Source organism: Coregonus clupeaformis, chromosome 9 (genome assembly GCF_020615455.1).
Source record: "Coregonus clupeaformis isolate EN_2021a chromosome 9, ASM2061545v1, whole genome shotgun sequence".
Taxonomy (NCBI): Eukaryota; Metazoa; Chordata; class Actinopteri; order Salmoniformes; family Salmonidae; genus Coregonus; species Coregonus clupeaformis.
In genome coordinates, this window is record NC_059200.1 from 14427082 (window position 1) to 14499170 (window position 72089).

Here is a 72089-nt window from a genome sequence, read left to right on the forward strand (position 1 = left end):
ACCTCCTCCTCCCTCCTCCACCTCTCCAACTATACCTCCTCCTCCCTCCTCCTCTCCAACTATACCTCCCTCCTCACCTCTCCAACTATACCTCCTCCTCCACCTCTCCAACTATACCTCCTCCTCCACCTCTCCACCTCTCCAACTATACCTCCTCCTCCCTCCTCACCTCTCCAACTATACCTCCCTCCTCCACCTCTCCAACTATACCTCCTCCTCCCTCCTCCACCTCTCCAACTATACCTCCCTCCTCCACCCTCTCCTCCTCCCTCTCCACCTCTCCAACTATACCTCCTCCTCCCTCCCTCTCCAACTATACCTCCCTCCTCCTCCACCTCTCCAACTATACCTCCTCCTCCACCTCTCCAACTATACCTCCTCCTCCCTCCTCCACCTCTCCAACTATACCTCCCTCCTCCACCTCTCCAACTATACCTCCTCCTCCCTCCTCCACCTCTCCAACTATACCTCCCTCCTCCACCTCTCCAACTATACCTCCTCCTCCACCTCTCCAACTATACCTCCTCCTCCACCTCTCCAACTATACCTCCCTCCTCCACCTCTCCAACTATACCTCCTCTCCCTCCTCCACCTCTCCAACTATACCTCCTCCTCCACCTCTCCAACTATACCTCCTCCTCCCTCCTCCACCTCTCCAACTATACCTCCTCCTCCACCTCTCCAACTATACCTCCTCCTCCACCTCTCCAACTATACCTCCTCCTCCCTCCTCCACCTCTCCAACTATACCTCCTCCTCCACCTCTCCAACTATACCTCCTCCCTCCTCCACCTCTCCAACTATACCTCCTCCTCCTCCACCTCTCCAACTATACCTCCCTCCTCCCTCCTCCACCTCTCCAACTATACCCTCCTCCCTCCTCCACCTCTCCAACTATACCTCCTCCTCCACCTCTCCAACTATACCTCCTCCTCCACCTCTCCAACTATACCTCCTCCTCCACCTCTCCAACTATACCTCCTCCTCCACCTCTCCAACTATACTCCTCCTCCCTCCTCCCCCTCTCCAACTATACTCCTCCTCCCCCCTCTCCAACTATACCTCCCTCCTCCACCCTCTCAACTATCTCCTCCTCCACCTCTCCAACTATACCTCCTCCTACTCTCCAACTATACCTCCTCCTCCACCTCTCCAACTATACCTCCTCCTCCCTCCTCCCCCCTCTCCAACTATCCCTCCTCCTCCCCCTCTCCAACTATCCTCCTCCTCCCTCTCCACTACCTCCTCCTCCTCCTCCACCTCTCCAACTATACCTCCTCCTCCCTCCTCCCCCCTCTCCAACTATACCTCCTCCTCCACCTCTCCAACTATCTCCTCCTCCTCCACCTCTCCAACTATACCTCCTCCTCCCTCCTCCCCCTCTCCAACTATACCTCCTCCTCCCTCCTCCCCCTCTCCAACTATACCTCCTCCTCCCCCTCTCCAACTATACCTCCTCCTCCACCTCTCCAACTATACTCTCCTCCTCCACCTCTCCAACTATACCTCCTCCTCCACCTCTCCAACTATACCTCCTCCTCCCTCCTCCACCTCTCCAACTATACCTCATCCTCCCCCTCCAACACTATCTAGCTACTCTGTTTATTTCTGGGGATGGATGCGTCTAAATCTTAAACAGCGAACATTTATGATAATGTCTGTCACAAGAAAGTTCCCCTTTAGCTGTCTTCCTGTAGCATGCTCTTCCAGCTGTACTCCCACATTGTACTCCATGTGGCAGCTCTATGTCTGCAGTAGGATACTACCACAAGAGGTATCATCAGATGAAGGAAGAGTTAAGGGCCTGTTTGTTCAGAGCTCATGTCTAACACTGTTCTTTTGTTTTCCATACTCCTCTCCTCCAACAGTCCATCTATAACAGATGACATCCTAAAGGACCTTTTCTCTGGGACCGGATACACAGTCAAGGCCTTCAAGTTCTTCCAGTACGTTCTCTTTCGGACACTTTACTTCCTCAACACACAAAGGCCAGGATTCAAACAAACCGCACAGCGCTAATAGAGCGCCGAACTTGACTTTTAAAGAAAATTTCCCCGACGTTCACAGAGATCTCGTTTGTAGTAAACACTGTACTTTTGCACGTGACAATAAAAAACTTGAAACTTGAATGTTGGCTAAAAACGCAAAATCACCTTTTAACCCCCTAGAGTCGATGTCCACGCTCCAGTGGAAATGTAATTAGCATAATTACAAATCCCCATAAGAATCATTATATGCTTTCTAAATATAGCATAATCAAATTATAAAAGGACTAACTATAAGATTTCACCTTCTTTATAACTTTTAAAAACATATTTTTATGTTTAGTGTTAGAGAAAAAGTGCATATTTTCTAAAGGGCTCTCTTGATCAAAACGTCTGACCCCATTGCTGTGAACGTCTCACAGAGCTTTAGCTTTGCTTCCTGAACCTGTTAGGAACTCGCCTTTCATCTCATATTAATCTTGTCTGTCTATGACAAACATCATGTTTTATTTTTGTTTAAACCCCTAAGGTCGATGTCCGCGCCCCCGCAGAAATCTAATTAGCATAATACTAAAATCCCCATAAAAATCTGTCCGTTTAAGAGATGTTAAGCTATATTTAGAGATATCTGTTTTTTTTGCATTGGATGCGTCTCAATCCACCGCATCCGCTGATGTCTCACTTCCGCATCTGCGGTGAAAGGTGACAGAGCTAGAGAGGTGTTTGTCAGACCATGAGACGTCCCGGAAATTGGTCTTCTTACAAAATAGTCTGTAACGTCCGAACGGCTTGGCCGACACACTATTATGTCCCCTCTATGGAAAGATGAGACTCACGAACACGATGGTGTTCTCCGTCTTGGGACTCGTCTGAAGTCGGTACAGCCCATCTGCCAACTTCTGTCTGTAGTGTCCAAACAGTTTGAGCTACAACACTAATATGACCCCTATGTGGAAAGGTGAGACTCTCACGAACACGATGGCGTTCTCCGTCTTGGGACTCGTCTGAAGTCGGTACAGCCCATCTGCCAACTTCTGTCTGTAGTGTCCGAACAGTTTGAGCCACAACACTAATATGTCCCCTATGTAGAAAGGTGAGACTCTCACGAACACGTACATGTCGGTTGTTTTGCTCTAGGACGCCAACAGGCCTCACAAGACTTGTCTGAAGGTCCCTGGTACCAGTTGAAAAAATGAATGGAATTACAGTATATATGGCGACTGATTAGTGCCAAAAATAAGGGGTTAAATAGTTGTTTTAAAAAAATATATATATATATATATAATGTTTCCTGATCTCTCAGATATAGGACAGACACTTCAGAACAAACTTCTTTTAGATTTTTTTTGGGGGGACTATCTGTTGTTCCATGTAGTGAATCTGTTATTCAATGTGTTTGTATGGGCTAATAGCAGTAAGGACTATCTGTTGTTCCATGTAGTGAATCTGTTATTCAATGTGTTTGTATGGGCTAATAGCAGTAAGGACTATCTGTTGTTCCATGTAGTGAATCTGTTATTCAATGTGTTTGTATGGGCTAATAGCAGTAAGGCCAAATACAATTTTTCATCAAATATTATTATTATTATTATTTTTATACTTCAAGGGGTCTTGAAGGGCTTAGACTCTTATGGGTTAAAGCCAAGTGTAGTGTGCTATGGGATAATTAGTATTTACAGTGTATTTTCAGCTCTCTGGTGGTCTTGGTGTAGTACCGGTATAAGCCACTAGATGGGAATTGCTCCACTTGGAGAAATATCCGTTCAGAAGGATTGGGCCACACCCCTAATATGTTTTTCCAAAAGCAGATTTGACAGATTAGAGCTAGAAATGTGTCTAAAATCATCATTCAGAGCTGAGGGAACATTCAGAATAGTTATTTGGGTAGTTCACTGTACTTACTCATGATCTTGAATTCATTTCCCTTTTGCAGATCAATAAAGTGTTATTGATTACTGTCTGTCCATCTGTGTCTGTCTCAGGAAGGACCGTAAGATGGCCCTGATCCAGTTGGGTTCAGTGGAGGAGGCCATCCAGGCTCTGATCGACCTCCACAACCACGACCTGGGAGAGAACCACCACCTCCGCGTGTCCTTCTCCAAGAGCACCATCTGACCCGCCTCACACAGCTCCCCCACCCCACCCCCTGGGCCTCGCTCCTGGGCTGGGCTAACCCCATGGCCCCCCCCCTAGCCCCTGTTGGGAGTGAAGGACAGAATGACCCACTTTGACATAAAACAACAGCAGACAATGAACTAGTTTAGATGATACTGTTGTAATAGACTACTGTAATGCAAGCCTTCAGGGAGAGACTGATTTAGAGACAGAGCTGAAGTATGCTGGAAGGGCAAAGGGTACAACGGTAATGTGGGCTGACATGGTGCATCAGTGCATCCTTTATCTGGCATTAGAGGACCCTAACCCATGGGAGAGACCCTAACCCAGGGAGAGACCCTGACCCATGGAGAGACCCTAACCCATGGGAGAGACCCTAACCCAGGGAGAGACCCTAACCCATGGGAGAGACCCTAACCCATGGGAGAGAGACTAGACCTTAACCCAGGGAGAGAGACTGGACCCTAACCCAGGGAGAGAGACTGGACCCTAACCCAGGGAGAGAGACTGGACCCTAACCCAGGGAGAGAGACTGGACCCTAACCCAGGGAGAGAGATACTCAACACTACTGGGAGGCTTCTGCCCAGTGTGTCACCCTGTCACCCACCCACCCTGTCACCACCCAGCCACTGACCCACCCTGTCACCACCCAGCCACTGACCCACCCTGTCACCACCCAGCCACTGACCCACCCTGTCACCACCCACCCACCCTGTCACCACCCAGCCACCCACCCACCCTGTCACCACCCAGCCACCCACCCACCCTGTCACCACCCAGCCACCCACCCACCCTGTCACCACCCAGCCACTGACCCACCCTGTCACCACCCAGCCACCCACCCACCCTGTCACCACCCAGCCACCCACCCACCCTGTGAGACCCTTCTAGCTATATTGCGTTGTTACAACTGAAGCCTCCCCTCCGTAACCAACGTTATGTGGTGGTGTTCTGTTGACGTCATGTACCGGTAGACTCGCTTCTCTTCAGTGGGATGACTTATTAACAGATGATTCACCTGATGAGTCCGAGACATGGTTCCATTAACAGGTATCATCACGGACACGGAGGAAGGACGGTTGGCTGATGAAGCTGGGTGCCTGGTAGCAACCATCCTCCTGACCAATGATCTGCCTCCATTTTAAGTAGCATTGGAACGTTGAGCGAGGGGGACCAATGATCAGGCCCCCTCCTCTGTGACATCATGGTGTGACATCATCACGGTGCAACACTCAGAGCATTCTCAGCTAAACATGACCACCGCACCACTCAGATCACCATGACAACTACACACCTGTTTTTTGTTTTACAGGGTATCAGTGGTTTCCATTGAAATGTAAAGAGAAAGAAAACCGTTCAAAGCAAAATGGGCAATCTTTTAGTACCTTCATTTCTCTGTTTACTGTGCAGAGTCCTTGGACCGGACCAGACCAGGAAGTACAGTAGACTACAGTAGACTACAGTAGACTACAGTAGACTACAGTACACTACAGTACACTACAGTAGACTACAGTAGACTACAGTAGACTACAGTAGACTACAGTAATAACCTGAGGATAATAGGCAAAGTGATGGTGAACTTAATTCAATGTGCTTTAATTTGGCCCTGTAGCTGAGGTCTATCCACCTGTAGCTGAGGTCTATCCACCTGTAGCTGAGGTCTATCCACCTGTAGCTGGGGTCTATCCACCTGTAGCTGAGGTCTATCCACCTGTAGCTGGGGTCTATCCACCTGTAGCTGGGGTCTATCCACCTGTAGCTGAGGTCTATCCACCTGTAGCTGAGGTCTATCCACCTGTAGCTGGGGTCTATCCACCTGTAGCTGAGGTCTATCCACCTGTAGCTGGGGTCTATCCACCTGTAGCTGAGGTCTATCCACCTGTAGCTGAGGTCTATCCACCTGTAGCTGAGGTCTATCCACCTGTAGCTGAGGTCTATCCACCTGTAGCTGAGGTCTATCCACCTGTAGCTGGGGTCTATCCACCTGTAGCTGGGGTCTATCCACCTGTAGCTGGGGTCTATCCACCTGTAGCTGGGGTCTATCCACCTGTAGCTGGGGTCTATCCACCTGTAGCTGGGGTCTATCCACCTGTAGCTGAGGTCTATCCACCTGTAGCTGAGGTCTATCCACCTGTAGCTGAGGTCTATCCACCTGTAGCTGAGGTCTATCCACCTGTAGCTGGGGTCTATCCACCTGTAGCTGAGGTCTATCCACCTGTAGCTGAGGTCTATCCACCTGTAGCTGGGGTCTATCCACCTGTAGCTGGGGTCTATCCACCTGTAGCTGGGGTCTATCCACCTGTAGCTGGGGTCTATCCACCTGTAGCTGGGGTCTATCCACCTGTAGCTGAGGTCTATCCACCTGTAGCTGAGGTCTATCCACCTGTAGCTGGGGTCTATCCACCTGTAGCTGGGGTCTATCCACCTGTAGCTGAGGTCTATCCACCTGTAGCTGGGGTCTATCCACCTGTAGCTGAGGTCTATCCACCTGTAGCTGTGATGTGTGTCCCAAATAACACCCTACTCCCTATTTAGTGCACTACTTAGTGCACTACTTTTGACCAGGGTTCCGGTCTAAAGTAGTGCACTATGTCTGGGCTCTGTTGGACCCGGACCAGGCCAGATCAGGCTGAACCAGGCTACCTGGACCACAGCAGACTGCCTCTCTGCTGAGAGTGGTGGACATATGAATGGGAATACTGTGTGCATCCCAAATGGCACCCTATGCACTACGCACTGTCTGTCTGGCTCCTGTAACGATGGTCTGTCTGTCTGGCTGGCTCCTGTAACGATGGTCTGTCTGGCTGGCTCCTGTAACGATGGTCTGTCTGGTTGTCTGGCTCCTGTAACGATGGTCTGTCTGGTTGTCTGGCTCCTGTAACGATGGTCTGTCTGGCTGGCTCCTGTAACGATGGTCTGTCTGGCTGGCTCCTGTAACGATGGTCTGTCTGGTTGTCTGGCTCCTGTAACGATGGTCTGTCTGCCTGTCTCCTGTAACGATGGTCTGTCTGGCTCCTGTAACGATGGTCTGTCTGGTTGTCTGGCTCCTGTAACGATGGTCTGTCTGTCTGGCTCCTGTAACGATGGTCTGTCTGTCTGGCTCCTGTAACGATGGTCTGTCTGTCTGGCTCCTGTAACGATGGTCTGTCTGTCTGGCTCCTGTAACGATGGTCTGTCTGGTTGTCTGGCTCCTGTAACGATGGTCTGCCTGGCTCCTGTAACGATGGTCTGTCTGGCTCCTGTAACGATGGTCTGTCTGGTTGTCTGGCTCCTGTAACGATGGTCTGTCTGCCTGTCTCCTGTAATGATGGTCTGTCTGGTTGTCTGGCTCCTGTAACGATGGACTGTCTGCCTGGCTCCTGTAACGATGGTCTGTCTGCCTGGCTCCTGTAACGATGGTCTGTCTGCCTGGCTCCTGTAACGATGTTCTGGTTGTCTGGCTCCTGTAACGATGGTCTGTCTGTCTGTCTGGCTCCTGTAACGATGGTCTGTCTGTCTGGCTCCTGTAACGATGGTCTGTCTGTCTGGGTCCTGTAACGATGGTCTGTCTGTCTGGCTCCTGTAACGATGGTCTGTCTGGTTGTCTGGCTCCTGTAACGATGGACTGTCTGTCTGGCTCCTGTAACGATGGTCTGTCTGTCTGGCTCCTGTAACGATGGACTGTCTGTCTGGCTCCTGTAACGATGGTCTGTCTGCCTGGCTCCTGTAACGATGGTCTGATGGTCTGTGGATAATGAGAATAACAGTGGATCTGCTTGTTAGCCCTGATCTGACCTTTGACCCTGATCTGACCTCTGACCCTGATCTTACCTCTTTAACTCAATTCAAAACTTAGTTTTGGTGTCCTCCTGACCCTTCAGGGCTAGCTCACTCTGCTCTGTCACTCTGCTCTGTCACTCTGCTCTGTCACTCTGCTCTGTCACTCTGCTCTGTCCTCTGTCCCTCTGCTCTGTCACTCTGCTCTGTCACTCTGCTCTGTCACTCTGCTCTGTCACTCTGCTCTGTCACCCTGCTCTGTCCTCTGTCCCTCTGCTCTGTCACTCTGCTCTGTCACTCTGCTCTGTCACTCTGCTCTGTCACTCTGCTCTGTCCTCTGTCCCTCTGCCCTGTCCCTGATACTGTTCCTATGCCTTGTCCTCTCCTCCTGTCCTCTCCTCCTGTCCTCTGCTCCTCTCCTCCTGTCCTCGCCTCCTGTCCTCTCCTCCTGTCCTCTCCTCCTGTCCTCTCCTCCTGTCCTCGCCTCCTGTCCTCCTGTCCTCTCCTCCTGTCCTCGCCTCCTGTCCTCTCCTCCTGTCCTCTCCTCCTGTGTCCTCTCCTCCTGTCCTCTCCTCCTGTCCTCTCCTCCTGTCCTCTCCTCCTCTCCTCCTGTCCTGTCCTCTCCTCCTGTCCTCTCCTCCTGTCCTCTCCTCCTGTCCTCTCCTCCTGTACCCTCTCCTCCTGTCCTCTCCTCCTGTCCTCTCCTCCTGTGTCCTCGCCTCCTGTCCTCTCCTCCTGTCCTCTCCTCCTGTGTCCTCGCCTCCTGTCCTCTCCTCCTGTCCTCTCCTCCTGTCCTCGCCTCCTGTCCTCTCCTCCTGTCCTCTCCTCCTGTCCTCGCCTCCTGTCCTCTCCTCCTGTCCTCTCCTCCTGTCCTCTCCTCCTGTCCTTGCCTCCTGTCCTCTCCTCCTGTCCTCTCCTCCTGTCCTATCCTCCTGTCCTCTCCGCCTGTCCTATCCTCCTGTCCTCCATCCTCCTGTCCTCCTGTCCTCTCCTTCTGTACCCTCTCCTCCTGTCCTCTCCTCCTGTACCCTCTCCTCCTGTCCTATCCTCCTGTCCTCTATCCTCCTGTCCTCCTGTCCTCTCCTCCTGTCCTCTCCTCACAGTTCGCAGAGTTAAATGGCTCCACTCTCTTTAGATCAGCCATGCATCCATCTGGGATCAAACCAAAAAAGAGAGATAATATAATTGTGTGTAAAGCGATATGTGATGTACACCTGGCATGAGATGACACTGAGTTGTGCTTCAGTGGAAGTGCTGTTTCCTCAGAGAGCAGGAGAAGGACCCAGTGTGGATTCTTTCATAGAACTAGAATGAGAAATATAATCAATTCCTTCTAATTCTATGGGTTCTATGGATTTCAGGTCCAGGCGAGGTGCTGTCTGTCTGTCTGTCTGTCTGGTGCTGCTGTGATGTAGCCTTAACATTCCAAGGAGGGTCATGTGACCCCCTGAGTAGCATTATGGGTAATTATTAGCACTGTGTCTGTGTCATCCAACCTCAGCCGAGGTTATGTCTCGTAAACGCCAGGGGAAAAAAAGAAAAAAAAGAAACATGATTTAGTTTTAGATTTTTGCAACGCAACGCAAGGCAAGAGATGGTGTTACTTAACATTTACTGTACCTTAAGCAAAACAACTGCAAACCCTTCCAAAAAAATAAATATATATATATATATATATATATAGGTTTTGAAGTTTACGGTCTTAACAGAAAGCAAAACTATTCAGGTCTATAATCTTAAAGGATTGGCTTTTTGGAAGAAGAAAAACATGACTTATTTTTGGTAATTTGTTATTTTCTATGGAAGAGAAAACCAATCTGAAACCTCACTGGGTTTCTGTACCACTATAATCATACAAGAAATCATGAAATAACTCAAAATCATATTTACTGTGTATTCACTTCAGTTCTTATTACGTGCCTTATAATCTAATGTGTTCATAAAGGTTTTAGACAGTGTCTGAAATGGCACCCTATCCCCTATATAGTGCACCCTATCCCCTATATGGTGCACCCTATCCCCTATATAGTGCACCCTATCCCCTATATAGTGCACCCTATCCCCTATATAGTGCACCCTATCCCCAATATGGTGCACCCTATCCCCTATATAGTGCACCCTATCCCCTATATAGTGCACCCTATCCCCAATATGGTGCACCCTATCCCCTATATGGTGCACCCTATCCCCTATATAGTGCACCCTATCCCCTATATGGTGCACCCTATCCCCTATATGGTGCACCCTACCCCCTATATAGTGCACCCTATCCCCTATATGGTGCACCCTATCCCCTATATAGTGCACCCTATCCCCTATATGGTGCACCCTATCCCCTATATGGTGCACCCTATCCCCTATATAGTGCACCCTATCCCCTATATAGTGCACCCTATCCCCTATATAGTGCACCCTATCCCCTATATAGTGCACCCTATCCCCTATATGGTGCACCCTATCCCCTATATAGTGCACCCTATCCCCTATATAGTGCACCCTATCCCCTATATAGTGCACCCTATCCCCTATATAGTGCACCCTATCCCCTATATAGTGCACCCTATCCCCTATATAGTGCACCCTATCCCCTATATAGTGCACCCTATCCCCTATATAGTGCACCCTATCCCCTATATAGTGCACCCTATCCCCTATATAGTGCACCCTATCTCCTATATAGTGCACCCTATCCCCTATATAGTGCACCCTATCCCCTACTACTTTACAGTAGTGCACTATTAGAGAATAGGGTGCAATTTCAGACAACATCTTATGTACTACCTAGTGGGATTGGTGAGAGGGTTGATTTAATTCACTTGTTTATGTAGAGAAATGTAGATGTGTTTCTTTATGTGGGGGTTGACTGTATTAGATGGTCTTTTGACATGGAAGTTAATGTTTTGTGCTTTGAGTGCACTTAGAGAAATGAACAGGAAACTGAAATAACACAGTGTGGACTGTGGGCCTCTCTATCCCTGTAGGTGTGTGTGTGTGTGTGTGTGTGTGTGTGTGTGTGTGTGTGTGTCAAATTCCATCACACAAACACACATCATTTTAACACATTCCTCAGAAGGATGAAGAAGAATGAAAAGTTTGAAGACTTGTGTCAAACGTGTTTCTACAGTAAAAGTCAAACCTGTTTCTACAGTAAAAGTCAAACGTGTTTCTACAGTAAAAGTCAAACGTGTTTCTACAGTAAAAGTCAAAACATGTTTCTACAGTAAAAGTCAAAACATGTTTCTACAGTAAAAGTCAATCATTATGTTTGTAGTGTGCTGATGATGCAAAATGAGGGACAAGTAGTGTTTCACTCATTGACTCTGAATGATTGTTGTGTCCCAAATGGTACCCTGTTTCCTATATAGTGCACTACTTTTGACTGGGTAGCTGTCAATTTTATGTGCTGCTAAAATCCACCTGGATAGATAGGTGTACGTTATTCTATGGGATACGAACGTTACCTAGGTATACAGGGTTGGGAGAGTAACTGATTACATGTCATCTGATTTCATTATATATATTTTTTTGATTACAGAGGATTACTTATTGGATTACTTTTACATTCAGAAAGGAAGTTTGCGAAAACAAATACATTATGACCAATGTTTCCCCCAAAATAATTAGGCACTGAGCAAATTTCACGTCTGCTGAGCGCAAACTTGAACGTTGTGAAAATCCAGTGCAATTCCACGCGTTTCCTGTGAACACTGAGGCTGAACCCGTTTTAAGTTACAGTTTTAACAGTGGCCCAGTAGGCTACTGTGGCTATTTGATCATAATGTAGGCCTACCAGAGTGGCCTACCATCAAAAACAATGGAGAAAACGCATCCCATAACATTTTAACATGGAAATATCTGTTCTATCATTCAGCCTACAGTAGCAGCCAATGTGTGGTGTTCAATGTAGGCCTACATTCCATGAGACTTTTGAAGAAAGAACCTGCAGGGCTTGGCATTAACCTGTTTATCCACTGGTCCTTCAGACAAGGAGGTGACTGAAAATGTTGTTGTGTTGTTTGATGCAAGAAACCACTTTACAAAATAAAATGCATTATAATTCCCATACCATTACTATAGAGTAGCCTATTGGCTACTTAGCTTATTCCAGCCTGTCTCAAAATACAACACTTCCCCTTTAAGACAAAAAAAAGCTCTTTACCTGACTCGCTTTTCAGAGATGTCTAGAAATGTACACGTTTTCTGCTCTTGTAGGAAGCAATCACTCCCCCATTGCTGACTACAGATGATCTATAACTGGGATAATAACTCACTAACTAGCAAAGGATATGAACAAATGATCTATAACTGGGCTAATAACTCACTAACTAGCAAAGAATATGAACAAAATGTGCACACGTGGCTACATGCAGGTCTCACTTTGATCTCAAAACAAGCGCATCTACTCACGACCGCTCACGCTGTAAACACAGTCCAGTTCAAAGTAAATGGCACAGATCCATATATGGCAATGGTCAATTTGCGTATAGGCCTACTGCAGCTCTGATTGGTTATGCCGCACCAGTCTGTGTCGAGTACGGGCTGAGTCGTGCCTGTCAATGCAATAGAATCCTACTCCGAAGCGTTCTGCCTACAACAAAATCTCTTGCATAGTTCGTTTTGTTTTGGTATGTTTCATTGAAAGTTGCTAATATTGCGTTGATTCGATCCCACTTGCCACAGTAAAGGGAAGCGTTGGTAGTGTTAACATGGAGAACTCTAGAACAGTGGTCACCAACCTTTCCTGAGTCAAGATCACTTTGAGTCAAAATGCAAGCGGAGATCTACCGCTCAGATTTTTAAATCTTTTTTACATTACTTAAAAAATGTAAGCCTGTGCAACATTAACCAATGAAAAACAGTTATGTAGTAATGAGGTTTGTGTAGTAGGCTATAGGTCCAATACATTATCACCGCATATTAGCTTTGCTTGAATTTCCCTGCCAATGCATTGTTGTTCGGGACATTTAAAACAATATTATATTAAAACATTTGAGGCTACATGATCACACCGGTAATAGATCTGTTGTTGTATTACTTGTGAGGCACAGCTGAGTGAGCAGACATTTAAATCATTTTGCATTTTTTATTTATTTAACTGGGCTGATGGCGCCTCCATCTGATGGTCAGTCTCAGCGGAGGGAGAGGGCAGCAGACTGAGGGGCCGCCTCTGCGTGCCAGCGGACAGCTTAGAGGGAATATTGATTATGACACCTTTCTGTTTTCTCAATGACATTCAATTCAGCATTGAAAAAAAGGCAAGTTTAAAGTTTGTTGGTTCCACCTACGCGAGTCTGACCACAAGTCAGAGACCACTATGATGACACACCAAATGATGTCCACCAATCAGAGACCATTATGATGACGCACCAAATGATGACCACCAATCAGAGACCACTATGATGACACACCAAATGTGTTTTGATGGATAATTTTTGTCTTCTTCTAACGCCTCTTAAGGGGAAAGTAATCCAAAAGTAACTGAAAGTAATCTAAAAGTAACTGAAAGTAATCAGATTACGTACTGAGTTTGGGTAATCCAAAAGTTACATTACTGATTACAATTTTGGACAGGTAACTAGTAACTTTAACGGATGACATTTATAAAGTGACCATGTGTATATATGTTATTGCTTTGATGTTGAGGCCCACAACTCCCACTCAGGTCATTTCAGGTTTTCCTCCATTTTGCTGTTTTTGAGTGAAGCTGTAAGAGAACCTCCCATCTGTGTGTTTTTAAGTTGTAATCTTATTTTACTTGTTTCTCATATTATTCATTTTAGTGTATTTTGGTTGCCTGGTTTTTGATCTGTAGTGATATTTAAATGTCCGTGTATTTTTTTTCTCTCTTTGAAAGGTGAACTGGTTGTCTGTCACTCTGCTTTTCACAACAACAGGTGTTTGAGTCTGCAGAAAGCCCTGAGAATGTGTGTCTGAAATAGCACCCTATTCCCTAAACAGTGCGCTACTTTTTTACGGAGCCACAGGAGTCCCCCCTGGCACTGACCTCGACCCGAAGTTTTTGGTTGCATCAAAAGTAGCTCACTGTATAGGGAATAGGGCACAATTTGGGACATAGACTGGGATGTAGTGTCTGAGGGCTGGTTCAGACCGTGAACCTCATATAAACCGTCATCCTGGTTATTGATGTTGCGCTGCATGTAACGCCCTGGACCAGAGCTAGTCTCCCGCTGAGCTGCATGTAATGCCCCGGACCAGAGCTAGTCTCCCGCTGAGCAGCCTTGGTCAATGACCTTCATCATCCTCCTCCTCCTTCTGGGGATCGATTCTCTCCGTCTAAAAGCTACGTTGTTTTAAAACCCTTGTCATTTCGGAACAGGAAAGAAGCCGGGGCTGACTGTAAAATCATCTGTATCATCATGAACGCTGATCATTCTGGATATGTCCAAGTGTTCTAGGTCTCTAACCGTCAGATCTTTACAGTGTTGAGCTCTGTTCTCTCTCTTTCTCCACGGAATTGTTCCAAGTCTACGTCCCAAATGGCACCCTATTCCCTAAATAGTGCACTACTTTTGACCAGAGCCCCTATGGGCCCTTGTCAAAAGTAGTGTGCTAAATAGGGAATAGGGTGCCATTTGGGACGTAGACCCAAGTCATGCCTTAACTCAGGCAGCATAGTTCAGTCATGATGACAGACTTTTGTTTTTAATTTACATTTTCAAACGTTTTTATACTGAAGAGTCACAAACAACAGAAACAAAGAGGACCAAAGTTGATGTGCCTTTCATTGATCCTCACCTTGTTCCCTCCATCACTATTGTTTAAATTAAAGACCATCATTGCTGAAGACGAGGTCATTGGCTCTCTCAAAACATGGGTAAAAGTATGGATGTACATTTCAGTCAAAATATCATTTACAACATTTTGACAGGAATCTATCTCCATATTAAGGGAGGCCATTCCTAGCCTGGTTAACCCAGACTGAAACAGTGAAATGTAATGAAACTAATGAAAATCAGGTTGGATACCAAGCTAGCCAAATGATTCCCACAGACCCACATAATAAAACGCAAAAAAAACAACAACAACCAAATGTACCTTTAGCTTTACTTTTGAGTTGTACAAGAAGACAACACGAACTGAAACCAAAGGAACTGAATCCTCTTATTAGAACATCAAGTCATGATCAATAGTTGTAGCGACCTTCGCTGGACCAGGGTTTTGATTCCTGGCCGGGGCTACCCCGCGAGTTTGCTACAATAGTGTTGCTTTAATAGTGACTTTTCCTTATTATTGCTGAATTACATTGGTAGACAGTGATTGGAGAAGTTAAATAGAATTCCAGTTCCGTTAAGAGTTTTAAAGAGGCATGTAGTTACACAGAGATCAGTCAGAGGACCGAGTCCCAAACTGCACCCTATTCCCTACATAGTGCACTACTTTCTGACCCGAGCCATATGGGCCCTGATCAAAAGTAGTGCACCATAAAGAGGATAGGGTGTCATTTGGGGTGCGGGAAGTGTCTCATCTGATCTGATTTAATTTGTTTTTCTTGTGTCATCAAAGGCACGTCTTGATAATGTACCTTATTTATAGCTAATATTCAACGTTTCACTACCAAAATAAACAACGAGGACGTCTGTAATCGAACATGTTCCCTTTTCAAACCTGGCCAAAAAGGTTCATGGGAACAAGAAAGCTACAAACAACAACAACGAGAGACATTAAAGGCCCAGTGCAGTCAAAACATGTGATTTTCATGTGTTTTCTATGTATTTCCACATTTATGAGGTTGGAATAATACTGTGAAATTGTGAAAATGATGATAATGTCCTTTTAGTGTAAGAGCTGTTTGAAAAGACCTCCTGAAATTCCAGCCTGTTTTGGTGGGATGGAGTTTTGGCCTGGCTGGTGACATCACCAGGTGGTAAATTAGTTCATAGACCAATAAGAAAGAGAGTTCCAAACCTCTCTGCCAATAACAGCTTATTTTCAGTTTCCCCCTCCCCACTCAGACCACTCCCAGACAGTCCTAGCAAAATTCTTGCTTGAGAAATTGCTCTTTGCTAAGAAGCTATTTTTGTTTCTTTTTGATCATTTGAATCACGGTTAGGTCCTTAATTGTTACCCAGAAATGATTTGATACTGAGATAAAAAAAAATGGCTGCCTTGGACCTTTATCTGTTTAAAAAATATATATATTTAAAGATGATGAACACAACATGAAAAAACAACAACTTGTCTTGTGTATTTTGATATCATACCAGGTTTGATTTGTAAAGCAGTGTGTGTGATGTAGTGGGGAGTGAAACAACAGGTTTCCTTATTAGTTGATGTAATTAAAATGCAAATAGAAGATTAAACTATTAAAGAAACATATTTTCTAATTTTGTGGTGCATGGTTGAGTGGAGTTTCTGTATTTGATATAGAAACATTTTATTTTTCATGTTTTCGATTGATTACTATGATTATTCTAGTTATTATTATCATGATTCTCATTATTATTACACCAGAATCTCTTCTTAATTTTTTCCTAAAGCAACTTTAATTGTAGCATGCCTTGAATAAATGTCATGACCTCTGTACTTTCCTCAGTCCTCTTGTCTTCTTGTCTTCTTGCTTTCGGGCTCCTTCCTCACACGTTGTCAATCAAACCAGTCTCCGGAAGAATCTCAATTGCATTTTCTTGACTCCTCGCGTCCTCTCTCCTCGCTTCATTCTCAAAACCCATTGGATGAGAAGGTCAACGGGGAGGGACCTCTGACCTCATCTAATGGGTTTTGAGAAGGCGTGGAGAGAGGACGCGAGGAGTCAAGGAAAAGCAATTGAGATTCTCCCTCAGTGTTCCTTCGTCCTTCCTTTCCTGTCTAACGTCTCTCAACAACTGCAGTGTGACTGACTGTCCTTTTACCCAATCACGTTGCCCGCCACTCCAAAGCTCCACCTGCCTCGCTGTTTTCTTCCTCTAACGTCTCCCTCTAAAGGCAACACCCCATAACTTGACTTGACTTAAACCCTTTTACTCTGACGGACCATTTCTCAGTCCTAGAAGATTAAACCAAGTACTGGACTAAAAGTCATTCCACTGAGCATGCCTAAGGGGTGCATAGGTTATAGGTCAACACAACCAATGACCCCTGACAGCACACACCACAGGACGGACGGACGGACGGACAGGCCCTGTAGCGAGGTCAAAGGTCAAAGGTCAAACTCCAAACTCATCTAGTCCTTATAGTAACATGCTGTATGGGCTTCTCTATCTGGGATAGATCGGACGGACGGACGGACAGACAGACAGATATATTGACAGACAGACAGACATATTGATAGATATTTTGATATATATATTGATAGACAGACAGACAGACAGACAGACAGAGATAGATAGATATATTGACAGACAGACAGAGACATATTCATAGATAGATAGATAGACACAGACAGACATATTGATACAGACAGACAGGACAGTATTTGCCCCCTTTCTAATTTTCTCTACTTTTGCATATCTGTGATACTGAATGTTATCAGATCTTCATACCAAAACCTAATATTAGATAAAGGGAACATAAGTGAACAAATAACACAACAATTACATATTTATTTCATAAACAAAGTTATGCAACACCCAATTCCCCTGTGTAAAAAAGTAATTGCCCCCTTACACTCAATAACTGGTTGTGCCACCTTTAGCTGCAATGACTCCAACCAAATGCTTCCTGTAGTTGTTGATCAGTCTCTCACGTCGCTGTGGAGGAATTTTGGCCCACTCTTCCATGCAGAACTGCTTTAACTCAGTGACGTGTGGGTTTTCAAGCATGAACTGCTCGTTTCAAGTCCTGCCACTACATCTCAATTGGGATTAGGTCTGGACTTTGACTAGGCCATTCCAAAACTTCCAATTTGTTGCTTTTTAGCAATTTTCATGTAGACTTGATTGTGTGTTTTGGATCATTGTCTTGCTGCATGACCCAGCTGCGCTTCAGCTTCAGCTCACAGACGGATGGTCTGACATTCTCCTGTAGAATTCTCTGATACAGAGCAGAATTCATGGTTCCTTCTATTATTAAGGCAAGTCGTCCAGGTCCTGAGGCAGCAAAGCATCCCCAAACCATCACACCACCACCACCACCAACATGCTTGACCTTTGGTATGATGTTCTTACTGTGGAATGCAGAGTTTGGTTTTCGCCAGGCATTACTGGAACCATGTCGTCCGCGCAGCTGGGTCATGCAGCAAGACAATGATCCAAAACACACATCTGTTGGCGAGCAAGTGGGAGGGTTTTCAGCGGTTTAATTAAATCACGTGTATTCAGCGCGCACAAGGGAACCACGCCTGCAAAGCCCCTTACACTCCAGCATAAGGTCAGTCTGAATACCAACTACTGAGAAGGACGTAGGAAAGGTGTATATTTCCTAAGTCTGAATTGGGACCTTAGTGAACTGGAGATCACTAGTAAAGTATTCTCTCCATGTATTAATTGGTATGGTGGCAGTAGGTGTGCAGATAGAGCACTCTTCACAAGCATTAGAAACATTTTTTTTTTTTTTTTTAAACCTTTTGGTTTAGTCTCATTGAAATACAATCTGTTTTTTTCAATACAAAACAGCTGTGTTCCAGATAGCAGCAGCAGAACGGCTGTGTTCCAGATAGCAGCAGCAGAACGGCTGTGTTCCAGATAGCAGCAGCAGAACGGCTGTGTTCCAGATAGCAGCAGCAGAACGGCTGTGTTCCAGATAGCAGCAGCAGAATGACTTGTTTGGCAGCAGTAGCAAGTGACAGCGCAGTCAGACATGACGGAGAGACGGTTGGCTCCTATGAGATGTCTCATTCCCAGTCTGCGGAGCAGGTCTGTCCCAGTCTGCGGAGCAGGTCTGTCCCAGTCTGCGGAGCAGGTCTGTCCCAGTCTGCGGAGCAGGTCTGTCCCAGTCTGCGGAGCAGGTCTGTCCCAGTCTGCGGAGCAGGTCTGTCCCAGTCTGCGGAGCAGGTCTGTCCCAGTCTGCGGAGCAGGTCTGTCCCAGTCTGCGGAGCAGGTCTGTCCCAGTCTGCAGTCTGTGGAGCAGGTCTGTCCCAGTCTGCAGTCTGTGGAGCAGGTCTGTCCCAGTCTGCAGTCTGTGGAGCAGGTCTGTCCCAGTCTGCAGTCTGTGGAGCAGGTCTGTCCCAGTCTGCGGAGCAGGTCTGTCCCAGTCTGTGGAGCAGGTCTGTCCCAGTCTGCGGAGCAGGTCTGTCCCAATGGGGAGTGGGTGATTGTTGGGGCCATGTTTCTGCAGGAGCTTCAGTGACGAAGACTGCTGAACTGCCATGGCATACTGGCGGCTCGCGGTCGCCCAACCCCTATTAAAAGACACCATGTTGGTGTTTCCTTTATTTTGGCAGTTATCTGTAGGCGCTCATATAATCTCGGAACACAGAACCACATGTGGCGTGCACGCTGGCCAGCCATGTTAGAGAGGTGCTCATAGGGCTTAGAACTCAAGTTAACCACACCTGTGTGGAAGCACCTGCTTTCAATTACTTTGTACCCCTCATTTACTCAAGTGTTTCCTTTATGTTGGCAGTTACATGTATATAATACTTGTATTAACACAATTAGTATTCAATGAAGACTGTACACCTTGGTATGGTTTGATAAAGCTTTAATTTCTCCTGCTATGGCACAGTTTCCAGCTGTGATCATTCCGCTTCATAATACAATACAAATCATATCAAAACAAATCGTTTTTGTTTTAAACAGAAGTTTGTCCAGCCTTTGTTTTCCCACTGCTTATAGATTAAATACCTACTAAATCATCATCAAACTTTAAATAAATTAGGCGTCATAAAGCAGTGCTTGTAATGGTATCAATCAAACTTCATAAATATACAGACAGAGAGAGAGAGAGAGAGAAGAGCGAGAAGCTTGTAATGGTATCTACAACAACGTTATAAATATACATAACATGTTTAAAAAGAATCTAGCATCTATACAATTTAAATAGACAAGACAGAATGGATCCCCAGTAGATCCTGTTCTTCTGTCAGACTGAGGCCTTTTATGTTACAGATAGAATGGAACCATATTCCCTATATATTTACATATATTGCACTACTTTGGACCAGAGCAGCCATGTCCAAAACAGAATGACTCCATCTCCTGTTTCTGAAGTACAACCCCTGGACATGATGCTATAGGCTGCCCTTGGTCAAAAATAGTGCACTATATTAGGGAATAGGGTGCCATTTTGGACACAGCCAGAGACACTGATACTTTTGGTCCTCTAGAACTGCAAGGCAGTCTTTCTCACGCTCACATTCACACGCTCATTCACAGATCCAGTACATCATGAAGCAGTCTAAACAGGGCGTTGGAGACTCGTCCATCAGTGAGGTGAACAGAAGATGCTTTATGATGAGAACAGTTGAAAAGAGGAGACACCAGCAATCTGACTACAGCTCTGATCGTCACATCCAAGCAGCAGCAAGATGGCTGCCAGATTATAAAACTGTCCCCCCTAAATCAAAGTTCGACTCTCCACAGTGTGCTACTGTCAGGGTTGGGGCCAATTCCATTTCAATTCAGGAAGTACACTGAAATCTCAATTCCAATCCATTCAAACGCTTTTTAAATGAGCTCAACTTGGAATTGTAATTGGGTTAACTTTCTGAATTGACTAGAATTTAAATGGAATTGACCCAACCCTGGCTACTATGTCATCTCCTGTGGTATATGATCAGCTCTAACTGCCAAGCTTAACGCAAATAGTCTACTTTTATCTACATGCATTATTACAGTCAGTAATTGTTTCTAACACCACCACATTGCTCTGAAAGGTGAAATGTTCTTTTTTTTTTATTCAGTCTCGTCTTCCGATAACAAATCTGAAATGTTTCAATACAGGATATGGTATATTTATCATATCTATCCTGTTTTAGTGGAATACAGCAAAGTCTCGTTCAGGAAGCTGTATTCATTTATTGCTGTTACTTTTGCTTCCTCTCTTTGTCACTAAAAACCTATGACTGCATCCCAAATGAAACCCTATTCCCTACATCGTGCACTACTTTCAACATTCCATAAGGCTCTGGTCAAATGTAGTGCACTATATAGGGAATAGGGTGCCATTTGGGACACAGCCAATATCAGCCATATCAATATTTATTTGTGTGCATCAACAGCAGATTTGAAAATAAGTTTTCCTCATTTTCCTACCGTGACTGACAGAAGTAAACAGAACCCCATCACCAATCTATCCTTCATCTCTTCAGCTGAGCAGGAAACCAGTAGCCTATGATCATTGTCAAGACAGTCCAAACAGATCTGGGACCAGGCTAGGAGAGACGAGGGAGAGGGGTGGGAGAGAGGGGGTGGGAGAGGGAGAGAGGGGGTGGGAGAGGGAGAGAGGGGGTGGGAGAGGGAGAGAGGGGGTGGGAGAGGGAGAGAGGAGTGGGAGAGGGAGAGAGGGGTGGGAAATGGAGAGAGGGGTGGGGAAATGGAGAGAGGGGTGGGAGAGGGAGAGAGGGGTGGGAGAGGGAGAGAGGGGGTGGGAGAGGGAGAGAGGAGGTGGGAGAGGGAGAGAGGGGGTGGGAGAGAGGGGGTGGGAGAGGGAGAGAGGAGGTGGGAGACAGAGGGGGAATAAGGGTTTTCTATTTCTAACTGCTCTGGTAGAAATTATAATACTAGAATCAGATGGAGATTCACATTTGTAATGCCTTAATTTCTTTGTTCAAATTCAGAAGTATAGTTTGGGAGAAAGTCAGTTTACAAGTTGGAAGCAACATGTCCTGTGACGATTGGGAAGTATCTACCCATCTCCCATAACAGTTGAAACATACTGTTCTCTAGTAGTCAGCATGGGAGTCCAGCGTTTTAAACGTGATCAGTAGGAGAATCAATCTGCCAGCATTTGGCATCAACACGTTTCATCACTCCAATAGCGTGATTGTGCTTTAAAACGACTAATCTAATACAAATAGATTAGAAAATAATCCAATGAATATGATGAGGTTACCCATGCAATTAAATAATTGTAACTACTTCAAGATTAAGGTTGCCATGGGAACATATCAGTCTCCCCAGCCCCAGAGTCACAGGTAGTCCTCTATACGGGGGAGATATTTACATTTAAGTCATTTTAGCAGACGCTCTTATCCAGAGCGATTTACAGGAGCAATTAGGGTTAAGTGCCTTGCTTAAGGGCACATCGACAGATTTTTCACCTAGTCGGCTCGGGGATTAGAACCAGCGACCTTTCGGTTACTGGCACGACGCTCTTAACCACTAAGCTACCTGCCGGATACGGAACCATTTGGGTCAGACCTAAAGACCTCCCACACTACACAATGTGACACTAATGAAATGAAAAGGGGGGGGACAGAAAATTGAAACACATGGACAGTTTGGACAATCACGTTCCACATTTAGACCTGGGACACCAGGTGGGTGCAATTCATTATCAGGTAGAACAGAAAACCAGCCGGGCTCCGGACCTCGTAGGGTAAAGAGTTGAATACCCTCTGCATCTCAAATGACACCCCTATGGGCTTTGGTCAAAAGCAGTACACTATATATAGGGAATAGGGTGCCAATTTGCGACGCATTCAGTCTGTTAAAAATAGCCAGCAATCTCACAGCAGAAGACCATGGCGCTTTGAAAACCTGACCAGTAAACCCAAAATGGACCAAAGAGAATCCATAGGTTTGGAGCTTTAGTTCTCACATTAAAACACTATTAATTGAGGAATAGGGTGCCATTTGGGAGGTAGGCCGTCTCTCACCATGTGGATGGTCAAGAGGAAAACGAGCCCCCTAATAATAAATCTAATATCTCAACAAACTGGTTAAAAAACAATCAAACACTGGACAATTCTTTATCTTAAAAAGAAAATATGAATTCCATATGAAGTTTTCCATCCATCACGCCCATAGCGGGTTGTTTCCTTCCATCCATCACGCCCATAGCGGGTTGTTTCCTTCTATCCATCACGCCCATAGCGGGTTGTTTCCTTCCTTCCATCCATCACGCCCATAGCGGGTTGTTTCCTTCTATCCATCACGGGTTGTTTCCTTCCTTCCATCCATCACGCCCATAGCGGGTTGTTTCCTTCCTTCCATCCATCACGCCCATAGCGGGTTGTTTCCTTCCATCCATCACGGGTTGTTTCCTTCCTTCCATCCATCACGCCCATAGCGGGTTGTTTCCTTCCTTCCATCCATCACGCCCATAGCGGGTTGTTTCCTTCCATCCATCACGCCCATAGCGGGTTGTTTCCTTCTATCCACTCAATGTTGCCATCTCTCTCTGGTCGCATCCCAAATGGTACCCTATTCCCTCTATAGTTCACTACCTTTAACCAGAGCAAAAAGTATGGGCAAGTGTGGGCCCTGGTCAAAAGTAGTTGACTATCTAGGGAATAGGGTGCCATTTGGGATGCTCATCAGTCTGTGTCTGGTATTGTCTCTGGTCCCTGGAGGTGATAGGACTCAGGCAGGCAGCTATACGTCCAGGATCTCCTCGGCCGTACCTCCACATCGTAACCTGTAGCGCCCCGTTCTCCAGCTGATGGTGGGGTCCCACAGCGCCGACAGGAAGATCTGGATGGTCATGGATTCTCTGATGAACCAGGCTACAGCGTAGTCCAGTTTGGAGAAGGATGGAGCACCGCCCTGTAGGGGAGAAGGGACAGAAGGGAAAAACACGTTTTGTTTGTTTCTTCTAGCTGATTTATTCTGAACTTTTCTGTCTCTCAGAGTAACAAGCAGTGGTTATCAGTTTTACTTCCCAGACATAAATATCAGACATATTATTAACACCAGACATATTATTAACACCAGAGAACATGCTAACTTGACAGTAGGTGAAATCTGATTGGCCCAGGAAGAAAGGAAAAGGTTCTGCTACTCATGAGATGGTAGGATTCATTCAGACCTAATGAAGACTAAATTACATCAAACATCTCTCTCTTTCTGGTGCTCCTTACATTCTGTTTGGTGCCTAATGTTTTTAAAGTTGGGAACAGTGGGTATGTGTTTATGAGAGTGAGGGAGACAGAGCGAGTGTGTGAGGGAGGGAGGGTGTGGAAGACAGAGAGAGTGTGAGGGAGAGTGTGTGAGGGAGAGTGTGTGAGGGAGAGTGTGTGAGGGAGGGTGTGGAAGACAGAGAGAGTGTGTGAGGGAGGGAGGGTGTGGAAGACAGAGAGAGTGTGTGAGGGAGAGTGTGTGAGGGAGGGAGGGTGTGGAAGACAGAGAGAGTGTGTGAGGGAGAGTGAGTGTCTGTGTTAACTGAATAGTAAAGAAGGTTTCATGCAGTGTTTTCCCCTTACTGACACAATGACATGCAGATCAATCTACAGCGCCTTCGGAAACTATTCAGACCCCTTGACTTTTTCCACATTTTGTTACATTACAGCCTTATTCTAAAATGGATTAAATTGTTTTTCTCCTCATCAATCTACACACAATAACCCCCCCAAATTTCAGTTTGGAGTAAACTGTTTAGACTAAACGTTTTGCAACAGAATTGCAAGGTGACTACATACACCAGGGGTCTGCAATAAGCCAGACAGTGTGTGAGTGCGTGCCTGTACCTGGACCCCTCGGAGCTGGATGTAGTCAGAGATGAACCAGGCCAGACAGTGGCACATGAAGAAGACCATTATATCCCAGCGGAACACGTGATGCGCTGCCCAGCCAATGATCAGGCTGGCTACGAAACACTCCGAGATGGGCTCACAGATGGTGGCGGGGAGCATGTTGATACGAAGCTTGGCCCACCTGAGAGGGAGGATGAGACCACAGAATTAGAATGAACAGACGTCCCACATTCAGGTAAATGATGTTATAAATGGGTGGAATGGTGGCCATTTTGAATGTCCACATAGCTGTAAAACAGGAAGTAAAAATATTATGTTTCTATGGATGCGACACTCCTTAGACTATCTATAGACACAGTATAATGTCTTAACATCCCACTATACACAAGTGAAATATCTATTTGATCAAACTGTTTTTATTCGTTACATTGATCAGAGTGGGTTTGGTAGATCTGAAGCAATCTGAATCCCAATGTGGCAGGCTAGTCGGTGGACTGTCAGGAGACTGAAACGGCTAAATTAACCTTTAGAAATAATGGCCCATGTAAATCATCTAGGACAATGGTGTCAAACTCAATTCCTGGAGAGTTGTGTGAATGGTGGCCATTTTGAGTGTCCACATAGCAGTAAAGTAGAGGAGAGTTGTGTCGTCTGTGACCCTTAATGTGTCGTCTGTGACCCTTAATGTGTCGTCTGTGACCTTAATGTGTCGTCTGTGACCCTTAATGTGTCGTCTGTGACCCTTAATGTGTCGTCTGTGACCCTTAATGTGTCGTCTGTGACCCTTAATGTATCGTCTGTGACCCTTAATGTGTCGTCTGTGACCCTTAATGTGTCGTCTGTGACCCTTAATGTGTCGTCTGTGACCCTTAATGTGTCGTCTGTGACCCTTAATGTGTCGTCTGTGACCCTTAATGTGTCGTCTGTGACCCTTAATGTGTCGTCTGTGACCCTTAATGTGTCGTCTGTGACCTTTAATGTGTCGTCTGTGACCTTTAATGTGTCTACTGTGACCTTTAATGTGTCTACTGTGACCTTAATTGATCAATCAAGTACAAAAAAGGAGAGAAATCACTCAGACCCTTGGCCCTCCAGGAATCTGCTCTATAACAAATGGGTGAGTGTGAAAAGTTTAAGCCCTGATAGTTTGTTTACCTGATCATGCGGGACTGGAACTGAGCAATTGAATAGGACCCGGAGTTCTGCATGGCTACCTGCGTTGCCATGGAGAATTTCCATCCTCTGCAAGATAAGGAGGAGGGACAAAGGAAACATTAAAAGGGAAGTTCAGCCTCAATCGCTCCCGTTGATTGTTAGCTAGCGGTGGCTAAAGTTAGCGGACCTTTGTAGTGGCAGCTTAAAGAAAAAACAACCCACATATTACAGATCCTCCTGGCCCATAGACTACTTTCAGGTTGAGGAACTATCGAACATCAAGTTGTAAAATACCGAACTTCCCCTTTAAGACCTGGAGTTAAGACCTGGCCAATGGCGTCAATAAACCATAACACGACCATATCAATCATTGATGTTTTGTGGCACAATAAACATCAACAATAAAACTGGTCAAAGTAGCAAGGGACTATAAGGCAAAGATGTAAACAGGGGTTGGACCCGGGTTCAGGGTAAAGAATTGGAAAGCAGAAATACATATATATATACAGTGGGGAGAACAAGTATTTGATACACTGCCGATTTTAATAAAATGCAAATTAATTACCTAAAAATCATACAATGTGATTTTCTGGATTTTTGTATTAGATTCCGTCTCTCACAGTTGAAGTGTACCTATGATAAAAATTACAGACCTCTACATGCTTTGTAAGTAGGAAAACCTGCAAAATCGGCAGTGTATCAAATACTTGTTCTCCCCACTGTATATATTTTTTAGGAACAGAATCAGAACCGTGAATGAAAGTGATCTATACTGTTCCGGAACAGAACCATTCTTTTAAAAGCAGTTAATAACGTTATTTCACCTTCCGGGCATTTTTTCCCCGGTTCCACAAAAAGAGCTCACTCTGTCACTCAGAAACGTATTCCAGTGTCTGCCTCCCTGCCAGAACATCTTTACAAGTGTGTTTGCCAGGATTTCTGAAAATGTGGCGCCGGACAACGTGACCTGGAAGATTATTTTACTGGAAATTTGCACAATTTACTGGACATCAATATGCATTCAGATCCGACCTCGCGCTGTCAGCACCATCAATAAACAAGGGATATTAGCCAAATGAGCCACATTTACGTGTCCTTAAACGGCCTATAACAAATTACAAAAACACCTTGTGTTTCGATGTGTAACATACGCAGAAACTTTACAGCCAACTTTATTGCCTTTAAAAAAAGAAACAAATCCCTAAAACAATAATTGTTAAAAGATTAAAAATTGCCGAATTTGTGAAAGTGTTTATCCGACATGTTGTGGTTGCTTGATGCTCGGTGATCAGTAGGCTATTAAACAAACACTCAAACAGGCAACAGAAGCAGGATCTGTTTTATTTCTGTAGATATGGATGATTTCTAAAGCCGGACACGTTTAACAGTTAGGCTATTGATTATAGACCTAATTAAGTTGGGGTTTCCTCTCTCCTCACTCTTCTTAGTTTCAGAACCGCGGACAGCGACCGCTATTCAACGCGGGAGAAAGCGCGTTTGTTACAAAATATTATTAGTGTTGCACCATTGTTCTTATGTAATATAACCATATACAATTTCAGTAGCACAATTCTCAGACTGATGGACTGGGCCCATCCCCATGGATCAGGAGCCATTTTGGGCCCATCCCCATGGATCAGGAGCCATTTTGGGCCCATCCCCATGGATCAGGAGCCATTTTGGGCCCATCCCCATGGATCAGGAGCCATTTTGGGCCCATCCCCACGGATCAGGAGCCATTTTGGGCCCATCCCCATGGATCAGGAGCCATTTTGGGCCCATCCCCACGGATCAGGAGCCATTTTGGGCCCATCCCCATGGATCAGGAGCCTAATCAGACAGGGTTATTCTAAACCATTTTATTTATTTATTTTTGCTACTGCTCGACTAAAAGAAATCTTGGTCAACCAACAGCCTATCGACCAAACAATCGATTAGTCGACTAAATGGGGTCAGCCCTAACTTCAATGAAAAAGGTCACCAATCTTCGCAAATCAACAGTAGCCTAGGCAAAGACTCCTCTCTCTCCCCAGCAGCAGGCGCACGTGCGGAGAGAATGGTGCTGAAGCGTGAATTCTGTGCTGAAGCGTGAATTCTGTGCTGAAGCGTGAATTCTGTGCTGAAGCGTGAATTCCGGGTGTAAGCTATGATAGATACAGCCTCTCCTTTGGCTGGATACAATTTTATTTATCTGCTTTTTAAATAAATAAAAATGATCTGCCAAAACCCTCCTCACCCCTCGAAAGCATACTCTAGTAGCCTACTGACATTACAAGCGTGATTAAGAAATGAGGGAGAGAGATTTTTTTATTAGAGAATGGATTAACCTTTTCAATGATAGTTAAGGATACTATAGTTATCACATGTCACATTGGATTTATTAACTACAAAAAGGTAAGACATGTTTTTATTTAATTCTGCTGCTGCTCTGCAAAAAAAACCAACATAAATAAACTATATTAACCTGTACTTTTTGGCAGGTTGGAACCGGTTCAGAACTTTATTTTGCTGGTCGGAAAAGTGGAACGGAACGGGGAAAAAATGGTGGTTCTAGTTCAGAACGAAACGATTGGAAAATCATTTTTGGTTCTAACCACTGGATGTAACCACTATAAATTACATGCAAAACAAATAGGGCTGGTTTCCAATAACAATATTAAGCCTAGTCCTGGACTGAAAAGCATGGCCAATGGAGAATCTTAATAATATAAATCTAATATAATAATATAATAATTATATAAATATAATAATAATATAAATTAATCTAGGTCCTAAATCTGCCTATAATTCAATTCAATACCAACATTCAGAATATATATAAAATTAAAAATTAAAAGTGACAACATAAACTAGGCTGTAAATACATTTACATTTTAGTCATTTTAGCAGACGCTCTTATCCAGAGCCACTTACAGGAGCAATTAGGGTTAAGTGCCTTGCTCAAGGGCACATCAACAGATTTTTCACCTAGTCGGCTCGGGGATTAGAACCAGCGACCTTTCGGTTACTGGCACATCGCTCTTAAAATCACTAAGCTACCTGCCGCCAAGGCTCTAGGATGCATTGAGCAAAGGGTGGTTAAGGTAAGCAGCAACATGTATTTGATATGACTGTGTGGGGTACCTGTCAGCGATAGCCTTAGCCATGAAGTAGTCCTCAGCGATGTATTGAGCGAAGGTTATGAGCCCTCCAGCCTGGTCCAGGACATCTTTCCTCATCAGACACGACATTCCTGTCACACACTTAATACCCGTCACGTTGGCTGAGATGTAGGAGCGCGGGTGGGACGTGCCAAAGTACACCTGTTGGGAAAATGGAGGAAGATTAGCAGGACAGGTAACAGTCTTTAGCTCGACGCCTAGACCTTCGACGCCTAGACCTTCGACGCCTAGACCTTGCCAAAGTACACGAGACAAAAAAGGCAAGAATGGAGAAAAAAAAACATGAAAAAACATTAACATTAATTTCTGGACTTCTGTCCCTTTTGTGTGCGTTTAGGAACCACCCTTCAGTTTTTTGGACTTCATTGTTTATTGGTTTAACGCACCACAAAAACAAATATCAAAACAAATACTATTTACGTTTAAAAGGTTCTTCATCTGTCAGACAAACAGGATGGCGAATAACAATCTATTGTTGGAAAACGAACGTCGTTATAAAACGAGCGAGGTCTGCACAATTCTAAAAAAAGGCATAGGAGTCTGTCAGAAACAGTCAGAGGAAACAAAACACTTGGGCCAAGAAACACGAGTGATGGACATTAGACCGGTGGAAATGTGTCCTTTGGTCTGATGAGTCCAAATTGGAGATTTGTGGTTCAAACCGCTGTGTCTTTGTGAGAAAAGCAGCCAACAAGTGCTCAGCATATGTGGGAACTCCTTCAAGACTGTTGGAAAAGCATTCCAGGTGAAGCTGGTTGAGAGAATGCCAAGAGTGTGCAAAGCTGTCATCAAGGCAAAGGGTGGCTATTTGAAGAATCTAAAATATATTTTGATTTGTTTAACACTTTTTTGGTTACTACGTGATTCCATATGTGTTATTTCATAGTTTTGATGTTTTCACTATTATTCTACAATGTAGAAAATAGTAAAAATAAAGAAAAACCCTTGAATGAGTAGGTGTGTCCAAACTTTTGACTGGTACTGTATATCTGTTGCTTTTATATTGTTTTTGTAAAGAGTTCATTTGTATGTGGGACCAATACATTGGATACGCCTAGGCTAAACGTTCAGGCACTTTGGAGAGGATAAAAAAAAAAACACTTGGACATCCCCTGTATGTCCCCCGACACCACCACAATGTTTGAGAGAGGTTGGTGTTGGAGAAATGTAGTTTTTATAGTGAACAATAACTTTTAGGCACATCCAGTGGGCAAAAACAGTGCAATTACCACAGTCGGACACTTTGGAGAGGTTGAAAGGACACTTGAATGTACCCTGGATACCCCATAACACCACCACAATGTTTGAGTGAGGTTGAGATGGTAGAAATTGTGCTTTTATGCTGAACAAATAGCATTTAGGGATTGCAAATATGTAACAGCACTGGAATACCTAATTTATTGACATGCCACTTTGGAAACGTCCCGTGACCACACCTGACGCCACTTACTAAAACATCTGCCCACTTCTAGTTAGGTCTTTCAATCCCATATTTTTTTCAGATATAAATTTTTAATTTTGTATATTTTTAGTCATTTAGCATTGTTCATGTTGTGGAAGCCATCTTATCTGTTTCCAGCTCTAGTCATCAATAATTCACGTATAGCTTGTCAATGAAAGATGACTTAAAAAAAAAAAAAAGAATAGTTATTTTGTGTGTGTTTGATCTTGTGTATTTCTGAACTATGTAACTCCTATCCATCTTCTGATCATTTCCTCATCATCTCCCAGATGTCTTCTTTCCAAATATACCAAGTTCCTGCATGTCAGAATCATGTAATTCCACATGAATAGCAGTTACTTTTGGGTATGTCTATTTAGGCGGAAATCTACATTTTGCCATTACATTTAAGGGGTTATTAATACTCCTCTCCCTCTCTAATACAGCATACAGTGAGGGGAAAAAGTATTTGATCCCCTGCTGATTTTGCCCACTGACAAAGACATGATCAGTCTATAATTTTAATGGTAGGTTTATTTGAACAGTGAGAGACAGAATAACAACAAAAAAATCCAGAAAAACGCATGTCAAAAATGTTATAAATTGATTTGCATTTTAATGAGGGAAATAAGTATTTGACCCCCTCTCAATCAGAAAGATTTCTGGCTCCCAGGTGTCTTTTATACAGGTAACGAGCTGAGATTAGGAGCACACTCTTAAAGGGAATGCTCCTAATCTCAGCTTGTTACCTGTATAAAAGACACCTGTCCACAGAAGCAATCAATCAATCAGATTCCAAACTCTCCACCATGGCCAAGACCAAAGAGCTCTCCAAGGATGTCAGGGACAAGATTGTAGACCTACACAAAGCTGGAATGGGCTACAAGACCATCGCCAAGCAGCTTGGTGAGAAGGTGACAACAGTTGGTGCGATTATTCGCAAATGGAAGAAACACAAAAGAACTGTCAATCTCCCTCGGCCTGGGTCTCCATGCAAGACCTCACCTCGTGGAGTTGCAATGATCATGAGAACGGTGAGGAATCATCCCAGAACTACACGTGAGGATCTTGTCAATGATCTCAAGGCAGCTGGGACCATAGTCACCAAGAAAACAATTGGTAACACACTACGCCGTGAAGGACTGAAATCCTGCAGCGCCCGCAAGGTCCCCCTGCTCAAGAAAGCACATATACAGGCCCGTCTGAAGTTTGCCAGTGAACATCTGAATGAGTCAGTGGAGAACTGGGTGAAAGTGTTGTGGTCAGATGAGACCAAAATCGAGCTCTTTGGCATCAACTCAACTCGCCGTGTTTGGAGGAGGAGGAATGCTGCCTATGACCCCAAGAACACCATACCCACCGTCAATCATGGAGGTGGAAACATTATGCTTTGGGGGTGTTTTTCTGCTAAGGGGACAGGACAACTTCACCGCATGAAAGGGACGATGGACGGGGCCATGTACCGTCAAATCTTGGGTGAGAACCTCCTTCCCTCAGCCAGGGCATTGAAAATTGGTTGTGGATGGGTATTCCAGCATGACAATCACCCAAAACACACGGCCAAGGCAACAAAGGAGTGGCTCAAGAAGAAGCACATTAAGGTCCTGGAGTGGCCTAGCCAGTCTCCAGACCTTAATCCCATAGAAAATCTGTGGAGGGAGCTGAAGGTTCGAGTTGCCAAACGTCAGCCTCAAAACCTTAATGACTTGGAGAAGATCTGCAAAGAGGAGTGGGACAAAATCCCACCTGAGATGTGTGCAAATCTGGTGGCCAACTACAAGAAACATCTGACCTCTGTGATTCCACCCCAATGGTGGAACAAGCTCCCTCACAACGCCAGGACAGCGGAGTAACTCACCACCTTCCGGAGACACTTGAAACCCCACCTCTAAGGAATACCTGGGATAGGATTAAGTAATCCTTCTACCCCCCCTTATCCCACCCAATTTTTTACAAAAAATACATATTGTAAAGTGGTTATCCCACTGGCTATAAGGTGAATGCACCAATTTGTAAGTCGCTCTGGATAAGAGCGTCTGCTAAATGACGTAAATGTAAATATGTAAATGTGATTGCCAAAAAGGGTTTTGCCACGAAGTACTAAGTCATGTTTTGCAGAGGGGTCAAATACTTTCCCTCATTAAAATGCAAATCAATTTATTACATTTTTGACATGCGTTTTTCTGGATTTCTTTGTTGTTATTCTGTCTCTCACTGTTCAAATAAACCTACCATTAAAATTATAGACTGATCACGTCTTTGTCAGTGGGCAAACGTACAAAATCAGCAGGGGATCAAATACTTTTGTATATACAGTTTTCTATTCTACTGTATTTTAGTCAATGCCACTCAGACATGGCTCATCCTAATATTTATATATTTCTTAATTCTATTCGTTTACTTTTAGATTTGTGAGTATTGTTGTGAATTGTTAGATACTACTGCACTGTTGGAGCTAGGAACACAAGCATTTCACTACACCCGCAATAACATCTGCTAAATATGTGTATGTGCCCAATAAAATTTGATTTGAAATAACTGCCGGTCGCACGGTAATTGACCATGCAGACTTTTGGAACATCTACATCTAAATAGGTATTCCTATATGCTTAATTTATAGTTATTTATGTAACTTTAGTTGTGATACAAATGTTGTGCTATATGTTTTCAATTTTAATACATTCTAAGACTGCATGATGCGACTAATGATGATTTGAAAAAGTCGCATGAAAGGCATGAGCTCTGCTGGGTTTTTTGTGCAGGCTGTACATACGTCATCAGTCTCTCATTTACAGTTTGATAAGCACTTGATAATGCCTCAAATTTCCTGACTGCATCCCTTTTGTGTGGCCGTAATGCCCCCTAAAAAAATCCATGCCTTTTGCAGCCAGTGGCCGTTGTGCCCTTGGGCTGAATATAATAATCATAAGTCCTTTCTCCCGGCTGCACACCGAAACACCTCTCATTCACACTGCTCTCCGTCACCTGATCGGGTCTTTGTCACAGGCTACAAGTGAAGACGGACACGTCGGTCCTTATCCAATTCCGAGGCGCACATTGAAGATATTGGAAGAACTGTCCACAATTACTTTTCGTCAGCCAACAAAATCAGTAGGCCTAACGTAAAAAAAACCTGTTTTAAGCAATGAGGTTGACACAACAGATAAGAACGTTTAGCTTAAAAATGTTGATAAACTATTAGGCTATTTCTTCACATTATAAGCGCAACAATGTGCATACGGCAGTAGGCTATAAGCGTGAATGTTCCAAAATGCTAACAAGTGATAGGCTAATATTGTCACCCATCAGACTATTCTTGATTTGATCTTGTCTTTACATATACTAAATAATATATATGTGAAATTTGTTTTGATTTAGAATGGACCATTATCATGCACCTGTCTTGGAATATGGGCAGGGGGAAAATAATACATGTCATCTATGCACTTAAATAGCGAATGGAGGACGCTTTTCACGTGGTTCATTTTCATGCCAGCCAGGTAGGCTATAATCCTGTTGTAAAGAGAAACAATGTGCTTAATATTAGGAAAGTTGAGAAATAAATAGTATGTCTAGCCTATAGAAAGCTGATGGGATCCTCCTCTTTTTAGTAGAGACCATCAAACTCTGTTTTCTCACGCAGTTGCATAGCCTATAGAAGTGTTACGCAACATGAGCTCATGGGCTCTCATTAAGTGTTTGATTAGATTTTTGAGCACATTTTCATTGACGTCAGAGTGATTAGATATGCCGCATTATTTTTTCATCGGGTTCTTGGTCACCTCCCTGATCAAGGCCCTTCTCTCCCAATTGCTCAGTTTGGCCGGGCGGCCAGCTCTAGGAAGAGTCTTGGTGGTTCCAAACTTATTCTATTTAAGAATGGAGGAGGCCACTGTGTTCCTGGGGACCTTCAATGCTGCAGACATTCTTTGGTACCCTTCCCCAGATCTGTGCCTCGACAAAATCCTGTCTCGGAGCTCTACGGACAATTCCTTCGACCTCGTGGCTTGGTTTTTGTTCTGACATGCACTGTCAACTGTGGGACCTTATATAGACAGGTGTGCCTTTCCAAATCATGTCCAATCAATTGAATTTACCACAGGTGGACTCTAATCAAGTTGTAGAAACATCTCAAGGATGATCAATGGAAACAGGATGCATCTGAGCAAAATGTTGAGTCTCATAGCAAAGGGTCTGAATACTTATGTAAATAAGGTTTTGATTTTTCCTAAATTAAAAGCTGAAATGTCTTAAGGCAATTAGTATTCTACCTTTTGTTATGGCAAGCCTAAATAAGTTCAGGAGTAAAAATGTGCTTAACAAGTCACATAATAAGTTGCATGGACTCACTCTGTGTGCAATAATAGTGTTTAAGATTATTTTTTAATGACTACCTCATCTCTGTACCCCACACATACAATTATCTGTAAGGTCCCTCAGTCGAGCAGTGAATTTCAAACAGAGACCAGGGAGGTTTTCCAATGGTTAGCAAAGAAGGGTAGATGGGGTTTCCTGTTTTACATGTTATTTTGGCATTAATACGTGTCACATATCAGTTTGCAAACAATGTAAAAAACATGGTCTCTTTTTTGCTTTCTTGAGTAAAGGCAGCTCCAAAATGCAGGTGTTTCAGCCTAGCTCAGTGCTTTCTGTGGTGGTGGGGCAGCCAGCGGAAAATACGGAGCGTAGGGGTTGGTAATGTTCTCTAGTTGCGCCGTGATTGGCTCAGTGTTCTGTCACTCATGGGGACACTACGTCTGCCAAATCTAAGGGTAGAGCTCGAAGATTCAAGCCCCTTGGGAGCTGCCATAAAGTTAAAGGCTCAAGGTCATTGGCAACAGATAGAATGACATCAAATCACATATCTACAGTAGCTTGGATTGGACTGATCATGTCAACATCATACTTTCCAAATCTTAGCTAGCAGTCATCATCAAGAATCAAGTCGACAATCTACTGGCAAATCCTTTTTATTCTTTGTCATATGAAGATAAATAATCAAGAGAAATTATAGATAAAACGTATCGGTGCTCATCGGCCATTGGACATAAACATTAAACAAATTGGAAATCGCAAATTCAACAAATGAGTGGTTTGGAAGGGATCAGTGGCTAACTGCAAGCATTGCAAAGCAATCACTAGCCTGCTATTCAGTGGAGTGGGTGTGTGGTCCCAATTCTCGGTTTAAGGTTCTCTTTTCCAAGCTTAAAATGATAAACATTCAACATCGGCCACGCTGTCAATCCAGCATGATTTCTGCCGCGCTCAAAACAACTGTTAACTCAGAACTGGAAAATCTGACTTCAGTGAGTTCAAGACAACTGGGAACTCGGGGGGAAAACGAGCTCCTACTGGGAAAATACGTTTTGAACGGTCATCCAACTCGGAATTGTAAGTCGGGAACTCTGGCCTCTTTCTAGAGCTCCGACCTGAAGATCACTGACGTCATGATTCAACCTTGTTCCCCCCCCCCCCCAGAGTCCCCAGTTGTCTTGAAAGCACCATAAATCCAGACTTTGATAACAACATTTGCCCATGAAGGACCGCCATGCCACCTTCCTGTTCAAGTGAGCACAGCACAACAAGGTGAGTCCAAAAGCGTCTTGTATGCTGCTGAATAAGTAACGTAATATGCCAGGGAGATAGTTTTACTTTCTTAGCTACAGTATACATAAGTGTATGTTGGGTAGTAAGCTGTTAGTAGCCCATGTGCCTCACCCTAATAATTTGGTCTATTTTCCCCTCTAATTTCGCCTACTGTTCTGACTTGGTGGTGCACATGCAGCCTATAACCTGTTTTAGATAAATGTAATCATCGAATATTGTAAGAGCTTTCATTGTCTGCTAATATGCCCCCTTTATTTATCCTACGGTTCTGACTTGGTGAACAGGGAGAACACTATAAGAACGGCCCGTGTTCTGAATTCTGTCGCTGTACATTTCAAAAGTGCTGAACAAATAGTTATATTGACTACGTCCGTCCCAGCTCGCTCATTAATGTCTTAATCTAAATTACAGATTGCCTCGTATCCGCTCGTCGTCCCCTTATGCCATAGTTTGGACATCTCAATTGTCAGTAGAAACCACATTTGTTTAAGCAAGTCAGCCATATCAGCTATGTTTATTTTTTAAGGCAGTAAATGACGCTGAATGAACTGTTTCGCTGCCAGACAAGGCTCCGCTGATAGCCAGGTGTAGCGGTGGTAAGGTGTTGGGACTGCTGTTGGGACGGCTTTATGGAGGCCCTAACAGTGTGTGGGCACCGTTTGTCACCGTTATTAGTGCAATTGATGTATTGTTTAGTGTTCTGTAGTGGCTTTGCTGGCAAAAAAAAAATGTTGGGGGGGGGGGGTTTGCCCCACCAAGATTTACATGCTGGAGAGGAAGGAACCAGCTCAGGGATTTCACCATGAGGCCAATGGTGACTTTAAAACAGTTAGAGAGTTTAATGGCTGTGATAGGAGAACACTGAGGATGGATCAACAACATTGTAGTTACTCCACAATACTAACCTAAATTACAGAGTGAAAAGAAGGAATGTACAGAATACAAAATATTACAAAACATGCATCCTGTTTGCAACAAGGCACTAAAGTAAAACTGCAAAAAATGTGGCAAAGAAATTAACTTTATGTCCTGAATACAAAGCCTTATGTTTGGGACAAATCCAACACAACACATCACTGAGTACCACTCTCCATATTTTCAAGCATGGTGGTGGCTGCATCATGTTATGGGTATGCTTGTCATTGGCAAGGACTAGGGAGTTTTTAGGATACAAATAAACAGAATAGAGCTAAGCACAGGCAGAATCCTTGAGGAAAACCTGGTTCAGTCTAATTTCCAACAGACACTGGGAGACAAATTCACCTTTTAGCAGGACAATAACCTAAGTTGCTTACCAAGACGACATTGAATGTTCCTGAGTGGCCTAGTTACAGTTTTTACTTAATAATCGGCTTGAAAATCTATGGCAAGACTTGAAAATGGCTGTCTAGCAATGATTAACAACCAACTTGACAGAGCTTGAAGAATTTAAAAAAGAATAATGTGCAAATATTGTACAATCCAGGTGTGCAAAGCTCTTAGGAGACTTACCCAGAAAGACTCACAGCTGTAATCACTGCCAAAGGTGATTCTAACACGTATTGACTCAGGGCGTTGAAAATGTATCTAATCAAGATAGTGTTTTATTTTCCATTCATTTTATAATAAATGTTAAATCCATTTTAATCCCACTTTGTAACACAACAAAATGTGGAAAAAGTCAAGAGGTGTGAATGCAAATGACTGCTGTCTGAACACACACAAATCCGATTTGGTCACTTGTAACTTGCTGTTTGGACAGTCAGTATTCCAAAAAAGATTTGAGCATTAAGGCCTGCAGTGTGAACAAGGCTTCAGAACTCCAAGGATTAAGTCAAGTCACATTGACCTAGTGCAGCATCAGACTCCAATAGTGGTCTGTCTCTGTAAGAATGCTACCGCCTCTACCGCCTACCGCCTCTACCGCCTCTACCGCCTCTACCGCCTACCGCCTACCGCCTCTACCGCCTACCGTCTACCGCCTCTACCGCCTCTACCGCCTCTACCGCCTACCGCCTCTACCGCCTACCGCCTCTACCGCCTCTACCGTCTACCGCCGCCTACCGTCTACCGCCGCCTACCGTCTACCGCCGCCTACCGCCTCTACCGCCTCTACCGCCTCTACCGCCTCTACCGCCTACTGCCTACTGCCTCTACCGTCTACTGCCTCTACCGTCTACTGCCTCTACCGTCTACTGCCTCTACCGTCTACTGCCTCTACCGTCTACTGCCTCTACCGTCTACTGCCTCTACCGTCTACTGCCTCTACCGTCTACTGCCTCTACCGTCTACTGCCTCTACCGTCTACTGCCTCTACCGTCTACTGCCTCTGGCGCTTTCTCAATTTTCTAACTCCCGACTTTTGAGTTAGAGGTAAGGACAGAGGATGCAAGGGATGGAGGAAAGATGAATTGAGAGCCTCTATGGATGCTCACCTGCTCCAGCGTAGCAGCGAAGCCCTGTCTGTCAGCCACGTAGGGAAGGCCATGGACCAACCCCACCTTCTCTGTCATCTGGTTAGCCATATCTGTCAGAGTGTCCGGTTTCACTGGGGAGGAAGAGGATCAATCAATCTACCAAAATGATTATTATTTATTTGTTATATAAATCAGCAGTTGTCCCTAAAAAGGGATTTTACAGATCAGGCAATGGGATCTTACTTATCATTTTCATAGTATTTCATTCAACTACAGTATTTGAATATAGGTGAATAAAATAATGTTGTGTTTGTATGTAAAGCAATCAAACTATCTAGGCTCAGTTTATTTGTTCAAGGTTCAAAACAAGAACACACAGAATCTCCATTATCAAATGGGAAGTAGTTTGGTGTGAGTCAGCGATAAAAAGGAAAAAACAGGGCTGCTCACTGACTTGGAATACTGGCGGTGATTCATTCTGTTATGATTAAATCAGAGTAAGGAAATGTTCCAAATGGCACCCTATGTAGTGCACTACTTTTGACCAGGGTAGTGCTCTATGTAGGAAATAAGGTTCCATTGGGTCCTGGTCAAAAGTAGTGCACTATGTAGGGAATAGGGTGCCATTTGAGACACACACACAGAGTTAGTTTCCTACCTCGTATTCCGCTGTCGCAGATCCACACCAGGTCATACTTTGCCCCCTCATAACCTGGCATCAGGTTATTAATCTTGGGGTTGATGCCAACCTTCTTTCCTCCTGTAAAAGAAGGACATCAGTTTTCTTCAGTGGCCTGAGGTGCCTTAACCAGTAACCGCTGGAGGTACCTTAACCAGTAACCGCTGGAGGTGCCTTAACCAGTAACCGCTGGAGGTGCCTTAACCAGTAACCGCTGGAGGTGCCTTAACCAGTAACCGCTGGAGGTGCCCTAACCAGTAACCGCTGGAGGTGCCTTAACCAGTAACCGATGGAGGTGCCTTAACCAGTAACCGCTGGAGGTGCCCTAACCAGTAACCGCTGGAGGTGCCCTAACCAGTAACCGCTGGAGGTGCCTTAACCAGTAACCGCTGGAGGTGCCCTAACCAGTAACCGCTGGAGGTGCCCTAACCAGTAACCGCTGGAGGTCACGATCACCAGACTGGGTCATGAACCAGTTATGAAACCAAGACATTCTCTTAAACCCTCACTTACAGATGGTTCCACTTCCTGTTAACCCAGTGGTGGTATTCAAACTTTTTTCAGCGGGGACCCCATTTTTTCCTGCCAGAATTTCTGGGACCCCACCCCAAATCTAATGACACAACCTTATAAATATAAATAACAATAATAATAATAATAATAATAATATAATAAATCAAAAAACGGTACATTTTGATTTTCACATCAACAAATAACCTTCAATTCATAACATTAATTTATTTTTTACCACCTTTTTCTCCCCGATTTCGATCTTGTCTCATCGCTACAACTACCCAACGGGATCGGGAGAGGCGAAGGTCGAGTCATGCGTCCTCCGAAACATGACCCGCCAAGCCGCGCTTCTTAACACCTGCTCGCTTAACCTGGAAGACAGCCGCACCAATGTGTCGAGAACTAATACATACATTGTACAATTGTATAAATAAAAATTATCAATAACGTTAGTATATTGTCCCATGAAATAATATATACTTAGTTCCAGAGAAGGGAAATCTTAACACCACAGCATACAATGACATTCTAGACGATTCTGTGCTTCCAACTTTGGGGAAGGCCCTTTCCTGTTTCAGCATGACAATGCCCCCGTGCACAAAGCGAGGTCCATAATGAAATTGTTTGTCGAGATCGGTGTGGAAGAACTTGACTGGCCTGCACAGAACCCTGACCTCAACCCCATCGAACACCTTTGGGATGAATTGGAACGCCGACTGCGAGCCAGGCCTAATCGCCCAACATCAGTCCCCGACCTCACTAATGCTCTTGTGGCTGATTGGAAGCAAGTCCCCGCAGCAATGTTCCAACATCTAGTGGAAAGCCTTCCCAGAAGAGTGGAGGCAGTTATAGCAGCCAAAGGGGGGGACCAACTCCATATTAATGCCTATGATATGTTTGACGAACAGGTGTCCACATACACTACATGACTAAAAGTATGCGGTCTGTATCATGTACCGGTTCACGGATCATAGGGTATTACAGCTTGTGAAAGTATTCACCCCCTGTTATGATGTCATTTCATAGTGGTGGGAACAAGGACATTTAGTAGATCAGTCGAGGGAGCTTACTGGTGGTTTATCTTAGAATGATTGATATATATATATATATGATTTACTGACTTGGGTAAATGGTAATACCATCAAAGAAGGGAGTGCCCACTGAGGGTTAACAGATGTTGTTGAAGAAACGTGTAACAGGACATATATAAACTGAGAGGTTTTCTTTGTCTGTGAGTTCGGATGGCAAGAGGCAGAGCATGCTCCTTTTGTTAACGAACCCGGTACCGAATATTACATATTTGTATGAACTCTCCATCTAAGTGTTAAGTATATTCTTGCATCATGAATTACTTGATACCCGAGACACTCATAACACCCCCCACCCCCTTGGCATGTTTCCTATTTTGTTGCCTTACAACCTGGAATTAAAACAGATTTTTTGGGGGGGTTTGTATCATTTGATTTACACAACATCCCTACCACTTTGAAGACGCAAAATATTTTTTTATTGTAAAACAAACAAGAAATAACACAAAAAAACTGAAAACTTGAGCGTGCATAACTATTCACCCCCCAAAGTCAATACTTTGTAGAGCCACTTTTTGCAGCAATTACAGCTGCAAGTCTCTTGGGGTATGTCTCTATAAGCTTGGCACATCTAGCCACTGGGATTCTTGCCCATTCTTCAAGGCAAAACTGCTCGAGCTCCTTCAAGTTGGATGGGTTCCGCTGGTGTACAGCAATTTTTAAGTCATACCACAGATTCTCAATTGGATTGAGGTCTGGGCTTTGACTAGGCCATTCCAAGACAATTAAATGTTTCCCCTTAAACCACTCGAGTGTTACTTTAGCAGTATGCTTAGGGTCATTGTACTGCTGGAAGGTGAACCTCCGTCCCAGTCTCAAAACAGGTTTCCCTCAAGAATTTCCCTGTATTTAGTGCCATCCATCATTCCTTCAATTCTGACCAGTTTCCCAGTCCCTGCCGATGGAAAACATCCCCACAGCATGATGCTGCCACCACCATGCTTCACTGTGGGGATGGTGTTCTCGGGGTGATGAGAGGTGTTGGGTTTGCGCCAGACATAGCGTTTTCCTTGATGGCCAAAAAGCTCAATTTTAGTCTCATCTGACCAGAGTACCTTCTTCCATATGTTTGGGGAGTCTCCCACATGCCTTTTGGCGAACACCAAACGTGTTTGCTTATTTTTATCTTTAAGCAATGGCTTTTTTCTGGCCACTCTTCCGTAAAGCCCAGCTCTGTGGAGTGTACAGCTTAAAGTGGTCCTATGGACAGATACTTCAATCTCCGCTGTGGAGCTTTGCAGCTCCTTCAGGGTTATCTTTGGTCTCTTTGTTGCCTCTGATTAATGAACTCCTTGCCTGGTCCTTGAGTTTTGGTGGGAGGCCCTCTCTTGGCAGGTTTGTTATAGTGCCATATTCTTTCCGTTTTTTAATAATGGATTTAATGGTGCTCCGTGGGTTGTTCAAAGTTTCAGATATTTTTTTATAACCCAACCCTGATCTGTACTTCTCCACAATTTTGTCCCTGACCTGTTTGGAGATCTCCTTGGTCTTCATGGTGCCGCTTCCTTGGTGGTGCCCCTTGATTAGTGGTGTTGCTGGGGCCTTTCAGAACAGGTGTATATATACACTGAGATCATGTGACAGATCATGTGACACTTAAATAAAGTCCACCTGTGTGCAATCTAACTAATGTGACTTCTGAAGGTAATTGGTTGCATCAGATCTTATTTAGGGGCTTCATAGCAAAAGGGGTGAATACATATGCACGCACCACTTTTCCGTTATTTTTTATAATTTTTTGAAACAAGTAATTTTTTTTCATTTCACTTCACCAATTTGGACTATTTTGTGTATGTCCATTACTTGAAATCCAAATAAAAATCAATTTAAAATTACAGGTTGTAATGCAACAAAATAGGAAAAACGCCAAGGGGGATGAATACTTTTGCAAGGCACTGCATAGGTCTAAAAAGGGACTAAAATGTCCACTTGTATGTGATGCAAATGTAAAAAGCATGTCAAACATCCTTCCTCCCGATTAAGTTTCTATGTGAGAATTGCCAGAACAATCTTAGATACCAAAAATATTTTCCGTCCACGCTCACATGGAATAGCCCAACTATGGATTCTAGTTTAGTCGGTCCCCTTGTGTACTGACAGGACACAGTACTGAGCATTGACATGTTTCCCTACTTACAACTACACATTTTAACATATTTATTAGACAGATCTTAGAATAGCAGGACATGAGACATGAATTGACAGTTGTTCAAAGAACACATCAACACATTATAGGCTCTTACCTATAAATAAACGAGCATCAACGTTGGGATATTTTCCAAGAAGCTTTTTACAAACATCAATGGCTGGGTCGTCATGGTCCTGCACACACAGCAGGATCTCAAACTGGCAGAGAGACAAAGACAGAGAGATACATTAGTCCAATACTGTAGAGAGAAACGGGGAGAGAGAGAGAGAGAAACGGGGAGAGAGAGAGAGAGAAACGGGGAGAGAGAGAGAGAGAAACGGGGAGAGAGAGAGAGAGAAACGGGGAGAGAGAGAGAGAGAAACGGGGAGAGAGAGAGAGAGAGAGAGAGAGAGAGAGAGAGAGAGAGAGAGAGAGAGAGAGAGAGAGAGAGAGAGAGAGAGAGAAATGTTAGTCCAATACTGTAGAGAGAAACAGAGAGAGAGAGAGAAATGTTAGTCCAATACTGTAGAGAAACTGTATTCCAAAACTGTGGAGAAAGACAGAAATGTTAGTCCAAGCCACGAGGCATTTATTAAATTCATTTGTTTAACCAGGATATTCCACTCAGTAACAATTTCCACTGTTTTCCAGGGAGTCATGGGTTACAAGAAAAAACACTTTAAAACAGATAGTTGAAAATTAGAGTCAGGACTGAACTGACTAAAACTAGAATTAGTATTAGACCCTGCATATTGTTCTACTGGCCCTCTGACCCCGTCAACAGTGTTCTACTGGCCCTCTGACCCCGTCAACAGTGTTCTACTGGCCCTCTGACCCCGTCAACAGTGTTCTACTGGCCCTCTGACCCCGTCAACAGTGTTCTACTCTGACCCCGTCAACAGTGTTCTACTGGCCCTCTGACCCCGTCAACAGTGTTCTACTGGCCCTCTGACCCCGTCAACAGTGTTCTACTGGCCCTCTGACCTCGTCAACAGTGTTCTACTGGCCCTCTGTTCCCGTCAACAGTGTTCTACTGGCCCTCTGACCCCGTCAACAGTGTTCTACTGGCCCTCTGACCCCGTCAACTGTGTTCTACTGGCCCTCTGACCCCGTCAACAGTGTTCTACTGGCCCTCTGACCCCGTCAACAGTGTTCTACTGGCCCTCTGACCCGTCCAACAGTGTTCTACTGGCCCTCTGACCTCGTCAACAGTGTTCTACTGGCCCTCTGTTCCCGTCAACAGTGTTCTACTGGCCCTCTGACCCCGTCAACAGTGTTCTACTGGCCCTCTGACCCCGTCAACAGTGTTCTACTGGCCCTCTGACCCCGTCAACAGTGTTCTACTGGCCCTCTGACCCCGTCAACAGTGTTCTACTGGCCCTCTGACCCCGTCAACAGTGTTCTACTGGCCCTCTGACCCCGCCAACAGTGTTCTACTGGCCCTCTGACCCCGCCAACAGTGTTCTACTGGCCCTCTGACCCCGTCAACAGTGTTCTACTGGCCCTCTGACCCCGTCAACAGTGTTCTACTGGCCCTCTGTTCCCGTCAACAGTGTTCTACTGGCCCTCTGTTCCCGTCAACAGTGTTCTACTGGCCCTCTGACCCCGTCAACAGTGTTCTACTGGCCCTCTGACCCCGTCAACAGTGTTCTACTGGCCCTCTGACCCCGTCAACTGTGTTCTACTGGCCCTCTGACCCGTCAACAGTGTTCTACTGGCCCTCTGACCCCGTCAACTGTGTTCTACTGGCCCTCTGACCCCGTCAACAGTGTTCTACTGGCCCTCTGACCCCGTCAACAGTGTTCTACTGGCCCTCTGACCCCGTCAACTGTGTTCTACTGGCCCTCTGACCCCGTCAACAGTGTTCTACTGGCCTTCTGACCCCGTCAACTGTGTTCTACTGGCCCTCTGACCCCGTCAACTGTGTTCTACTCTGACCACTTCAACTGTGTTCTACTCTGACCACTTCAACTGTGTAAATCAGAGGCTTATTCTGACTGATACTACTTTTCACCTGGTGCCCTACAGTGCATTGGGGAACTTTTCAGACCCCTTGACACATTGTGTTAAGTTACATCCTTATTCTAAAATCCTCATCAATCTACACACAATACCCCATAATGACAAAGCAAAAACAGGTTTCTAGAAATGTTTGCAAATGTATTAAAAAAACTGAAATATCACATTTACATAAGTATTCAGACCCTTTACTCAGTACTTTATTGAAGCACCTTCGGCAGCGATTACAGCCTTGAGTCTTCTTGGATATGACGCTACAAGCTTGGCACAGCTGTATTTGGGGAGTTTCTCCCATTCTTCTCTGCAGATCCTCTCAAGCTCTGTCAGGTTGGATGAGGAGCGTCGCTGCACAGCTATTTTCAGGTCTCTCCAGAGATGTTCGATCGGGTTCAAGTCAGGGCTCTGGCTGGGCCACTCAAGGACATTCAGAGACTTGTCCTGAAGCCACTCCTGCGTTGTCTTGGCTGTGTGCTTAGGGTCATTGTCCTGTTGGAAGGTGAACCTTCACCCCAGTCTGAGGTCGTGAGCGCTCTGGAGCAGGTTTTCATCAAGGATCTCTCTGTACTTTGCTCCGTTCATCTTTCCCTCAATCCTGACTAGTCTCCCAGTCCCTGCCACTGAAAAACATCCCCACAGCATGATGCTGCCACCACCATGCTTCACCGTAGGGATGGTGCCAGGTTTCCTACAGACGTGACGCTTGGCATTCAGGCCAAAGAGTTCAATCTTGGTTTCATCAGACCAGAGAATCTTGTTTCTCATGGTCTGAGAGTCCTTTAGGTGCCTTTTGGCAAACTCCAAGCGGGCTGTCATGTGCCTTTTACTGAGGAGTGGCTTCCGTCTGGCCACTCTACCATAAAGGCCTGATTGGTGGAGTGCTGCAGAGATGGTTGTCCTTCTGGAAGGTTCTCCAATCTCCACAGAGGAACTCTAGAGCTCTGCCAGAGTGACCATCGGGTTCTTGGTCCCTCCCTGACCAAGGCCCTTCTCCCCCGAATGCTCAGTTTGGCCGGGCGGCCAGCTCTAGGAAGAGTCTTGGTGGTTCCAAACTTCTTCCATTTAAGAATGATGGAGGCCACTTTGTTCTTGGGAACCTTCAATGCTGAAGACATTTTTTGGTACCCTTCCCCAGATCTGTGCCTCGACACAATCCTGTCTCGGAGCTCTACGGACAATGCCTTCGACCTCATGGCTTGGTCTTTGCTCTGACATGCACTGTCAACTGTGGGACCTTATATAGACAGGTGTGTGCCTTTCCAAATCACGTCCAATCAATTAAATGTACCACAGGTGGACTCCAATCAAGTTGTAGAAACCTCTCAAGGGTGATCAATGGAAACAGGATGCACCTGAGCTCAATTTCGAGTCTCATAGGAAAGGGTCTAATACTTATGTAAATAAGGTATTTCAGTTTTTAATTTGCAATACATTTGCAAACATTTCTAAAAACCTGTTTTTTCGCTTTGTCATTATGGGGTATTGTGTATAGATTGATGAGGAAACATTTTTAATGTAATCCATTTTAGAATAAGGCTGTAACGTAACAAAATGTGGAAAAAGTCAAGAGGTCTGAATACTTTCCGAATGCGCTGTATGTATTATATACATTACCATGTATCTGCCCTTGTAATACTCGGGATGACACACACTAGAAATGTCAGCGGTTGGTTTTCTGACTCACTGGTATGTTGTTTCACAGCTACTATTGACTATGAAGAGATCCTGACACAGTGAACCTGTACAGACATGTTGGCTAAGGCCTGTTTTAAAACAGGACGTCACCATCTGAAGGTAAGGCAGGGCGTTTTTTTAAAATACCTCAGTCACCCCATCCCTAACCATACGTCACGTCCAAGTACTGTACGGCATAGTGTTGACTCACTCAAAGCGCTGCAAGCGTGAAGACTGTTGTGAAAGGCTATCGTTGTGTCAATCATCTGATTTGGTTGGTAACAAGCGCCACAGTCTAACGTTTCCCTTTACAGTACGAGAACATGTTGTTCTACAGGAAGCGGCTACTTCTGGTTTGCTGCCTTACTTTGATCTGTCTAACTGTATTGCTTGGTGGTGGGCAGGCTAATACCTGCAGTCAACTTGTGCAATACATTAGGAGATAAAGCAGGTTTCTTCATTACGTCATGAAGCTTACCATAGATCCTCAGAACAGTTGAGCACGTCATGTGATTTGTTTGTAAAAATGGCACAACAGCAGAAAGCTTGAGCCGGTGAGTCCATAGCGTTCTATATCTATCGGTGAGTCTCAGTTCTGCGGCGCACATGAGATGATTAAGTTAGACTTGTATGCAATTCACTACTAAATGTTTGCCATCAGATATCTTATAAATGGCTTTCTGCCAGAAGTCAAAGAGCTCTGGATGAGTTATGTAAAGCGGCCATTTTCTCCCTGTGCTTCCTACTAGTGTTTTTTTTCCCCCTCCTCCGTTCTCCTCCCCTCTGCTCTGTGTTCACATGCTGCTCTCCCTTCAGAAAAGCATGCATCACAACTTTGTTCATTTGCACAATATATTTAGTTCACTTTCGCTTGTAAATATCCACACTCACCGAAAATAACATTCAGTAGCTACTAGCTATGCTTGTATAACTTTATGAGATGGATTTTCCTGTCTTTGCAATTCGTTTGTTTGTTTTCGCTCGTTAGCCTTTAGCTAACAGCGTCTATATGATTTCGCTAATAGTTATAGGAGCTCTCTCTAGGAGCTGATCCCTCGTCAGTATTGTGGAATAATTTGAATGTTAAGGAAAGATTTGAATGGAGAAAGCTGATCCGAGAGCAGCGCTCCCTTTCTTTCGATCCTCTCCGTATCGACACGTGCTACAATGACGCACTCAGCGACCGTTCTCTCTGCGTGGTGTTTTGGGAAGCGCGTGTTACATCTTCAGACGTTGTAGGAAAGATGCATCGTTAAAAACACTTGTAAGCCTAAATTCCATCGCTTTTGGGAAACTGGGCCGAGGTCTGTATCCTGAATGAATGTGAGAAATCAGCATTTGAGGACCGTGTTGGATATACATGTTCCCAGGAGACAGCAACTTACCGAGATCAGGGCCAGCTCCTTCTCGAACTCTTGGTCGGACAGTCCGAGCGGATTATCATTTGTTCAGATGGTGAGGAAACCACAAACAGGCTAGGGACGGGAATGGCCAGGATTCTATATGTATTGCGAATCGATACTGTGATTTTATTGAAATTCAATGTTCCAAACACATATTGCTCCCCATATGTCTGCTGCAGAGGGGCAGAGAGAGCCATGGAGAAAACACGTTTTTGATCAGTCATGGAAATAAAAGGGCTGAAAACAAATTGTCTCCCTATTTAAAAAGATGTAGAACAACCTATGAAGGTAAAATACTGGAGTTTTGGTGCAGGTACATCCAACTAGCACAAAAATAATATTGCGATATTGTCAAAACGATACATCGTCAAAAATAATATCCCGAAATGTAACTATCGATTTCCCCACCTCCATCACTAAAACAGGCATGCCCAAACTAAAGATTCAAAACCAAACAAAAGGCATCATGGCCACCAAACCCCAGCCTCCTCACGGCTCTGCCAGCTGCGACACTGACTGACCATCACCATAATTGGCAGCACCTTTCTCCTTTTCAACCAGGCTCAGCGCCTGGACAAGGTTTCTGCTGCCCCCTGGGGGAATGGAGTGGAAGTGGTAGTGCGCTGTCTAAAACTACCTAACCAATTCCCTAACAATACAATACAGAACAGGTAGTACCTTGGGGTAGTCGAGCTCAAAGAAGGTCTCCAGGTTATTGATGAGGTTGGGGTCTACTCCTTTCAGAGGCTTCAGTAGAGAGACCCCTGCCAGCTTACTGTAGGGCTGCTTGTCACTGGTCTTCTTATTGAGATAGAGTCGGCTACATTCAGGGAGACAGACACACAGACAGACAGACAGAAAGGGAGACAACAAACGAGATCTTGAGTTAATTTTTTTTACATTATCCTTGTAATCTTAGAACAGACATTTACAACACTATTAGCCAAAGTTGAGGCAACTTAGAACAGACACAATCACAAATTCACAACGCCGGTATCAAAGGGGTTTTAAAATCACTTCACAGGTTTTTCCAACGGCAAGACGTCAAAAGGTGGCGTTTATGTTGTGATAAGATAAGTCCTTGTCCCATGCTACTGTCTTTACAGGCCAAGTCTACATCTCATTCTCAATCCCAACGGGAAAGAAAGGCACCGCCTAAAACGACGGAATTAGACTGTCTGTCCAACTTTGCCATTGGGGTTGAAGCATAGCAGCCTAGGCCTAATTATCTACATCTGAGGCCATGGATCATGTGACTGACTCATCTCAACATTCCACAATCTCTGAGGTGGTCTGAATGAAACGTGATGATAAACCATTGTTTCTGAGTGAATCACATACATGCTTTCATTGTCTGCATCCCAAAAATCGCACCCTATATAGCCTAGTGCACTACTTTTCAATGGGCCCTGGTGAAAAGTAGTGCACTATGTGGCCTAGCGGTCTTTGCTGCAGCCTCCGGTGCTCATATACAGTGGGGAAAAAAAGTATTTAGTCAGCCACCAATTGTGCAAGTTCTCCCGCTTAAAAAGATGAGAGAGAGGCCTGTAATTTTCATCATAGGTACACATCAACTATGACAGACAAAATGAGAAAAAAATCCAGAAAATCGCATTGTAGGATTTTTAATGAATTTATTTGCAAATTATGGTGGAAAATAAGTATTTGGTCAATAACAAAAGTTTCTCAATACTTTGTTATATACCCTTTGTTAGCAATGACACAGGTCAAACGTTTTCTGTAAGTCTTCACAAGGTTTTCACACACTGTTGCTGGTATTTTTGGCCCATTCCTCCATGCAGATCTCCTCTAGAGCAGTGATGTTTTGGGGCTGTCGCTGGGCAACACAGACTTTCAACTCCCTCCAAAGATTTTCTATGGGGTTAAGATCTGGAGACTGGCTAGGCCACTCCAGGACCTTGAAATGTTTCTTCCGAAGCCACTCCTTCGTTGCCCGGGCGGTGTGTTTGGGATCATTGTCATGCTGAAAGACCCAGCCACGTTTCATCTTCAATGCCCTTGCTGATGGAAGGAGGTTTTCACTCAAAATCTCACGATACATGGCCCCATTAATTATTTCCTTTACACGGATCAGTCGTCCTGGTCCCTTTGCAGAAAAACAGCCCCAAAGCATGATGTTTCCACCCCCATGCTTCACAGTAGGTATGGTGTTCTTTGGATGCAACTCAGCATTCTTTGTCCTCCAAACACGACGAGTTGAGTTTTTACCAAAAAGTTATATTTTGACCATATGACATTCTCCCAATCCTCTTCTGGATCATCCAAATGCACTCTAGGAAACTTCAGACGGGCCTGGACATGTACTGGCTTAAGCAGGGGGACACGTCTTGCACTGCAGGATTTGAGTCCCTGGCGGCGTAGTGTGTTACTGATGGTAGGCTTTGTTATTTTGGTCCCAGCTCTCTGCAGGTCATTCACTAGGTCCCCCCGTGTGGTTCTGGGATTTTTGCTCACCGTTCTTGTGATCATTTTGACCCCACGGGGTGAGATCTTGCGTGGAGCCCCAGATCGAGGGAGATTATCAGTGGTCTTGTATGTCTTCCATTTCCTAATAATTGCTCCCACAGTTGATTTCTTCAATCCAAGCTGCTTACCTATTGCAGATTCAGTCTTCCCAGCCTGGTGCAGGTCTACAATTTTGTTTCTGGTGTCCTTTGACAGCTCTTTGGTCTTGGCCATAGTGGAGTTTGGAGTGTGACTGTTTGAGGTTGTGGACAGGTGTCTTTTATACTGATAACAAGTTGAAACAGGAGCCATTAATACAGGTAACGAGTGGAGGACAGAGGAGCCTCTTAAAGAAGAAGTTACAGGTCTGTGAGAGCCAGAAATCTTGCTTGTTTGTAGGTGACCAAATACTTATTTTCCACCATAATTTGCAAATAAATTCATTAAAATTCCTACAATGTGATTTTCTGGATTTTTTTTCCTCAATTTGTCTGTCATAGTTGACGTGTACCTATGATGAAAATTACAGGCCTCTCTCATCTTTTTAAGTGGGAGAACTTGCACAATTGGTGGCTGACTAAATACTTATTTTCCCCACTGTACCTCTGCAGCATGGGTTCGAATCCTGCCCACTGCTCACTGCACACTGTCTCCTCAATCCTTTCCACTGTCTATATAAAATAAAGCATAAAAATGCCAAGAATATATATATATAAAAAAAAAATCAAAAGTATTGCACTATAAATGGAATAGGGTGGCATTTGGGGGACAGCCATTCTCATCGTCCTCCTTGTGGATTCTCTACTACCAACTCCCTGCTGAACATTAAGGATTCTCTACTGAACATTAAGGATTCTCTACCTGCTGAACATTAAGGATTCTCTACCTGCTGAACATTAAGGATTCTCTACCTGCTGAACATTAAGGATTCTCTACCTGCTGAACATTAAGGATTATCTACCTGCTGAACATTAAGGATTCTCTACTGAACATTAAGGATTCTCTACCTGCTGAACATTAAGGATTCTCTACCTGCTGAACATTAAGGATTCTCTACCTGCTGAACATTAAGGATTCTCTACCTGCTGAACATTAAGGATTCTCTACCTGCTGAACATTAAGGATTCTCTACCTGCTGAACATTAAGGATTCTCTACCTGCTGAACATTAAGGATTATCTACCTGCTGAACATTAAGGATTCTCTACCTGCTGAACATTAAGGATTCTCTACTGAACATTAAGGATTCTCTACCTGCTGAACATTAAGGATTCTCTACCTGCTGAACATTAAGGATTCTCTACCTGCTGAACATTAAGGATTATCTACCTGCTGAACATTAAGGATTATCTACCTGCTGAACATTAAGGATTCTCTACTGAACATTAAGGATTCTCTACCTGCTGAACATTAAGGATTCTCTACTGAACATTAAGGATTCTCTACCTGCTGAACATTAAGGATTCTCTGCTACTAACTACCTGCTGAACATTAAGGATTCTCTGCTACTAACTACCTGCTGAACATTAAGGATTCTCTACTACTAACTACCCGCTGAACATTAAGGATTCTCTGCTACTAACTACCTGCTGAACATTAAGGATTCTCTGCTACTAACTACCTGCTGAACATTAAGGATTCTCTACTACTAACTACCCGCTGAACATTAAGGATTCTCTACTACCAACTCCCTGCTGAACATTAAGCCTGGTGTGTTTCCTGAAGCAGTAATTATGACGTTGTGTGGAAACTGGAAGGAACTGTGTGTTGGCTAAGTGGAAAAAGGCAAGCAAAACACTGGTCTAGACCTATATGCTACGTATTTGGCCCTACAAGCCTTTCTGAAGAGAAAATTCAGTAACTCAAGAGTTGAATTTCCTCTTCAATTCAATTTGCGCCTCAATTCCTGCACCTTGCTCGGAGTGCGAGGTAGCATTTTCCATTTTAATCATTTAGCAGACGCTTTTATCCAGAGCCACTTACAGGAACAAGAAAGGGTTAAGTGCCTTGCTCAAGGGTACATCGACAGATTTCCCCCCCATGTCAGCTCCGGGATTCAAACCAGCGACCTTTCGGTTACTGGCCAACCCTTTTGTCCTACATTCCTTTCACACAATCTGCTCTGCTTGAAATTAACTTTCTCACATTCCAAGAATACTCCGCTGTTTGTAGCTGACGCAGCATCTAAATATGGTCTACTGCTACTGGTGGTAGTTGGAGGGGAAGTCGTAAAGGGCCTAGCTGGTGGTAGTTGGAGGGGAAGTCGTAAAGGGCATAACTGGTGATAGTTGGAGGGGAAGTCGTAAAGGGCCTAGCTGGTGGTAGTTGGAGGGGAAGTCGTAAAGGGCCTAGCTGGTGGTAGTTGGAGGGGAAGTCGTAAAGGGCCTAGTATTTCCTGAGGTTTCTTATATCTCCTAGATATAGGACAAACACTTCAAAATGATGGTCCTCTGTAGCTCAGCTGGTAGAGCACGGCGCTTGTAACGCCAAGGTAGTGGGTTCGATCCCCGGGACCACACACACACAAAAATATATATATAATGTATGCACGCATGACTAAGTCGCTTTGGATAAAAGCGTCTGCTAAATTATTATAAAACCTTGTTTGTTATTATTTATTTTTGGACTGTCTTATTTGCCAATTTCGAATGTTGTATTCAATAGCGTTTCTATGGACTATAGTGGTAATAGCCAAATTCTATATTTTGTCAAATATTTGTCCTAAAGGGGTCCTAAAATTCAAAATCAAATAGCTAAATGATCTATAGTAAGACCATCTTAAAACAATTCCATATGTACTTTACACCACTGGGTACTAGCTAGTTAGTGTGTACTAACTAGCTGCACAAGCAACAGTGGTTAACATAATGCCCTGGAACAAAGATACTGACTCGCGCGATACACAAGACCAACAAACCTCTACAGGTTTGGGACGCTAAAATACCATCTGATACTCACGCGCATTTTGAGGTTTTGCAGACCACGCGGCGTCATCGCACACTCTGCAGCTGGATGCTTCTCGTCAAATGGGGGCACAGTGTTTTCTCGCGCTGCCCTATCGCGGCATTGGTAATGACGCTAGCTAGTGAACGGGTTTCCTTAGCCAGGTGCTAGCTAGTGAACGGGTTTCCTTAGCCAGGTGCTAGCTAGTGAACGGGTTTCCTTAGCCAGGTGCTAGCTAGTGAACGGGTTTCCTTAGCCAGGTGCTAGCTAAGGGTCCGGAATGACACTAGTATCATGGTACTTGTTAGTATCCGGAAAACAGCCCTAATTTTGGATGCAAACATCATTATGTTGTCATCCAGAGTCACATGTTTATTTTCCAAGCTATAGCACACAATATTTTACATACATACAGTTTTTTTAAAGGACAAAAGAGTTTGATCTGCTTCGTGTTTTTAATTTTTGCCATGCAAAAAATATTGCGATACTGGTAACTTATCGTCTAGATACCGAGGCACTAAAGTAACTAGCTCTCCAAAACCCTTCTCGTATGTAGGGTTTTCAGCGGTTACATTCGCCGACTGTTGGCTCCATGTAAAGTACAATTCCAATGTTGTGTTTTAACGTTTAGAAATGTAAATAAATCACCGCTTTCAACTCATTTCGTTCATTTGAGTCAGTAAAAGGCGTCTGCATGCTTCCCAGTCGAAACAGTTCGGAAGAGTTTGTGCATATATTATTATGACAACATTTTGTGATGTTTTTGTTAATTTTGGTCTTCAGCAAGGTTTTTTGGGGGCTGTTTGGGCACACATTTCTCGAGGCAAGCCGAAGTTGGTAGCCGAAGCCTACGCCCCTTCGTCTGTGATCGGTCAACAGTAGGGACTCTTCAATAAAGTCTTTGTTGTCATTCAATGAGAGACGACTCATTTTCATGCACAATCTTTTCATTGATAAATACTGCACCAAACGTCTTAGTTAAATGTAAAATTGTGCGACTAAGATCTCCTCTGCAAAAACGTCAAAATTAATGACAGATTTCTTGAGCTACACTACATGGTCAAAAGTATGTGGACACGTCTTCATTTTAGTTGATTCTATTTCAGCCACACCCGTTGCTGACAGCACACAGCCATGCAATCTCCACAGACAAACATTGGCAGTAGAATGGCCTTACTGAAGAGCTCAGTGACTTTCAACGTGGCACCATCATAGGATGCCACCTTTCCAAAAAGTCAGTTCATCAAATTTCTGCTCTGCTAGAGCTGCCACGGTCAACTGTAAGTGGAAACGTCTAGGAGCAACAACGGCTCAGCCGCGAAGTGGTAGGCCACACAAGCTCACAGAATGGGACCGCAGAGTGCTGAAGCGCGTAAAATTCGTCGGTCCTTGGTTGCAACACTCACTACAGAGTTCCAAACTGCCTCTGGAAGCAACGTCAGCACAAAAACTGTTAGTCGGGAGCTTCATGAAATGGGTTTCCATGGCCGAGCAGCTGCACACAAGCCTAAGATCACCATGCGCAATGCCAAGCGTCGGCTGGAGTGGTATAAAGCTAGCCGCCATCGGACTCTGGAGCAGTGAAAACGCGTTCTCTGGAGTGATGAATCATGCTTCACCATCTGGCAGTACGACGGACGAATCTGGGTTTGATTATTTATTGATACCTTTGAAACGAGGTCTAGTTGCGGCCGCAACCAGACTAGATTGTGAACAGAATGATATTGCTTTACTGTTTGCCCAATAGACTATCCTTCGCAAACTGCAGCAGCCACCCAAACGATTCGTTCTCGAGTTCGGTGGTTGAGCAGAGGCAGGCTCAGTATGTTTTGGTTCTACAAAGCTGTCAATCGATAACATTCAATAATCAATTGATTGCATTCATTCTTGCACCATGTGATCATTTATCAACGTGTATTTTCCATCTATGCTGCCTGATCTATTTTTCTGGGCGCACATGATAGACAGTTGGTGGTTGGAGTACGGTATTAATTCTGCTGTAGAATTCATTGAGACCACCAGGTCAAACTAACAAATAAAATGAACGAGTCACTCGAACAATGAATCATGACACGAGTCAGTAAAGAATCGTTCGCGAACTACACTTCACTAGGAAACTCGAAAACTGTATATCTTGCTATCTGGTTGAACACGGCACGTGTATAACTACAACCAGTTAGCAAGTCGGAAATGTCACAATTCCAAATAGCATTTGAACGCGGAATTACACACAGGTGTTTGGAGCACGCTAGACAGCCAATTAGCACAGGTGGCCGCCTATGTCTTCCGCAAACCAAACGATGTAACATGGAGAGATGGCCGTGTGGAAACACTAACCCTATAAAAGGTGTGTAGTAATGGAACATTTTGTTTTTGGGGAATTATTTATTTATTGCCGATATGATATGTTCCATATATTTCGAAACCCATACCGTAATCAATGCGTTTTAACGTTCAAAACGAGCGTCGGGGATCTTAAAACGAAACCCACAAGAAGATGCTATTGTCAATATGCGCTAAAAGCAGTTTTTTTTATTGTTTTTTTATTTCACCTTTATTTAACCAGGTAAGCCTGTTGAGAACAGGTTCTCATTTACAACTGCGACCTGGCCAAGATAAAGCAAAGCAGTGCAATAAAAACAACACAGAGTTACATATGGGATAACAAACATAAAGTCAAAAATACAACAGAAAATATATATACAGTGTGTGCAAATGTAGCAAGTTATGGAGGTAAGGCAATAAATAGGCTATAGTGCAAAATAATTACAATAGTATTAACACTGGAATGCTAGATGTGCAAGAGATTATGTGCAAATAGAGATACTGGGGTGCAAATGAGCAAAATAAATAACAATATAGGGATGAGGTAGTTGGGTGGGCTAATTTCAGATGGGCTGTGTACAGGTGCAGTGATCGGTAAGCTGCTCTGACAACTGATGCTTAAAGTTAGTGAGGGAGATAAGAGTGTCCAGCTTCAGAGATTTTTGCAATTCGTTCCAGTCATTTGCAGCAGAGAACTGGAAGGAATGGCGGCCAAAGGAGGTGTTGGCTTTGGGAATGACCAGTGAGATATACCTGCTGGAGCGCATACTACGGGTGGGTGCTGCTATGGTGACCAATGAGCTAAGATAAGGCAGGGATTTGCCTAGAAGTGATTTATAGATGGCCTGGAGCCAGTGGGTTTGGCGACGAATATGTAGTGAGGACCAGCCAACAAGAGCGTACAGGTCACAGTGGTGGGTAGTGTATGGGGCTTTGGAGACAAAACGGATGGCACTGTGATAGACTACATCCAATTTGCTGAGTAGAGTGTTGGAGGCTATTTTGTAAATGACATCGCCGAAGTCAAGGATCGGTAGGATAGTCAGTTTTACGAGGGCATGTTTGGCAGCATGAGTGAAGGAGGTTAGCGTCTATGAATGGGGTACAAGATGACTAGCTAACCCAATGAATTACACGGTGTAATTAAATTGGTCTATAAGATAACTAGTTAGTTAACGTCATCATCTAAATACCATTGTGACCATATCAGAGGCGTTCACATAGGTTCAGTCAAAAGACAATGCCATACCGATGATGCTGATTTCGTAGCTAGTGTTAGCGTCAACAGCGCTAGCAGCTAATGTAAAATCAGTAACAAATATAGTGATATTTCCAATATACTGTGCCAGATATACTGTGCCAGTAGCTTGCTAAATAAAAGGAAGCGCTGAAAAACACCAGTTTAGATATTTAAACAAAACAATAGTTAGTGGCTAACAATTTCACGGTATTAGCGATAGATTACCTTAGCTAGCTAACTTAGTTAGATAGTAAGCTAATCGATGTTTAGCTAACTAGTCATCTCACTCAAGGTGGCTATCCTGTGCGAGGTTGGAGAGGTTCAGTCTATCAACATAGATAGACAGCTAACGTTATATTTGACTTCTTATATTTGGCTTCTATTCATGCTAACTGTGTTAGCTAACGTTAGCTTGCGACATACTTTAGCTAGCTAACTTAGTGTGTCTAGCTAAATTGAGAGGCAATACTTACACATAGATGATGGACATCAAGTGCATAAACCAGAGTACGCAAAATAGAATGAATCCAAAGATGGAGAACCCTTGCATGGCAAGATCCAGAAGGTCCATTGCTGTGGCTAGCTACTACGTTAAAGGCCGTTGTTGTTGTCTCTACACCACTGGTGTAAATATCCAAGCACACTGGCGAGCCTAAAGGGAAGTCTTCCAAAGGACGTCGCTTGAGGTACTTACTGGGCGAGGTATGGCGCTTCCGCTCATGAGGTCAGTCTTCTTCTGGGGTTTTTATGTGGCGGTTGGCAACCAACTTTACGGCGCATTACCGCCACCCACTGGACTGGAGTGTGTACCAGAGACAGTGAAGGTCTAAATCTAAGGAAACATTTACATTTTAGTCATTTAGCAGAGCGACTTACAGTTAGTGAGTGCATACATTTTTCAAACTGGCTCCCCGTGGGAATCGAACCCACAACCCTGGCATTGCAAACACCATGCTCTACCAACTGAGCTACACAGGATGAAATACATAATTAAATACTACATCCCCTGAAAATTTCCTCAGCAGTTCACTTAATCCTGGCTCTTCAACCCCATTACTCCTCAAATCTAATAACAATCACTCCCTTTCTCTCACATTTTTCTGGCACTGAAATACCATTATCTACCTCATAGCTTTCTGACATAGAGCTCCCCACCCTCATGACACTTCCCTGGGGGGTACCATTATCTACCTCATAGTGTTTCTTAAACAGAAGCAAAGGGAACAAAACGGGGATAAACATACCTGAATTTGTCCAATAGAAACTCTCATTTGCAACTGTTTGGACTAATGATTACACCCTAGATCAGCTAGGTGCAGGCAAGAGCGTGCAAGGCGGTATTGAATGTGTCGCTGTCTGTCACCTTGATTACTAAAGATTATCACGACCTGTTTGCACCCGCGTTGTAAACTTTCATTCATAGGCTAGGTTGTAGCAACCTCATGATGGGTACAGGGGAAATTAGAGTATCGTGTAGTAGCATAAACCAATCGATGTTACATTGAGCTGGGTGAATGGAATATGAATGACAGTCATCCAATATGCTGTAATAGAAATAAGGCCATGCTCATAAAAAAATAAAAAATAATCCTCCCTCATCTTAAACGTCACTGACCGCCATTGTAAATGCTGTACGGCCACTGCAGACCTCGGATTGACCATAAAATCGGCTTTAAGTGTCTATAGTACGAATCAGGTTACAAAAAATCAAAGTTTATTGGTTGTGTACACAGTTTAGCAGATGTTATAGCGGATGCAGCGAAAATGCTTATGTTACCAGCTCCTAACCGTGCAGTAAAAATGTCAAACAAGTACATAAATAATAATAAAAAAAACTAGAAACAAGAAATCACGAATGTCAGAACGAATCCAGTTAACAATCCAAATAACACTATCAGTAATCCAAATGCAATCTATGCGTATATACACCAAAAAATATATACTAAGAATGCTGTGTACAGCTGTAGATCAGCCTGGTCTCAGACCAGACGTAACATAGTCAATGTAGATCCGTAGATAAATAGTTTGCAACAGCAATGGCGTCTATTCTAGGCACTAACTCCGCCATGGCTTGTTAGGACTACAAGCTGGTGAGCTCTATTACAGTGAGCTACAGTGGGGAGAACAAGTATTTGATACACTGCCGATTTTGCAGGTTTTCCTACTTACAAAGCATGTAGAGGTCTGTAATTTTTATCATAGGTACACTTCAACTGTGAGAGACGGAATCTAAAACAAAAATCCAGAAAATCACATTGTATGATTTTTAAGTAATTCATTTGCATTTTATTGCGTGACATAAGTATTTGATCACCTACCAACCAGTAAGAATTCCGGCTCTCACAGACCTGTTAGTTTTTCTTTAAGAAGCCCTCCTGTTCTCCACTCATTACCTGTATTAACTGCAACTGTTTGAACTCATTACCTGTATAAAAGACACCTGTCCACACACTCAATCAAACAGACTCCAACCTCTCCACAATGGCCAAGACCAGAGAGCTGTGTAAGGACATCAGGGATAAAATTGTAGACCTGCACAAGGCTGGGATGGGATACAGGACAATAGGCAAGCAGCTTGGTGAGAAGGCAACAACTGTTGGCGCAATTATTAGAAAATGGAAGAAGTTCAAGATGACGGTCAATCACCCTCGGTCTGGGGCTCCATGCAAGATCTCACCTTGTGGGGCATCAATGATCATGAGGAAGGTGAGGGATCAGCCCAGAACTACACGGCAGGACCTGGTCAATGACCTGAAGAGAGCTGGGACCACAGTCTCAAAGAAAACCATTAGTAACACACTACGCCGTCATGGATTAAAATCCTGCAGCGCACGCAAGGTCCCCCTGCTCAAGCCAGCGCATGTCCAGGCCCGTCTGAAGTTTGCCAATGACCATCTGGATGATCCAGAGGAGGAATGGGAGAAGGTCATGTGGTCTGATGAGACAAAAATAGAGCTTTTTGGTCTAAACTCCACTCGCCGTGTTTGGAGGAAGAAGAAGGATGAGTACAACCCCAAGAACACCATCCCAACCGTGAAGCATGGAGGTGGAAACATCATTCTTTGGGGATGCTTTTCTGCAAAGGGGACAGGACGACTGCACCGTATTGAGGGGAGGATGGATGGGGGCCATGTATCGCGAGATCTTGGCCAACAACCTCCTTCCCTCAGTAAGAGCATTGAAGATGGGTCGTGGCTGGGTCTTCCAGCATGACAACGACCGAAACACACAGCCAGGGCAACTAAGGAGGGGCTCCGTAGAAGCATCTCAAGGTCCTGGAGTGGCCTAGCCAGTTTCCAGACCTGAACCCAATAGAAAATCTTTGGAGGGAGCTGAAAGTCCGTATTGCCCAGCGACAACCCCGAAACCTGAAGGATCTGGAGAAGGTCTGTATGGAGGAGTGGGCCAAAATCCCTGCTGCAGTGTGTGCAAACCTGGTCAAGACCTACAGGAAATGTATGATCTCTGTAATTGCAAACAAAGGTTTCTGTACCAAATATTAAGTTCTGCTTTTCTGATGTATCAAATACTTATGTCATGTAATAAAATGCAAATTAATTACTTAAAAATCATACAATGTGATTTTCTGGATTTTTGTTTTAGATTCCGTGTCTCACAGTTGAAGTGTACCTATGATAAAAATGACAGACCTCTACATGCTTTGTAAGTAGGAAAACCTGCAAAATCGGCAGTGTATCAAATACTTCTTCTCCCCACTGTATGTCAAGAATCCAATATATAGATGAACAGTGTAACAAAAATGCAATGCACAGTAGTAGATATATTAGAATGAGCTAGGTAAAGAATCCAGTGCATTCGGGAAGTATTCAGACCCCTTCCCTTTTTCTACATTCTGTTACGTTACAGCCTTATTCTAAAAATGGATTTAATATGACAAAGCAACAAAAATGACAAAGCAACAAAACAAAAAAAACGTATTCAGACCCTTTGCTATGAGTCTCGAAATTGAGCTCAGGTGCATCCTGTTTCCATTGATCACCCTTGAGATGTTTCTACATCTTGATTGGAGTCCACCTGTGGTAAATTCAATTGATTGGACATGATTTGGAAAGGCACACACCTGTCTATATAAGGTCCCACAGTTGACAGTGCATGTCAGAGCAAAAACCAAACCATGACTTCGAAGGAATTGTCCGTAGAGCTCCGAGACAGGATTGTGTCGAGGTACAGATCTGGGGAAGAGTACCAGAAAATGTCTGCAGCATTGAAGGTCCCCAAGAACACAGTGGCCTCCATCATTCTTAAATGGAAGAAGTTTGGAACCACCAAGACTCTTCCTATAGCTGGCCGCCCGGACAAACTGAGCAATCGGGGGAGAAGGTCCTTGGTCAGGGAGGTGACCAAGAACCCGACGGTCACTCTGACAGAGCTCTAGAGTTCCTCTGTGGAGATGGTAGAACCTTCCAGAAGGACAACCATCTCTGCAGCACTCCACCAATCAGACCTTTATGGTAGAGTGGCCAGACGAAAGCCACTCAGTAAAAAGCACATGACAGCCCGCTTGGAGTTTGCCAAAACACACCTAAGGGACTCTCAGATCATGAGAAACAAGATTCTCTGGTCTGATGAAATCAAGATTGAACTCTTTGGCCTGAATGCCAAGCATCACGTCTGTAGTATGAAAAATGTATGCACTCACTAACTGTAAGTCGCTCTGGATAAGAGCGTCTGCTAAATTACTAAAATGTAAATGTAAAAATGTCTGGAGGAAACCTGGCACCATCCCTACAGTGAAGCATGGTGGTGGCAGCATCATGCTGTGGGGATTTTTTTCAATGGCAGGGACTGGGAGACTAGTCAAAGTACAGAGAGCACGGAGCAAAGTACAGAGAGATCCTTGATGAAAACCTGCTCAAGAGCGCTCAGGACCTCAGACTGGGGCAAAGGTTCACCTTCCAACAGGACAACGACCCTAAGCACACAGCCAAGACAACGCAGGAGTGGCTTCGAGACAACTCTCTGAATGTCCTTGAGTGGCCCAGCCAAAGCCCAGAATTGAACCTGATCGAACATCTCTGGAGAGACCGGGAAATAGCTGTGCAGCGATGCTCCCCATCCAACCTGACAGAGCTTGAGAGGATCTGTAGAGAAGAATGGGAGAAACTCCCCAAATACAGGTGTGGCAAGTTTGTAGCCTGGGCATTGTTGTTCACTAATTAACTCCAAGTAGGGAAAGGATGGCGGGGTTGAAAAGTAATAAAGGGGAGTATATATATAAAAAACATGGGGGATTGGAAGTGATGCAGACAATTACATTGATAGAAGATACAATCTATCTGCAATATTAAGCTGATCCATCCCCCAGAAATTTAAAAAAAAATAAAAATGTTTGTAGCGTCATACCCAACACTTGAGGCTGTTATCGCTGCCAAAGGTGATTCAACAAAGTACTGAGTAAAGGGTCTGAATACTTCTGTAAATGTATAACTTCCATTTACATTTCTAAAAACCTGTTTTTGCTTTGTCATTATGGTGTATTGTGTGTAGATTGATGAGGGGGTTAAAAACAATGTAATCCTTTTTAGAATAAGGCTGTAACATAACAAAATGTGGAAAAAGTCAAGGGGTCTGAATACTTTCCCAATGCGCTGTAAATAAACAGTGTGAAAAACACAGTATATAAAGAAATGGTCCAGTGTTTTTAATGTTTGCTATAAGTTATATGGGACAACAGCGTTGGCTGTGTGTGGGTGTATGCGTGTGTGTGTGTGTGTGTGTGTGTGTGTGTGTGTGTATATATCTGAGGACAGGAGTCTGTGTGTGTTTCTGTCTCCTACTGCAGGAGTGTTAAGTAGATTGCGTCATCATCCTCTTCATTTGAGAAGACGACTGATTAAATATTTGAGTAATCAAATGTGTTTTTGTGTTTAAAAAAAAATGTGTAACGCTAAAATACCTATCACATCACACATTTAGTAATGACAGAATGCGTTTGAAACTTCACGCACAGTAAAACTTTTGTATGACTTAATACAATTATTTTATCGATAGTAGTGGGAGAAAAAAAAGATGCTTGTACATTGATAAGCACACCAAAGGTGGCATTAATGATAAGTAATCAAATAGCCCATTTCACACCGTAGTCTGCTGAATTTGCAAGATAATGGTCGTGTTCCTCTGTTGAAATGTTGCGTGCATCAACCAATGGTTGCGCGCCACGTCATCGTCTGTGTCATCGACTGACAGATTGCTATAACATATGATGTGGTTAGCTGATACATTAAATACCCCTATCCAGGCGTTGTACGTTCTGGCAGGCGTCAGCAACGCCTGGGCAGAGGAACGCGACAAATGAAAATGTGGCACTGACTCACCCATGGGTTGACGTTTCAGCATTGTCTCAATGAAGAGTTCCGTGTTCGACTAGCCATGTGCGACATGCACACGCATTTACAAGCCTGCTACAATCTTTACTAACGTCATGCCACTGATGATTGGCTGAGAGAAATTGATGATAAAAAAGATTGTGGGGGCTGTTTTGTTAGACTTCAGTGCGGCTTTTGACATTATCGATCATAGTGATCATGGTCCTCTGTAGCTCAGCTGGTAGAGCACGGCGCTTGTAACGCTAAGGTAGTGGGTTCGATCCCCGCGACCACCCATACACAAAAAATAAATGTATGCACGCATGACTGTAAGTCGCTTTGGATAAAAGCGTCTGCTAAATGGCATATTATTATTATTATTATTATAGTCTGCTGCTGGAAAAATGTATGTGTTATGGCTTTACACCCCCTGCTATATTGTGGATAAAGAGTTACCTGTCTGACAGAACACAGAGGGTGTTCTTTAATGGAAGCCTCTCCAACATAATCCAGGTAGAATCCGGAATTCTCTAGGGCAGCTGTCTAGGTCCCTTACCCTTTTCAATCTTTACTAACGACATGCCACTGGCTTTGAGTAAAGCGGATGACTCAACACTATACACGTCAGCTACTACAGCGACTGAAATGACTGCAACACTTAACAAAGAACTGCAGTTAGTTTCAGAATGGATGGCAAGGAATAAGTTAGACCTACATATTTCCAAAACTAAAAGCATTGTATTTGGGACAAATTATTTACTAAACCCTAAACCTCAACTAAATCTTGTAATGAATAATGTGGAAATTGAGCAAGTTGAGGAGACTAAATTGCTTGGAGTAACCCTGGATTGTAAACGGTCATGGTCAAAACATATTGATACAACAGTAGCTAAGATGGGGAGAAGTCTGTCCATAATAAAGAGCTGCTCTACCTTCTTAACAGCACTATCAACAAGGCAGGTCCTACAGGCCCTAGTTTTGTTGCACCTGGACTACTGTTCAGTCGGGTGGTCAGGTGCCACAAAGAGGGACTTAGGAAAATTGCAATTGGCTCAGAACAGGGCAGCACGGCTGGCCCTTAAATGTACACAGAGAGCTAACATTAATAATATGCATGTCAATCTCTCCTGGTTCAAAGTGGAGGGGAGATTGACTTCATCACTACTTGTATTTGTGAGAGGTATTGACATGTTGAATGCACCGAGCTGTCTGTTTGAACTACTGGCACACAGCTCGGACACCCATGCAGACCCCACAAGACATGCCACCAGAGGTCTCTTCACAGTCCCCAAGTCCAGAACAGACTATGGGAGGCGCACAGTACTACATAGAGCCATGACTACATGGAACTCTATTCCACATCAGGTAACTCATGCCAGCAGTAAAATTAGATTTAAAAAACAGATAAAAATACACCTTATGGAACAGCGGGGACTGTGAAGCAACACAAACACAGACACATGCACACACACACACGATAACATACACACTATACACACATGTACACATGGATTTTGTGTTATAGATATGTGGTAGTAGAGTAGAGGCCTGAGGGCACACACTTAATATGTTGTGAAATTCTGTTATGAATGTATTGTAATGTTTTTAAAATGTATAACTGTCTTAATTTTGCTGGACCCCAGGAAGAGTAGCTGCTGCCTTGGCATCAGCTAATGGGGATCCATAATGAATATAAAATACAAATACAAATACTGGTTAGCGGCAGGCGGGTGAGCAATATCCACCGCCATAATAGGGGAGAGTGGGGTAAGTTGAGCCGTTTTTTTTCATTCAGCATCACCAGGTCAAGGAAAATATAGTATTCTGTCTAACAAAAAATCTACATATATACTGTATCTACATATATTTCAGGATTTTTTCTTTTTCTTTTTATTTCACCTTTATTTAACCAGGTAAGCCAGTTGAGAACAAGTTCTCATTTACAACTGCGACCTGGCCAAGATAAAGCAAAGCAGTGCGATAAAAACAACAACACAGAGTTACATATGGGGTAAAACAAAACATAAAGTCAAAAATACAACAGAAAATATACATACAGTGTGTGCAAATGTAGCAAGTTATGGAGGTAAGGCAATAAATAGGCTATAGTGCAAAATAATTACAATTAGCATTAACACTGGAATGATAGATGTGCAAGAGATTATGTGCAAATAGAGATACTGGGGTACAAATGAGCAAAATAAATAACAATATAGGGATGAGGTAGTTGGGTGGGCTAATTACAGATGGGCTGTGTACAGGTGTTGTGTATCCCTGGAAATAATCACAATTAATGTAAACAAACGTTTTGAAAACATGGGTTGTCCAAAAAAGTGGTCTCCTGGCACAACTTTCCCCAGTTATGGGTTAAATTGAGTACAGGGACAGGGTTAGTTGAGTACAGGGACAGGGTTAGTTGAGTACAGGGACAGGGTAGTTGAGTACAGGGACAGGGTTAGTTGAGTACAGGGACAGGGTAGTTGAGTACAGGGACAGGGTAGTTGAGTACAGGGACAGGGTAGTTGAGTACAGGGACAGGGTCCGTTGAGTACAGGGACAGGGACAGGGTTAGTTGAGTACAGGGACAGGGTAGTTGAGTACAGGGACAGGGACAGGGTAGTTGAGTACAGGGACAGGGTAGTTGAGTACAGGGACAGGGGTTAGTTGAGTACAGGGACAGGGTTAGTTGAGTACAGGGACAGGGACAGGGTAGTTGAGTACAGGGACAGGGTAGTTGAGTACAGGGACAGGGTTAGTTGAGTACAGGGACAGGGTCGTTGAGTACAGGGACAGGGGTAGTTGAGTAGACAGGGACAGGGATAGTTGAGTACAGGGACAGGGACAGGGGTAGTTGAGTACAGGGACAGGGTTAGTTGAGTACAGGGACAGGGTTAGTTGAGTACAGGGACAGGGTTAGTTGAGTACAGGGACAGGGTAGTTGAGTACAGGGACAGGGTTAGTTGAGTACAGGGACAGGGTTAGTTGAGTACAGGGACAGGGTAGTTGAGTACAGGGACAGGGACAGGGTTAGTTGAGTACAGGGACAGGGTTAGTTGAGTACAGGGACAGGGGTTAGTTGAGTACAGGGACAGGGTAGTTGAGTACAGGGACAGGGACAGGGTAGTTGAGTACAGGGACAGGGACAGGGTAGTTGAGTACAGGGACAGGGTAGTTGAGTACAGGGACAGGGACAGGGTAGTTGAGTACAGGGACAGGGTTAGTTGAGTACAGGGACAGGGTTAGTTGAGTACAGGGACAGGGACAGGGTAGTTGAGTACAGGGACAGGGTTAGTTGAGTACAGGGACAGGGTTAGTTGAGTACAGGGACAGGGTAGTTGAGTACAGGGACAGGGACAGGGTAGTTGAGTACAGGGACAGGGACAGGGTAGTTGAGTACAGGGACAGGGACAGGGTAGTTGAGTACAGGGACAGGGACAGGGTAGTTGAGTACAGGGACAGGGTAGTTGAGTACAGGGACAGGGTAGTTGAGTACAGGGACAGGGTTAGTTGAGTACAGGGACAGGGTTAGTTGAGTACAGGGACAGGGTTAGTTGAGTGACAGGGACAGGACGGTAGTTGAGTACAGGGACAGGGTAGTTGAGTACAGGGACAGGGGATAGTTGAGTACAGGGACAGGGTAGTTGAGTACAGGGACAGGGTTAGTTGAGTACAGGGACAGGGTAGTTGAGTACAGGGACAGGGTAGTTGAGTACAGGGACAGGGTAGTTGAGTACAGGGACAGGGTTAGTTGAGTACAGGGACAGGGTAGTTGAGTACAGGGACAGGGTAGTTGAGTACAGGGACAGGGTAGTTGAGTACAGGGACAGGGACAGGGTTAGTTGAGTACAGGGACAGGGTAGTTGAGTACAGGGACAGGGTAGTTGAGTACAGGGACAGGGTAGTTGAGTACAGGGACAGGAGTTGAGTTGAGTACAGGGACAGGGTTAGTTGAGTACAGGGACAGGGGTTAGTTGAGTACAGGGACAGGGTTAGTTGAGTACAGGGACAGGGGTTAGTTGAGTACAGGGACAGGGTTAGTTGAGTACAGGGACAGGGTTAGTTGAGTACAGGGACAGGGTAGTTGAGTACAGGGACAGGGTAGTTGAGTACAGGGACAGGGTAGTTGAGTACAGGGACAGGGTAGTTGAGTACAGGGACAGGGTTAGTTGAGTACAGGGACAGGGTAGTTGAGTACAGGGACAGGGTTAGTTGAGTACAGGGACAGGGTAGTTGAGTACAGGGACAGGGTTAGTTGAGTACAGGGACAGGGTAGTTGAGTACAGGGACAGGGTTAGTTGAGTACAGGGACAGGGTAGTTGAGTACAGGGACAGGGGTTAGTTGAGTACAGGGACAGGGACAGGGTAGTTGAGTACAGGGACAGGGTAGTTGAGTACAGGGACAGGGTAGTTGAGTACAGGGACAGGGTTAGTTGAGTACAGGGACAGGGTAGTTGAGTACAGGGACAGGGGTTAGTTGAGTACAGGGACAGGGTAGTTGAGTACAGGGACAGGGTAGTTGAGTACAGGGACAGGGTAGTTGAGTACAGGGACAGGGGTAGTTGAGTACAGGGACAGGGTTAGTTGAGTACAGGGACAGGGTTAGTTGAGTACAGGGACAGGGTTAGTTGAGTACAGGGACAGGGTTAGTTGAGTACAGGGACAGGGTTAGTTGAGTACAGGGACAGGGTTAGTTGAGTACAGGGACAGGGTTAGTTGAGTACAGGGACAGGGTTAGTTGAGTACAGGGACAGGGTTAGTTGAGTACAGGGACAGGGTAGTTGAGTACAGGGACAGGGACAGGGTAGTTGAGTACAGGGACAGGGTTAGTTGAGTACAGGGACAGGGTAGTTGAGTACAGGGACAGGGTTAGTTGAGTACAGGGACAGGGTAGTTGAGTACAGGGACAGGGTAGTTGAGTACAGGGACAGGGTTAGTTGAGTACAGGGACAGGGTTAGTTGAGTACAGGGACAGGGTAGTTGGAGTACAGGGACAGGGTAGTTGAGTACAGGTGGGACAGGGTTAGTTGAGTACAGGGACAGGGTTAGTTGAGTACAGGGACAGGGTAGTTGAGTACAGGGACAGGGTAGTTGAGTACAGGGACAGGGTTAGTTGAGTACAGGGACAGGGTAGTTGAGTACAGGGACAGGGTTAGTTGAGTACAGGGACAGAGTTAGTTGAGTACAGGGACAGGGACAGGGTAGTTGGAGTACAGGGACAGGGAGTTAGTTGAGTACAGGGACAGGGGTTAGTTGAGTACAGGGACAGGGTAGTTGGAGTCAGGGACAGGGTTAGTTGAGTACAGGGACAGGGACAGGGTTAGTTGAGTACAGGGACAGGGTAGTTGAGTACAGGGACAGGGTTAGTTGAGTACAGGGACAGGGACAGGGTAGTTAAGTACAGGGACAGGGTTAGTTGAGTACAGGGACAGGGTAGTTGAGTACAGGGACAGGGTTAGTTGAGTACAGGGACAGGGTAGTTGAGTATAGGGACAGGGTTAGTTGAGTACAGGGACAGGGTAGTTAAGTACAGGGACAGGGTTAGTTGAGTACAGGGACAGGGACAGGGTAGTTGAGTACAGGGACAGGGTAGTTGAGTACAGGGACAGGGTTAGTTGAGTACAGGGACAGGGTTAGTTGAGTACAGGGACAGGGTTAGTTGAGTACAGGGACAGGGTTAGTTGAGTACAGGGACAGGGTAGTTGAGTACAGGGACAGGGTAGTTGAGTACAGGGACAGGGTTAGTTGAGTACAGGGACAGGGTTAGTTGAGTACAGGGACAGGGTAGTTGAGTACAGGGACAGGGTTAGTTGAGTACAGGGACAGGGGTAGTTGAGTACAGGGACAGGGTAGTTGAGTACAGGGACAGGGTTAGTTGAGTACAGGGACAGGGTAGTTGAGTACAGGGACAGGGTTAGTTGAGTACAGGGACAGGGACAGGGTAGTTGAGTACAGGGACAGGGTTAGTTGAGTACAGGGACAGGGTTAGTTGAGTACAGGGACAGGGGTAGTTGAGTACAGGGACAGGGACAGGGTAGTTGAGTACAGGGACAGGGTTAGTTGAGTACAGGGACAGGGACAGGGTAGTTGAGTACAGGGACAGGGTTAGTTGAGTACAGGGACAGGGTAGTTGAGTACAGGGACAGGGACAGGGTAGTTGAGTACAGGGACAGGGACAGGGTAGTTGAGTATAGGGACAGGGTTAGTTGAGTACAGGGACAGGGACAGGGTAGTTGAGTACAGGGACAGGGTAGTTGAGTACAGGGACAGGGACAGGGTAGTTGAGTACAGGGACAGGGTAGTTGAGTACAGGGACAGGGACAGGGTAGTTGAGTACAGGGACAGGGTAGTTGAGTACAGGGACAGGGACAGGGTAGTTGAGTATAGGGACAGGGTTAGTTGAGTACAGGGACAGGGACAGGGTAGTTGAGTACAGGGACAGGGTAGTTGAGTACAGGGACAGGGACAGGGTAGTTGAGTATAGGGACAGGGTTAGTTGAGTATAGGGACAGGGTTAGTTGAGTACAGGGACAGGGACAGGGTAGTTGAGTACAGGGACAGGGTAGTTGAGTACAGGGACAGGGTAGTTAAGTACAGGGACAGGGTAGTTGAGTACAGGGACAGGGACAGGGTAGTTGAGTATAGGGACAGGGTTAGTTGAGTACAGGGACAGGGACAGGGTTAGTTGAGTACAGGGACAGGGTAGTTGAGTACAGGGACAGGGTAGTTGAGTACAGGGACAGGGTAGTTGAGTACAGGGACAGGGTAGTTGAGTACAGGGACAGGGACAGGGTAGTTGAGTATAGGGACAGGGTTAGTTGAGTACAGGGACAGGGTTAGTTGAGTACAGGGACAGGGTAGTTAAGTACAGGGACAGGGACAGGGTTAGTTGAGTACAGGGACAGGGTAGTTGAGTACAGGGACAGGGACAGGGTAGTTGAGTATAGGGACAGGGTAGTTGAGTACAGGGACAGGGACAGGGTAGTTGAGTATAGGGACAGGGACAGGGTAGTTGAGTATAGGGACAGGGACAGGGTAGTTGAGTATAGGGACAGGGACAGGGTAGTTGAGTATAGGGACAGGGACAGGGTAGTTGAGTATAGGGACAGGGTAGTTGAGTACAGGGACAGGGACAGGGTAGTTGAGTACAGGGACAGGGTAGTTGAGTATAGGGACAGGGACAGGGTAGTTGAGTATAGGGACAGGGTAGTTGAGTACAGGGACAGGGACAGGGTAGTTGAGTACAGGGACAGGGACAGGGTAGTTGAGTATAGGGACAGGGACAGGGTAGTTGAGTACAGGGACAGGGACAGGGTAGTTGAGTATAGGGACAGGGACAGGGTAGTTGAGTATAGGGACAGGGTAGTTGAGTACAGGGACAGGGACAGGGTAGTTGAGTACAGGGACAGGGTAGTTGAGTATAGGGACAGGGACAGGGTAGTTGAGTATAGGGACAGGGACAGGGTAGTTGAGTATAGGGACAGGGTAGTTGAGTACAGGGACAGGGACAGGGTAGTTGAGTATAGGGACAGGGACAGGGTAGTTGAGTATAGGGACAGGGACAGGGTAGTTGAGTACAGGGACAGGGACAGGGTAGTTGAGTACAGGGACAGGGTTAGTTGAGTACAGGGACAGGGACAGGGTAGTTGAGTATAGGGACAGGGACAGGGTAGTTGAGTACAGGGACAGGGACAGGGTAGTTGAGTACAGGGACAGGGACAGGGTAGTTGAGTACAGGGACAGGGACAGGGTAGTTGAGTACAGGGACAGGGACAGGGTAGTTGAGTATAGGGACAGGGTAGTTGAGTACAGGGACAGGGACAGGGTAGTTGAGTACAGGGACAGGGTTAGTTGAGTACAGGGACAGGGACAGGGTTAGTTGAGTACAGGGACAGGGTTAGTTGAGTACAGGGACAGGGTTAGTTGAGTACAGGGACAGGGACAGGGTAGTTGAGTACAGGGACAGGGTAGTTGAGTACAGGGACAGGGTTAGTTGAGTACAGGGACAGGGACAGGGTTAGTTGGAGTACAGGGACAGGGTTAGTTGAGTACAGGGACAGGGTTAGTTGAGTACAGGGACAAGGGTAGTTGAGTACAGGGACAGGGGTAGTTGAGTACAGGGACAGGGTTAGTTGAGTACAGGGACAGGGTTAGTTGAGTACAGGGACAGGGACAGGGTTAGTTGAGTACAGGGACAGGGTTAGTTGAGTACAGGGACAGGGACAGGGTTAGTTGAGTACAGGGACAGGGGTTAGTTGAGTACAGGGGACAGGGTTAGTTGAGTACAGGGACAGGGACAGGGTAGTTGAGTACAGGGACAGGGTTAGTTGAGTACAGGGACAGGGACAGGGTAGTTGAGTATAGGGACAGGGTAGTTGAGTACAGGGACAGGGACAGGGTAGTTGAGTACAGGGACAGGGTAGTTGAGTACAGGGACAGGGTAGTTGAGTACAGGGACAGGGTAGTTGAGTACAGGGACAGGGTTAGTTGAGTACAGGGACAGGGTAGTTGAGTACAGGGACAGGGTAGTTGAGTACAGGGACAGGGTTAGTTGAGTACAGGGACAGGGTAGTTGAGTACAGGGACAGGGTTAGTTGAGTACAGGGACAGGGTAGTTGAGTACAGGGACAGGGTAGTTGAGTACAGGGACAGGGTAGTTGAGTACAGGGACAGGGTAGTTGAGTACAGGGACAGGGTTAGTTGAGTACAGGGACAGGGTTAGTTGAGTACAGGGACAGGGTAGTTGAGTACAGGGACAGGGTTAGTTGAGTACAGGGACAGGGTAGTTGAGTACAGGGACAGGGTAGTTGAGTACAGGGACAGGGACAGGGTAGTTGAGTACAGGGACAGGGTAGTTGAGTACAGGGACAGGGTTAGTTGAGTACAGGGACAGGGTAGTTGAGTACAGGGACAGGGTAGTTGAGTACAGGGACAGGGTTAGTTGAGTACAGGGACAGGGTTAGTTGAGTACAGGGACAGGGGTTAGTTGAGTACAGGGACAGGGTTAGTTGAGTACAGGGACAGGGTTAGTTGAGTACAGGGACAGGGTTAGTTGAGTACAGGGACAGGGTAGTTGAGTACAGGGACAGGGACAGGGTAGTTGAGTACAGGGACAGGGTTAGTTGAGTACAGGGACAGGGTAGT

At 44.8% G+C, this 72089-nt stretch overlaps 2 protein-coding genes across 6 annotated transcripts in view; one reads left to right on the forward strand and one right to left on the reverse strand.

Annotated features, from left to right (window-relative positions):
• LOC121573355 (polypyrimidine tract-binding protein 3-like) overlaps positions 1 to 4752 on the forward strand; it is a 135650-nt gene extending 130898 nt beyond the window's left edge. For all 5 annotated transcript variants that reach the window (XM_041885258.2, XM_041885260.2, XM_041885261.2 and 2 more), the window contains 2 exons: positions 1869 to 1946; positions 3968 to 4752. In XM_041885258.2, coding sequence (XP_041741192.1) covers positions 1869 to 1946; positions 3968 to 4100 — 211 coding nt within the window. In that variant the 3' untranslated portion in view covers positions 4101 to 4752. The remainder of the gene's footprint in view (positions 1 to 1868; positions 1947 to 3967) is intronic.
• A 17562-nt stretch (positions 4753 to 22314) lies between these two features.
• Positions 22315 to 57297, reverse strand: LOC121573357 (ceramide glucosyltransferase-like). Its single transcript, XM_041885263.2, has 9 exons — positions 57096 to 57297; positions 48328 to 48469; positions 42672 to 42774; positions 38807 to 38908; positions 38167 to 38279; positions 28667 to 28845; positions 25544 to 25630; positions 24383 to 24569; positions 22315 to 23462 (listed from the first exon to the last, which is right to left on the reverse strand). The coding sequence occupies exons 1-9, from the start codon at positions 57191 to 57193 to the stop codon at positions 23292 to 23294; spliced, it is 1182 nt and encodes a 393-aa protein (XP_041741197.1). The 5' UTR covers positions 57194 to 57297; the 3' UTR covers positions 22315 to 23291.
• Positions 57298 to 72089: the final 14792 nt, after the last annotated feature.

Bases quoted from the DNA above. Each gene is read 5' to 3' on its own strand.
- LOC121573357 (XM_041885263.2), bottom strand. From the start codon at position 57,193: ATGGACCTTCTGGATCTTGCCATGCAAGGGTTCTCCATCTTTGGATTC. The intron at 48,470-57,095 runs GTAAGTATTGCC...CCCTGAATGTAG, and splicing joins TTGATGTCCATCATCTATGT to CCGACTCTATCTCAATAAGA. The intron at 42,775-48,327 runs GTACTACCTGTT...TCTCTCTGCCAG, and splicing joins TTGAGCTCGACTACCCCAAG to TTTGAGATCCTGCTGTGTGT.